Raw genomic sequence first — 72089 nt, forward strand, 5'->3', positions numbered from 1 at the left:
TCTACTCCCAACTAAATAGACACTGTACTGAATTCTAATCTGTACTAGGATAGACTGGACTGTTACTAATCGTACTGTATAACTAAACTGAACTGAGTTCACTGAGTTCTGTGGATTGATGGAATACTGCTTAATTTTATTAACTGACTGAGTACTATTGAGTCTTTCTTGAGTTCTATAACTAACTGAATTCTATTGATTGAGACATGACTGATTCCACTTTGTGACTCACCATGGCTCTAGACAAGAAGCTAAGTTGTCAGGTATTAAATACCCCCAGGACTCGGTAGCATTAACTTAAAAGATATGGCATAATCTTGAGACTGGGTAATTAACTACTTAGTCATCATTCATTCATTTGGGCATTCAAGTAAAGACTTGCATGACATGAACTTGCATACAGCTAACATGATATAATTTCACTATTCAACTCACATGGATAATTCATCAAACACTTGTGGGGCATACTATATGCACATAATACTAAAACAATATATAGACATTGTGATTCAATTCCAATTAACTAATTCTAAGAGTTTCAACATGAATTCACATGATAAAGCACACATATCAATTAACTCTACATGAATCTTGCAATAAATCATGAATACACTTTAATTCAACTCATAGAAATCATGAAATCACTCTACATGAACTTTAAAAGAGTTTCTTAGACTCCAAGGGTGGAAAGAGCCCTTGGATGAACACTTCACATACCTTAGTTGATGAATTTCTAAAATTTAATGGTGAGTTCTTGAGTTCTTAATTTGAAATTTGAACACCTAGAGTTCTTGTTCTTGAGCTATTTGTGAAAGAACAAATATACTTGCTCTCTAAAGGGTTTAATTTCATGTTTTGGGGGCTGAAGGGCTTGTGAAAAGACCTAATTAACTCTGAGGACATGGCCTTTTAATGCCAATAAACTGGGTTACTAACGTGCAGGCCGATGTTCCATATCGATTCTGCATTGGTTCACTGGAATTTGCATTCAAAATATGGAAAAAGTATCTTATTGATGCGATAGTTGATGCAACGCATCGAGATTGCATCGACCCACTATTTTGGGCACTCAAACATGATCTAAACGAGGTCTGAAAAATTTAAAACTGTTCAAAAGCACCTATTGACATTCCTGATCATGAATTAACTCAAATATCAATATTTAATAGACATAAAGGTTGTGAAATAAGATCGCCAACTTTCAAAGCTAAAATAACACTAAGTCTGAATACTTAGCTAAAATATTCTAAGTCTGGGACCCCTTGTCAAGCCTAAAGAACTGATTTAAGCTAAGAATTTTGTGGAGTCTTACAATGAATCTTTATGACTTATATACCCAAGTCATACTCAGGACAGCAACTCAAGCACCATTCATTTGACACCTTATGACTAGGGTCATATGAACCCTCAAGAAACCCTACGACTTGTAGGGAGAGTCGTAGTCAGGATAGTGAGGATAAAATTATAAAAATTTTCAAGGACCAATACTGGGGATGTCTCATTGATGTTCAATTTAAGGTTCCTAATTTTCATTATCATTATCTATTGATCATTAAATTTAGAGAGTAACACGGCACTATGGCTAAACTATTTAAATTTCTTAACTTCCTAGCTGATCACTAAGAGTTTCTTGCAACTATTGAGATTGGATGGAAGAAATATGAATAGGTATGTGAGGCCTATGGGAGAAAATAAAGGTTGTCAAACAAAATCTCAAAGATTTGAATATAAGGAAGTTGGAAGGTATTGCTGACAAAAGTACAAAGGCTAGATATAAACTTACAGAACTGTAGAAGGCTATGAGAACTGACCATCATGATGAAAATTTTGTTCAAGAAAAATTATTGAGATAGGAACTAGAAAAATATAATTGTGTTAAAGAAAGTATTCTAAAATAAAAGTCATAAAGAGTGGCTACGAGTTAATGGTTGACCTGTAGTCAATGGCGGCACTTTTTCATCTTTTAATTTAAGGGCATTCTTGACATTTCCCCTTTAATCCAAATTGAAACCCACATCTTGTAACAACTTTAGGGTGTCATTAGTAGTCAGAAAAAAACCTAAGTAACTTCTCAAAAACTCCAAAAATCTTTCTAAATTCCCTCAATCAAGTCAAGCTAGGGTTTTATCAAGTTGGTCATCTAAGGGCTCAAGGGTCTATTTCTCTTCAAATTTCTTAGTGTTTAAGGCATGTTACTCTTCCCTCATTGTTAATTTTCTAAAATCACATGTTTTAAAGTATTGTTCATGAGATATTCATGTTGGTTTTATAACAATGGTTGAGGTTTATGAATGCTTGATGTTGAACAATATTTTTCCATGGTTTACATATGATCTTGCATGCCTTAATTATGGTTTTGACCTTATGGGTGCATGGGTATGGTGAATGAAGTAGGGAATTATGATTTTTCCAACTTATGACTTTTGAAGTGTCATGAACCCAACCCCATAATGTGAAATTAGTTGTTAATTATAAGAAATATGGGAATTTGTAAAATTAAACCAAGGGGGTTATGGATTCCCCCAAGTGATGTAAATATTTGGGCATGTTATTGTTAACTTACAAGTGTAGTTGGTATGATGATACCAATAATGTATGCCTTAATGTGAAATATAGTTCAATGAATGGGAATGTATGATAAATGTTTTAATTGGGATTTAAAAGAGGATTGTGTAGCTGAGTCATGAAAGTGGAGGTCTGAGTGACCGACACTAGCAACCACGTTAGCTAGTGTGGAGGTCATTATGGCTTGAGGGTTTGAGTTCCCTATATCATATTTCATGATCGGGTGCTTAAGTCACCTTGGTATATGATTAGAGGGTTTGAGTCACCCGTGCATATATATATGATCTTTCTTTAATTTGTACAGCTATATGCACTAGGGCCCGACCAGGGGCTGAGAGTTAGGGCTTACATAGACTGTGGGTACTATTATTTGATGGTTGAACTACACAATCCATACTAAAGTTTTACAACACATGTTAATCCTTGTTCCCCATCCCAACATGTAATATATATAAATATACATTTGATTATAGGTATTAGTTTTGAATGATTTTAAACTATTGACCATGTCCTTAGGTAATTCTTATCCCTAAGTTTCATGCTAGAGCTCTAAGCGCTAACTATCTTCAAATGTTATATCCCCACACGATGCTGGAATTGGTCATACTTCTACTCCTTCTGCTCAGTGATTAGGATTCGGGATTAGCTCGTGAGTTGACATTTAAGTGGTGAGCTTTCTTTCATTAAAAGTCTATATTTTATGTTTTGGTATCTTATGTATCAGACTATTTAGATTTGTTTTTGGCTATAGACGGGGCATGTCCCAACACTTTATTGATATTCAGTTTTGGTTCTTTACTTAGAAGGATTTGTTTGAACTAGTGTAGATATTGGGCGGTGTCATCGATTGTTGACCGATCATCGATCGTTGATTATGGACTTGCTTTGAATTTTCTTTAGCTTGTTGTATGCTATCTTGTTATATGTTTGAAATTCATCCGATATTGGGGAATGTTGTATTTGGTTAGGTTAGGTGTAGGGGTTGATCTCCGGTCCATGCGAGTCTTGAGATACCCATCATGGTAAGGCCCTAGTTTAGATTATGATAAAGATGGTGTCAGAGCCTAAGTTTAGTGTCATTGGGTGTCCAACAAATCCATGTCAAGTAGAGTCTCATTTATGGATGTATAGTGCACCACACTTATAAGGGAGAGGCTATGAGGCATTTAGGAATATTTTTCTTTCTTATTATTTTATTTCAAGCTATAGAGTCTATGGTCTTGTATATACTCTAATACCTGTGTGTTCGCTTTTACGATCATGCCTCCCAAAAGATCTGATACTGGCGGCAACTCTTCTTTCTCGTATGAGGACAATATGGAAAAAGCTCATCCAACTCCAAGAGTTCAAACCTGATCGAGAGTCACTACTTCTGATTGCCTTGAGGGAGCTCCACCAGTTTCTCTTATCCCTCCTCAAGCACCTCGAACTGATGTGTCTAATGTTGAGTTTTGCCAGTTGATTTATTTGCTTACCTAATTGGTGGCCTACCAGACTGAGTATGTTACTTCTGTTACACCATCATCTGAGGCTACTGGGGTTGGCTAATTTATAAGGCTGAGTCCTCTTATTTTCACTCGTTCTAAAATTGAGAAAGATCCTTAAAACTTTATTGATGAGATAGAAAAGATCTTTTGTAATGGATTCTACTAATGTGGAGGGTGTAGAGTTTGCAGCTTATCAATTAAAAGGTGTAGTATACAAATAGTATGAGGAGTGGGACCAGTCTCTGGGTGATGATGTTGAGTTCGCTTTATGGGATGATTTTTCTAGTACTTCTCTGGACCGCTTCTTCCCTCAAGAGTTAAGAAAGGCAAAAGTGGAGAAGTTTGTAAATTTGAAGAAAGACAGGATATCAATCAAGGAATATGCCTTAAAGTTCCATCAATTATCCCGATATGCTCTTGAGTTGGTGTCTAGCATGAGGGATAGAATGAGAAAGTTTACTTCTAGGCTGTCCTATGAGTTGATATTGGAGAGCAAGGCTGCCTTATTGAATAGGGATATGGGATATCTTTAAACTTTTGGTATATATGCAACAGGTGGAAGAAGAAAAGAAAAAGCAAGTAGAGATGAGTTTAAAATAGAGTAAGAAGTTTTTTTATTCAGATCAGGGTGGAGGTTAGTAGCAAAGTGGTAGAGATGGTGGGAAGTGGTCTAAGAAAAAGTGGGGTAACTCTGGTGCCTACTCCACGGATTGTGATCCTTATCTGAATTCATTGGGTGATCGTTATTCTTAGTATGATAGTGGGTTTAGAGCACCAGGAGCCCAGTCATAGGCTAGTGAAGCTCAGTCAACTCTATCATATCCTCCTTATAGATTTTATGTTCAGGTGAACCATATTTTTTGTGAAAAAGAGAGGAACAAGTGCTTCAAATATGGCTAGATTGGTCATCTACAGAGGAATTATCCATCTAAGGTTACTTTCATGGTGAATAAGATGCTTGTTGCAGCTCATCCACTCCTGCACCATAGGGTGCTACTTCTACTTCTGGTTGTGGAACTAGTTAGAACCGTCTGTATGCTCTAGATACTAGCCAGGATTTTGAGGCATCTCTGATATTGTTACTGGTATGCTTAAACTCTTTTCTCATGATGTTTATTGTCTACTTGATATCGGTTCTACTCTCTTTTATGTGACCTTTTATGTGGCAATACATTTTGGTTTTGATCCTGAGCATCTCTTGGACCCCTTTTCGGTGTCCACTATGGTGGGTAACTCTATTATGTCTAGAAGGATTTATAGGGGTTGTATGATGTCGAATCATGACAAGGATACCTTGGTGGATCTAATAGAGTTGGACATGTTAGACTTTGATGTGATTTGGGGGATGGATTAGTTGCATTCGTGCTATGCGTCTCTTGATTGTCGGACTAGAAGGGTTAGTTTCTATTTCCCAAATTATTCAATAATTGAATGGGAAGGTAGTTCCCTAGTGCCCAAGGAAAGGTTAATTTCGTATCTTAGAGCCTAGAAATTAGTTTCTAAAGGGTTCCTCTATCACTTAGTGCATATTAAGGATTCTAGAGCCGAAGGTAATTCTTTGCAGATTGTCTCCCTATGGTTTGTGAATTTCTTAAGGTATTCCCTGATGATCTTCCTAGTGTACCTCCCAATAGGGAAATTGATTTTGGGATTGATCTTCTTCTAAACACTCATCCTATTTCTATCCCCTTATAGGATGGCTCCGACTGAGTGGAAGAAACTCAAGGAGAAATTGAAAAATATTCTTGATAAAGGATTTTATCTACCCTAGTATGTCTCTGTGGGGTTCTCCCACGCTTTTCATATGTAAAAAGGATGGTTCCCTTTGGATATGATTGATTACTGCCAATTGAATAAAGTAACCATGAAGAATAAGTATCCACTTTCGAGGATTGATGGTTGCTTTGATCATCTTCAGGGTACTAAGTTATTTTCTAAGATTGATCTTCGGTCTGGGTATAATCAATTGAGGATTAGGGAGGCAGATATCACTAGGACTGCTTTCCGAACACAATATGGTCATTTTGAGTTTTTGGTAATGTCTTTTGATTTGACCAATGCCCCGATCGTATTTATAGATCATATGAATTGGGTTTTCCATCAGTTCTTAGACTTGTTTATCATTATCTTTATTGATGATATTTTGGTGTATTCCAAAAGTAAGTCAGATCATGTCGATCACCTCCTCCTTGTGTTACAGACCCTAAAGGATCAACGTTTGTATGCCAAGTTATCTAAGTATAAGTTCTGATTTAATGTTATGACTTATTTAAGTTATGTTATTTCTAATGAAGGGAGTGGATCCACAGAAGGTTGTGGTGGTTAAGAATTGGCCTAGACCCACAACTCCATCTGATATTCAAAGCTTCTTGGGTTTATCCAGCTACTATAAATAGTTTGTGGAAAGTTTCTCTTCTATTTCATCCCTGTTGACTAAGTTGACTCAGAAGAAGGTGAAATTCTTAGTGTCTAATGCTTGTGAGGGTAGTTTTGAAAAGCTAATGGATAACCTAACTTTGGCTCCAGTCTTGACTCTACTGGAGAAAACTGATGGTTTTGTTGTCCATTGTGATGCATCCAGGGTAGGGCTGGGTTGTGTGTTGATGCAGCATGGCAAGGTAGTTGCTTATGCTTCTAGGCAATTAAAAGTTCATGAGAAGAATTATCCGACCCACGATTTGGAATTATTAGCTGTGGTGTTTTTATTAAAGATCTGGCTGCATTATTTGTATAGGGTGCATATTGATATTTATTTTTATCATAAGCGTCTGCAATACATGTTCACCTAAAATGAATTGAATCTCAGGCAAAGGAGGTGGCTTGAGTTGCCAAAAAACTATGAAATGAGTCTCCATTATCATCCAGGTAAAGCTAACGTGGTTGTTGATTCCATTAGTAAGTTGTTCATGGGAATCTTGTCTTATATGGATAAGGAGAAGAAGGATTTGGTGAAGGATATTCACCGTTTGGCCAATCTAGGAGTCTGTCTCTTGGATTCCAAGGATGGTTGTGTGATTGTGCAAGAGGTGGCAAGGTCATCTCTTTGTGCTGAAGTAAAAGAGAAGAAAGTGTTAGATCCTTTCATGATACAAATCAAGAATGATGTAAGTAGGCAAAAATTGATGGTTTTTGAGATTAGTGGTGATGATATCTTTAGGTACCAAGGTAGACTGTGTATTCCCGATGTTAATGGGTTGTGAGTAAGAATTTTGGCCAAAGCTTATGAGTCATATTATACTATTTATCCTGGTTCAACAAAAATATATCATGATCTTAAGGAGATTTATTGGTGGAATAATATGAAGTGGTTAAGTCTGGTCACTTTTTACCAGTGAGGACTAATTTTTCTTTCAAGGATTATGATAAGTTATTTATCGAGGAGATCATGAAGTTGCATGGTACTCCAGTCTCTATCTTATCTGATCATAGTAATCAGTTCTTATCTCATTTTTAGAGGTTGGTCCAACGAGGTTTGGGGAATAAGGTTACCCTTAGTACCATTTTCCACCCGCAGATGGATAGGCAAGTGGAAAGGACAATATAGGTCTTGAGAGATATGCTTTGGGATTATGTTTTTTATTTTGGTGGTGGTTGGGTTGACCACTTGCCTCTCATAGAATTTACCTACAACAATAGTTATCACTCTAGCATTGGTGTTGTTCTGTTTGAGGCCTTATATAGTAGGAGGTGTAGATCTCTAATTGGGTGGTTTGAGGCTGGTGAAAATAAGTTATTTGTTCCTGATTTGGATCACGATGCCATGGAGTAGGTATAGGTGATTTGGGATGGACTTAAGGCTGTCCAAAGTCATAAAAAGTCCTATGCGGATGTAAGGCAAAAAAGTTGGAGTTCTGTGTTGGTGAATGGGTATTTTTGAAGGTGTCGCCCATAAAAGGACTGATGCAATTTGGTAAGAAGGGAAGCTCAGTCCCCATTGTGTTGGTCTATAAGAGAATTTCAAGAGGGCTTGTAATACTGCATATGAATTGGAGTTGCCCTCTAGTTTGAGCTCAATTTATCCAGTATTTCACATTTTGATGTTGAGAAAATGCATAGGTAATCCTTTGATGATTTTTCATTTGGAGAAGGTGGGTATCTCAGATTCCTTGTTTGATAAGGAAATCACAATTGAGATTTTGGATTGGCAAGTCCGTCAGTTATGGACCAAGGATATGACATCGGTAATGGTTCTTTGGAGAAACCAAAAGGTTGAGGAAGCTACGTGGGATGCCAAGGAGGACATGAAGTCCTAGTATCCATTCTGGTTTCCCATTCTGGAAAATTATGCTTAAGGTATGTGTATTCCTTGACATCTTTGTTTTCTAACTTTGTTAAATAAAATGGTGATTTCCTTGGAATCTTTATTTTCTTTGTTAAATAGAGTAGTGTTATATGGATGTCAAATCATGCTAATAAATGTCTTGCCATAGTATTTGAGGATGATGATCCTAAGGAGAAGAGTATGTAATGCCCCAAATTTTTGGTCCTTGAAAATTTTCTGAGTTTTGAGCTTACTACCTTGACTACGACTTACCCTATGAGTCGTAGGATGTCTTGACAATTCAGGTGACTCTACTTATAAGGTGTCCAGTAAATGGTGCTTGAGTTTTTATCTTGGTTTTGACTTTAGGACACGAGTCGTAAAGACTTATAACGAGTTATTGGGATGGAATCGTAACCAAATCAGAAATTAAGTGGCTAAGTTCTGCTCTTAGTACGAGTGGATCACTATGAGCCGTAAGGAATTATTACGAGTTGTTGGGTGCAAATTGTAGGATGTCCAGTGTTTAGCCAATTAGGTTCTGTTTTGACTACAACTGGACCCTACGACTCGTAGGGTCTTATTATGAGTAGTACCAGTTGAGTCGTAGGGTCAACAGTGTGTGGGGGTCCTAGAGTCTATTTTGGTTATGAGTTGTGGTGACTAGTCGCAAAGAGTGGCTACGAGTCAATAGTTGACCCGTAGTTAATGGCGACACTTTTTCAGCTTTTAAGTTAAGGGTATTCTAGATATTTCCCCTCTGACCCAAATTGAAACCCACATCTTATTACCCCTTTAAGGTGTCATTAGACTTAGAAACAAATATAAGTAACTTCTCAAACACTCCAAAAGGCTCTCTAAATTCTTTCACGCAAGTCAAGATAGGGTTTTATCAAGTTGGTCATCTAAGGGCTCAAGGGTCGATTTCTTTCCAAATTTCTTAGTGTTTAAGGTATGTTACTCTTCCCTCATTGTTAATTTGTGAAAAGCACATATTTTTAAGTATTGTTCATGAGATATTCATGTTGGTTTTATAACAAGGATTGAGGGTTTTGAATTCTTCTTGTTGAACAATATTTTCCCATGGTTTACATATGATCTTTCATGTCGTAATTATGGTTTTAAACTTGTAGGTGCATAGGTATGGTGAATGAACTAGGGAATTGTGATTTTCCCAAACTTGTGACTTTTGAGGTGGTCATGATCCCAACCCCATAATGTGAAATTGGTTTTTAATTATGAGAAATATGGGAATTTATAAAATTAAACCAAGGGTGTAGTGAATTCCCCCAAGTAATGTAAATATTTGGGCATGTTGTTGTTACCTTGCAAGTTTAGTTGGTATGAGATACTAATAATGTATGCCTTAACGTGAAATATGATAAAATGAATAGGAATGACTGATAAATGCTTTAATTGGACTTTAAAAGAGGATTGTGTAGCTAAGTCGTGAAAGTGGAGGTCCGAGTGACCGACACTGGGAGCCACAGTAGCCGATGCAGGGGTCGTTATTGCTTGAGGGTTTGAGTCCCCTTGTGACCAGGTGCTTCAAGTCCACCTAAAACACCCAAGATTCTGGTCCATAGAAATTTCCTGGATTTTGAACTAACTGGACATCATACGACTAGAGGGTACTAGTCGTATGCTAAGGTACGGGTTAGGTGACCTAAATCGCAGGTTGCCCAGTGTTGGGTAATTGAGTTTCTGGTGTGTGTACGACTTGGTGGGTACGAGTTGTATGGTAGGTGTCAGATCATTGGGTTGGGTTTTTCCTTCACTTAATTTGAAACTTAGTAACTTAACTTAGATCTAAGTACGAGTGGCTCACCATGAGCAGTAAGGTAGGTTACTACCATTGACTCGTATGTTAGACAGTATCTTAATTCTCGTTTGATTCTATTCTGTGGTGGTATTGGTTAAGGGCACAAGTCGTATGCTTGAGTATTGGTCGACCTTGGTGGTTGTATGTTGGTCAGTGTTGGGGGTCCAAGGGATGCCTAGGGTACGATTAGTGGGTACCACTTATATGGTATGGTATGATTGAAGGGGGTTTGGCCGTACCTTCCTACGAGAAATTTATAGAGTTTAAGTTGGGGGTATTATGGACATTTCCCCTTGGGAATCCATGACATAAAATACCTTTTTGGGGCTTTATTAACCTATTTGTAATCAATCGATCACTCTAAACTCTCTCTAAGCTCTCTCAAGGCTCTTGGGTCAAGGAAGGCTATGGTTTCATCAAAAGTATCAATTTGGGGTTTGCAAGGGTGGTTTCTCTTCATCTTCTTCACTATCTAAGGCATGTTATTCCTCCCTCATTGTTAGTTCAACTAAAGGCATGATTTAATGTATGGCTTTCATGGCATAATTATGGTATGGTTTTGGATTTCGAAATATATGTTGGGGTTTTTGGTTATAATGGTTGGTTATAGTTTTCCCACATTTTTTAATTATTGGTTTTCATGTTTTAATGATGGTTTGAACATGTGGTTGCATAGTAATGGTTAATTGGTTCTTGGTTTTGGTTTTGGAAACTATATGCCCCTAATGTGTTTATTAAAATGCCTATGAGAATGCTTTTATTATATAGTTGGACTTTTAATGAAACTATTGCATAGTATAACTTGGTAATGGAACTTAAACTGGATTGGATGGCTTTAAATGGTTAAATGTTAAGGTTTTGGTGGTTAGGGTTATGATTTAATTGAAAGCCTCATGGGGTACATGGGAATTCCCCAAACAAACTTAATGTGTAATCTATGGGTACATAGGAATACGTTTTCTTTAAATGGTTGATTAAGGACATTGCTTGCAATTTATAGTCGGTATGGAGATACCACTACTTATAGCCTTGGTTAATAATAAATTGAATTGTGGTTTGGTCTTGTGTTAGTGGTTTTAATTAGGCAATAATGGTGGGGTGTAATAGCTAACTGTGAAGGTGTGAGTCCAATGGACGAACACTGAAAACTCATATTTGCCGACATCAGGATTGGTCATGATGACCATATATGATACATATGGGGTACACGGCAATCTCCTAAGTTACACTTGTATATATGTATCATGGAGAGCGAAGGGCACACGGGAATCCCTTACTCCTATGGTATCTCCAGTTCGTGCGGCTACACGCATCGGGGCCAATTCATGGAGTAACACTAGAACCATATAGTCCATGGGTGGTTCTAGGATGTTTAAGCTACACATACCCAGGTTAATAGTTTTAAGGCATGCTAAACCTAGTTCCCTTTCCCGGTATGGATTATATCTATATGTATGTATGAATATGAATGCACATTGTGGTTTACTTGATTTCAATGGTTGGCATTATTTTATACTTATCTTGAGTGCATGATAGCGCTCACCCACTAACCCATCTTTGGGCACTGTATCCCCACGTGATGCAGGAATCGGTCATTCTACTCCTCCTACTCAGTAATCGAATTCAAGATCAGCTAGTGTTGGATTGAACTTGTGAGCTTCCATATTCCGGAAGGCTCCATTTCATGTCATGGATGTCTTTACATACTTTGGTCATTTTATAGGCTATGTTTTTGGCTACGGTCAGGGGCATGTCCGATCGGATGTTGTTTCACTTTTGGTTAGAAGCTTTGTGGGACAACTATTGGTTGGTATAGGCGGTGCAGATATTGTTGTCAGTCTTTGCATTGGTATTGGTATTATGGATAATACTAGTGGACTAAATTTGATATATGATTGTTTCATTTTATTTTGAATTATATATATGATTTGGAACTCATATGGTTATGGATCGGTTTACGTTACAGTGGTTCTTTAGTAATGGATCGTTAGACTTACTTGGGTTGTTCATGGAATTGAACCTATCCTAAAGTATTGGGTTGTGCATAACGATATCTTGTTATATGTTTGAAATTTATTCGACTTAGGGTATCTGCTTGGAGGTTGGGTTGGGCATCGAGGGTGGTCCTCGGTCCTGGTTGGACTTACGATGGTTATTACGAGAAGTCCCTAATTTGGGTCGTGTCAAGTTAGTATCAGATCCCTAGGTTTATGGTCAATTAGAATTCCACAAAGTCGTATTGAGTAGAGTCTCTTTTAAGGGTGTGTACCGCACCACACTCATAAGGGAGAGACTACAAGGCACTTAGGAATTTTTCTCTTTCTTGTGTTCTAATTTCAAGCTGTAAAGTCTAAGGTCCTAAATTCTCTCCAATTCTGGTTTATTTACTTTATAGATCATGCCTCGATGATCTAATACGCACGAAAACTCATTTGTCCCAACTAGGGACGATGTTAATGGGACACGCTCTACTCATGGGGATCCATACTTGGTCTAGGGGTCTATGTGATGAATGTGGAGTTTCGTCTGTCGATTCATATGATTGCTCAGTTGGTAACTTCTCAGGTTGAGCGTGGTGCATCTAGTATTCCATCTTTTGAGGCCACAAGGGTTGGCTAGTTCATGAGGTTGATTCCTCTAACTTTCACTGGTGTTAAGGTGGAGGAGGATCCTCAGGGTTTTCTAGATAAGATAGAAAAGATTTTTAGGATTATGCATGCCACGAATATGGAAGGGGTGGAGTTTATTGCCGACTAGCTAAAGGATGTGGCGTACCAATAGTATGAGGAATGGGATGGGGCAAGAGGTGATGTAGATGAGTCATCTTTATGGGAGACTTTCTCCAATGCATTTCTGGATCGCTTCTTTCCTCAGGAGTTAAGGGAAGTGAAAGCAAAGGAATTTTTTAATTTGAAGCAAGGAAAGATGTGTCGGTCAAGGAGTATGCCTTGAAATTTCACCAGTTGTCTAGGTATGCTCCAGAGATGATGTCTAATATAAGAGGCAGGAAGAGAAATTTTTCTTCAGTACTATCTCATGAGTTGATCCTTGAAAGCAAGACTGCCTTACTTATCAAGGACATGGACATTTCTAGGTTGGTTATTCATATGCAATAGGCAGAGGAGGAAAAGAGAAAGTTGTCCAAAATAGAGGAGAGGTAGGGAAATAGTTTAGATTCTCTGAGTAGGGTGGTGGCCAATAACAAAATGATAGGGATGGTGATAAGTGGCCAAAGAAGAAGTGGGGGAGCTCTAATTCCTTCTCCACAGCTAGTGCTCCTTACCCGAAGTCGTCGGGTGACAGGCATCAATAGGCTGGCGATAATTTCAGGGCACAAGGTGCCTAATATAAGGTTAGTAGGGAACAATTGGCTTCATCGTGTCCTCTTTGTAGATTATGTGGTTGATTGCATCAAAATTTTTGTAATGAGGGGAGGGATAGGTGTTTCAAATATGGTCAGCCAGGCCATATACTTAGAAACTGTCCGGTTGGTAAGGTTACTTCGGGAGCTAACAGGATTCTGGTTGCCTCTTCATCTGCTCCTGCACCTAAGGGTTGTTGCTTCTACATCTGTTTCTGCTTCTGATACTAGCACAAACCGATATCAATTATATGCTTTTGCATCCTGACAGGAGTATGAGGCACACCTGATGTCGTGACTGGTACGTTACAACTCTTTTCTAGTGACGTGTATTGTTTACTTGATCTGTGGTCCACTCTTTCTTATGTAATAAAAATGCCATGTTAGGCGCACCTATCAAAATCGGAATAGACCAATTACCAGATCCACCTATCATCCCCGGCATAACCATAAAAAAGATCATTAAAAAAATATGAGCACGGATTCCTAAACCTAGTAAGGGAAAACGATTCTACTCCAATTGCATTCATCAGTTGGATAAGAGTGAAAATAGAAAGGAAGTCGGGAGGAAGAATGGAATATAGCATCCCATTTGTGGTTGTGTATTTTAGTTTTGGTCCCGAGGTTATTCCGGGCCCTTTTTCTGTTCTACCTGTAGACACGTGATTTTTGACCCTCCCCGAGTTTTAACATATTTTTCGATATTAAATATTTATATTTTGTCCAATATTTATTTTAGCTCATATTTCATTTTTAATATGTCTTATTTGAAAATAAATAAATAAAGTTACATTTTGGGTTTTTTTATTTTTATTTTATTGTTATGTTTATTTTTAAAATAATATGAATTTTTTTAAAAAAATATACTTCTCTTTTAATTTTAATAAATAAGTTAGTAGTTTTAGTAGTCTCTTAATTATATTATTTTAGGCTATTTATAAACTTTTATTATATTTTCTTAAATATAAAAAATTAATTAGTAAATATTCTTTTATTATTATTATTATTTTAAATTTTTTTAAAAAAGGATAATTATCCGACTATAACTACCCATACCCATCTGATATCCCATTCTCCCTCAACTACCCCCCACATTCCCTTTTTAAGGGGAAATCCTCAACTCCCCAAGGCAGAAGTTACGTACTTGAGAGAAAAAAAACGGACAGAGAGAACACAAAAAAAAATCAGGAAAAGAGTGAGAGGGAGGCAAACAGTGAAATCGCTTTGAAGTGGTGAATCGAGAGTGAAAGTTTACATTTCTGTTCGAGTTTTTTAGTGACAATGTCTGTGCTTTTCTTTAGTTAATTCGTCATACAGATTTTTATATGATTCTACATTATCTATTGTAAAAGTTTTATTATTAATCAAAGCATGAATGAAATAGCTTAAGTGATTTCATGTATCATTTAATATGCAAAATCTCTCCTATTTGTTGTTCGTTGTTTGCTTATGACTATTCTTGTATGGTCTTGTTAATATGGTAATTGTAATTGACTAAATGTGTACATATTTTTATTTGAATATATTTCGTCACTATAGATTTCCATGTTTAGTGATTTATTTAAATTGAAGAAGTTAAGTATCATACTTTAAATATTTCATTAAGTTTCAAGCTTTATGAGTTATATTGCTAAAGAATCTAATGATTAACTGCATGAAACGTATTCAAGAAAGTTTGTTGTTGTATTGTATTTTATTCTAAAAGTGTCTTATGATATGAAGAAAAATATCTTCCTTATAATGAACTAGGGAACGTAGCCGCGCTTCGCGCGTGCTTTTAAGTTTATGTGTTTGAATATTTCCTCAATTGGAATGCTATTAATATTTGACCTTTCTATAACTTGTACTTCAGCGAACGTGGTAGAAAAGTTTATCAAGACGTGTAATCAATAGTATTAATATACAATATTGAATAAATACAAGAATAATTATGGTCTCATGTAAGCTAAAAAATAACGGTACAAATATGGATATCATCATATTGATTATAGTCAATGACATTAGCAGAAAAATTTATTCATCAACACTTGTCTACTCATTACAACAAACTAAAAATGATAACAGTTTGAAACAATTTTGTGTTAGCTGGGGCAACAATAATTGCTCTATTTCTTAAATTTATTTGCACCTTCAACACTCAATTCTTCGTCATGTATGATTAGGTATCTTCTTTTTCTACTTCTAACACCATTAGTGACTTGTAGTTCTTCCTCAGTATCTTTCAAGTTATCAAGTTATCCAATGAGATATCAGCATATACCTATTTATATTGACTAAATTAATTTATCTGGATATTTATTTAACATGTTAATTTTTAAAATGAGTTGAACTTCATCATTTAAAAAGTAAATGAAATTGTTGAAATAGAAATCCAAAAACTTAAGAAGAAAAATATGTAAATAACCTGTATTTCAGTACTCCACTCAGAATCAAACAACTCCTTAATGTTCAACTGATTCAAAATCATCTTTTCCTTAATCAAAATGCTATTAACGTTAGAAATCTTTGTGACTTGTACTTTCATGGACATGGTGATAAATTACAGTATGCAAATAGTTTACTTTCAATCCAAAATCAACTGTGAAAGAAAAGAATATGTCATTGTAAAATCTCGATTAAAAGGTATACAATCAAAGGAAATTATAGTATGCAAACAGTTTACTTCCAATCTACATATAGTACTATATTTAAAGAATGAAAGGACAAAAAAATATATTAGCAATATAATTATTTATAAATTAATACACATTAAAGAATTTTGCAGTTACAAATGAGAAATATGAAAAAAAAGAATTAATGAGGGTCAACAATAAATTAGCAATGCAATAATTTAATGAGTAATAATACAATTAAAAATACTGAGAGTTATAAATGTGGAAGATGAAGGAACGATTTAATGAGGGTGAATAACACTACCATTTATGTAGACTAATAGGGTATATAATATAATGATATCCGCTTTAATTTCAGGTACTTTAGTATACTTTTACATATTATAATTGAATGTATAATACTCTTATCTGCGTTGCGGTATTACACAGGCACATCTTGTTGACAAACCAAAACACCCTCTAGCATGTTAGACAATACAATTTCTTTCCTCTTCATTAGTCCTATAAGCTACTCTCAATTATCAAAACTGGAATATAGCCACATACCATGAATATATGCACGCAGCTATACATGATATGCTCATATTTCAAATGCATCTAAAGTCACCTTTATGTCTTTTTCTCTTTTAGAGGTAACTAAATTTCTTATTAAAAGTTCTTAAGGTTTTAATCAAGTGAAGACAATTGGAGGAATTCAAGAAAAAAAATAGGTTAGAAAATATAGACAAAGAATAAATTGGGAGAAGAATTTTTTTCAGGACAGGAGCTTTGTGTCGATCTTGTGGTTGGCTACAAACCTACTTTTCCTCTGGCCAGTGTTGTGAACTTAAATTTAGTTGCATTAGCCAATCAACTCTTTGTTGTAGAATAATTTTCATCATTGGTCTTGCCTTCCGAATCTCATATCCTAAAATATTTTTTAGTCTTTCACGGAATGAAACTAATAGAATAAACTCTTACAAAATTCTCCATTTACAAAATTATACCCAGTTTGCATTTATGCTAAATAATTAACCATAGAGGGGTCTTTTGGTAGTGTGTATGATAATAGTGTTTAATAAAGTGTAATAGTAGTGTTGGGATTAAAAATATTTAATTAGTTATATTGGAATTAGTTATGTTGGGTTATTTCTTAGCTATTATTCAGTTTGGTGTATTAAGAGTAGTTTTGTCTTTAACGACGCCTAGTCATGTACTTATGGCCCTTGTATTACTAATATCATAGTTCTCTATGTATTCGTTATACATAAAGTAATATTGAATAGGATGTATAACTAATACATATAACACATAAGATGAAAATTCTACCAAACAAAGAACTAAACAATACCATGTCTTTTACATGTTTTATTTTGTCTACATCCCTACCGAACGACCCCAGAATGTCAGCAATATTCAGCTTTAAACCCTGCATTGGTGCTTCTTTTCCTCTTCTGGTCATTAGGTAAAAGTATATCAATCATAACATTTCTCCAAACAACATTTCGCAAACCTTCGTGTAGTCGATATACATAAATCCCGATTATGGCCTTTTGTCCTTCATAGTTTATGAGGCCTTATTGCAAAAGAAATACTTTGTTGATAGTTTAATTTGCTATAGCCTAAAAGCCTTAAGATTATAGTATGAAGTTCTAGAGTGACAACTTTTCTCAATAAAAGTTGTTATTAGTTGGGAGAAAAATAATAAACTAAGACATCCTTGTAATTTAAGTCAGCATATTGCAAGTTTCTGGAACAAGCTATATGTCTGAGTTATGGAGAACTTCCGACAATCTAATATGATGTGCAACTAATACAACATGATAGCTAGACTGTATTGACTCAAACTTCTATATTTATCCTAATCTATATTAACTAAAGGAGCTTTATGAGGAAAATAAAAATGTTTCCTAAATGATAGTCTATTAAAAAAGAAAGCACGCATGATGCACTGTCTTTGTTCTCACAACTGTTGTTTTCTAAGAGCATATTCTACGTCAGAAATAAAAGAGGAGAAATGGTTTTACAACCATTTCTTTTGATTTTCTAAAACAAAAAAATTTAGTTGTAAATCAAACAGGCCCAGCTTAAAGAATGGACAATTGGACATGGGTAATTTTGTAGGATAGGTTCATACCTTTTGAAGCATCTGAAAATTGTTGAACAAAACTCTTTAAATCTAGGCCATCAACTTTACCTTGGGGAGACGAACAAGGTGAAGAGAATAAATGTCATGAAGTTCAAGTAAATCGTAGAGATCATTGTGCCGGTAATAGAGATAATAGACAATGGAAACAATTTCAGGATCACAATAATACCAAGATAGGAATTCGCCTTTGTTGCCACAACAGAGTAAAGATTTGATATCTGGAGAAGTACGTTGATAAATGAGAATTAAAAGATATAAAATGCAACATGAAACAAGAATCTACAAAAGAAGATGAGAGAGCAACACATTTATTCGAACTTATAATATTAAAGAAGACATAAAGTATTGTGATGATTAGAGACAACAGACAAGTATGTCTTCAATAATCAATCTTCACATCAAGCAAATGAAAATAGTCACCTAAGGCTCAAGTTTAATGTTGTATGCAATTAGAGAATGAAGCCCCGTTAAGCCTACTGATATGACAAAAACTTGTAGTTTCATTATCTCGAGCTATTCTCTTTTTTCTTTGTGAGCTACCATTAAATCCCTGCAATGAAGAAGAGATCGGGTGAGCTCAACATGCGTCTCTTGGCACAAATATAACTTATTCCTCATAAATAGGGTAGACTATAGGAAGTGACATCAACTAAATAGAGATCAAAAGTTAAATACAAGTTCAATGGGGTGCTGGGGAAGGAGAAGAGAAATATACCTGGAGAAGATCCAATAAACTGGACTATTGATTTTTAATCTGAAGAAGTTATTTGCTGACAAAATAGAAATTCTCGTATTCTCTGTGACTCAAGGATGCATCCTCATTGATATTTTTATCAGGTACATCCATGTTGTCATTGTAGTCCTCAAAGAGTGGAATAAACCAAGAACCAAGCTGTGAATTACCATATATATGGAACTTTTTATCAGGTGGTCTATCGAATAGAGGCGACGACTTTACTTCTGAGCTTGAATTGCTACAACTAAAAGTATCTATTGAATCTTGAACTCTTAAGATTTTGACACTTCTGTTCTTCACAAGCTACCTCCAATGAAGAAGCTTGTGAAACAGTGCGCTTTGCTTTTGCATCAGGGATTTTCTAAAATCTAGCATACAGGAGCTTGTAACATTTGATTTTGTACGGAGGAACCTAATAGAACCATTTTTCTGGGAGGTGATCGAGGAAGAACTTCTGGATGCAAGTGATTTGGTTGAGCGGATTGCTTTGTTTGGCTGAGAAATCGTTTTGTGTAACTTAAAGTAACTAATTTCCACCATACCCAAAAATACCCTTAAATTCATTATTCTATTAAGTGGAAACCTTACCGTTACAGTACTGAAACTCCAAAAGAGTTGGCAACGATTTGCTTTGAGAATCTTGAAATTATGAAATAAATAAATAAGAAACTTAAACTTAAGATACAACATATTAGAGAGACAAATTTGACCATATAACTTCTAATTCTTTCACAAGTAGATACAACCTTGAACTTCCCCTCAAGAAATACATACAGAAAATTCATAAGCAATATAGAGGTTTGGGTGGCTAAAGGAAACAGTAATTTATTTTGCACCAGAAATGATGTATATATAGGTATACACATAGATATATTCTCATTCTGAACCAACATCTATTAGAAAGTTAAGAAGAGGTTGTAATCACTTGCCTTAAAACAAAGCTCACTTCATGACTCATACTACTGATCTTATGAGTTGTGTGACAAATAAATGTTGATCTAGGTGCAATAAAATGAGTCTTTCTGCAATAATGTAACACAAACCTTCATTAAACGAAGATGATCCATATATGATTAAGAAAATTTACATAATTGATCAGCAGTTGAACCACTCCATTTTCATAAATGATTAACAGATTAAGTAGAAACCAAACGAAATAGTAAAAAGTCAAATCGTACCTTGCAATCTTGCATTGAAAGAGAAGAAAGCAGAATTAATGAGAGGACCATAAACTAAATTGCCTATCAACAATTTCTTCAAGGTAGAAACTATATCCCTCTTTACTAATCATAAAAATTAACATAATTGAGCAGCAATTGAACCACTCTATTTTCATAAAGGATTAACTGATTAAGTAGAAACCATAAACTGCATTCAAGTAAAAACTAAAAGAAACCATAATTCATCTAGTTTGAACAGAGCATACCGAACAAAGTTCCACAAGGATACACCCAATACTCCATATATCACAAGTGTAGGTCCATCCAAGACCTGGAAAAAATAGATAAAGTGACGTTGATGATTCAAGGAATCAGGGAAACAAATAACCCTAGACGTTTTGACTTCTTACCTAGAATAACTTCAGGTGCACGGTAATGACGAGTTGACACAACATATGTCTGATTCAGATGGTCATATATTATGTTACCAAAATCTATTACCTTTATAGCACTTAATTTTGGGATTCTCTTATAGTATGAACCATCTTTTGGTGACCTTGAAGAAACATGTATAAGACAATTGACAAACATAAGTTTAGATAACAGTATCAAGGACAAAATACTAAGGTTACAAAAGGTTACACCTCATACATATTAAGGAACCAGAGCATACCTTGTAGTCAGGAACCTTAACATATTCAGGAAAGGTGAGAAGTATGTTCTCAGGCTTCAAGTCGGTATAGATAAGATGCAAATCATGCATAACTACAAGACAAGAAGAATCATAATCAATTGCATGACGGAACAGTTGGAAAAATAATTGGAATGTATGCTTGATGATACAAAAGTACTGATACGGGACAAATAGCCATCTTATCTTTTGATGACATCTTTGGAGGCCAACATATAGAGGCTCAAGACTTGGTCACCTCGAGAATAAAAGAACATGCATGGAGGACCCATTTTGAGCATAACTTAAAGCAATCTCGCCTGTGGAAGATTGCTTGGAGCATTTAAGATTGAGGACTCATGGTTTTGTACCATAATTAATGGCATTTTGGACATTACACATGGTGTATTTACACATCATGGCCGCACCTATCATTAAGGGAAAAGTGGTCTTTTTGTCTTCTTTTGTAATACACTATAAATAGGTCATTTTAACTCATTTCTTTGCATATTTTGAAGGATGAAGAATTGAAAGACATATTTTATCTCTTTTGAGAGTGTAACACCCTTAGTTTTAGGGCTTGGAAAAGTCATCCTTAGCATTGAGCTTGGAAAAGCCAATATTGATCTTTGCTTGGAAACGGTAGATCTTGAGGTGAGTTCATTCCCTTGGTGGTCACTGTAAGACTGTGGTTTTGATTGTTACATTCATTAGGGTTTAGTGTTGAAATACACTTGGTTCTTAATCTTGTAATAATCTTGGTCTCACTATCTATCTTTATTTTCTATACAATTTCCCTTGTGTTTGTGTTGAATCCGTGACTTGTTTCATCTTGTGTCATTGTTGTTATTTTGGTGTTAAAATATACCTTGTATTTTGTAATCCTTGTGTTGTTATTTTTGGCCGAAATTTGCTCTCAAAGGGGTCCTCGGTTTCTAGTTGATTTGTGGACTGTTTTGAGTAGTTTTTTAGCCTTCTCTTGTCTTTCTCATATCATTTGGTATCAAAGCAAGGATTGATTTTGTTCCAACAAAATCAAAATTGGGCTTGTTAGTTGAAAAATTAAAAAAAAAGTGTTGAAAAACCAAAAATCTCAAAAAAAAAAAAAAGAAATATGTCCCGCTTTTGTGTTTGAGCTGAAATTTGAGACTTAGATTTAGGAGATTTTAGTGTGTTTTGTTTGTTTCTAGTGTTAGGTTCTTGTTCCCTAACACTAAGTGAGTCTAGATCTTGGATTTGAGCTTAATCCGGGTGGTTTTGAGTTGTTCACCATTGTTGAGTTTAAGGTTGAAGAAACTTGTAAGGTGAAGCTCAAAATTGGAAGGCTTGTTGTTGATATTGTGGCTTGAAAAATGAATGGTTGTGTTATGGAGTTTAACGTGAGCAAAAGGAATCCAAAATCATTTAATTTGGAGTTCATTTGGTTTTGTTTCAATCTTTTGAGTGTTCTTGTTATTCTTCATGTTCATCATTTATTGTCAAACAAGAACATTCAATAGGTGTGGTTTGATCTTAAAGAGTGGAGAAAAGAGTGTAGTCTTTTGTTAGTCTTGAAACATATCTCAAAGAACATACAAAAAAAGATAGGGGACAATAGGACTTTCAAAAAGACTCATTACCAAAAGAGAGTAAGGGTACATACCAAGACAAACAAAAGAGAAAAGGAGACAAAGGCTTTCAAAAAGGTGTCTTGCCAAAAAGGTGTAAGGAAAGTCAAAAAATTTGATCAATCTAAATTGCAAACTGCTATGTCACTAAATTGCCACGTCATCAACGTTCCTAAAAAAAACCTTGAAGCTCAAATTTCAGATTTTAAAGTTTCTTTTCTTTGTTACGTTAGTTTCATTTCTTGATTCCAGTACTAATTAGCAACTAGTAATCACCTACTAGATTGTGAATTAGTTTTTGAATCCGTTTTTGTCGTGTCTTCATTATTTGTGTTCTTTTCTCATTTTTAATTCATCGTAACTTTTTGTTTCAAGTTCGTAAGTAGAATTTTCTATCTTGAGTCGATCAAACAAGAATCTATTCCGACTGCCAAGTAGAATTGACATCTTATTGACTACCGGAGTATAAGCAACTTTCAATATTCGCTGCTCTAATTGTGAGGATCACAAAAGTGAGTGAATATGAGTGTTGGTGAGGAGCTTTTACTACTAATCTTGTTTGTTCATTTTGTAGGTTCAAAAGGTTATAAAGGGGAATATGTCTTCGATAGCCGGGGATTACTGTGACTACAACATGGGAGACTATGATTGTAGTGAGGGGTTTTATGACTATGAAGTTGAGGGAGATTATGGAGGCTATGAAAATAGCCATGATCAAAACTTGGGAAGATTTGAAAATTATTGTTTTGGGGGATAAAATAAGGTGAATAAAGTACCTAGTGTTTATGATGACTTTGGAGATGATATAGGTCCTCGTGATGGATCTTATGATGACGTTGGGGCATATGAGGAGTCTTACAATTCTCACTTCGAACCTAGATTTGGTGTTAGGTATAACCCTTTCGTTCGTAAAGCTTATGAGAACTATGATGAGAGTACATGTGAGGAGTGCAAAGATTCATATTCTCCACCTTGTAGTACTCCTTATCAAGATCGATATAGTGTGAATGGTTATACTAGCTCTGGTGGAGGTTGTCCAATGAGAAGAAGAGAGTATGCATCTCCAAAACTGAGGGGTACTCGTGAGCTTTATAATATTGATCCAAGAAGGAGTATACACCAAACCATGAGGAGAGGTTGTGTGGAGCAAAGTGCAAGATGGTAATCCGAGTGGAAAAAGGAGAGGTTGTGTGGAGCAAAGTGACGGGATTACCACCAAACCATGCTAACATTGGTTGTCCTTCTATTTCAAAGGACATTTGTGTAGGTACCAACATGGCAAGCAAAGAAGAACACTGCCAAAAGGAAGTTGCTGCCCAAGCTTTTGGAGGACCTTCACACCATGACAAAGAAGAATCTACTCAAGGACTTTAAGGTAAAATGGCTAACTCTTACACTTTTGTACATGTGAATGATAATTGTGTGGCTAGTATCCCATTAAGTGTGAGTTGTATCTTGCCTTTATGTGAGTGTATTGCTTCTTTGCCACTTGATGATAATGTACATGTTGTGAGTATGGATACACTAGTTAATCCTATTGATGACCGAATCGACTCTTCTTGTAAGATCGATTTATGTCCACCTAGTGTTGAAACCATTATGTTGAATGAAAGTACATTATCTTCTGAAATTTGTGTTGATCAACTTATATGTGAAAATTACCCACCACTTAAGGATGTGTATGATGTAATTAATGAACCTCAAGTGTGTGATGATGTTGAAAATGTTGATAAAAGGAATAGGAGTGAACTCAAGAGCTATTCTTGGGATAATCTTGCACTTAAAATCTCTTTGAAACTTGATATTGATCTTTTAGAGAGTGATGAACGTGTTTGTTCTGAATCTGCCCATGAAATAGATCATGCTGTTTTTAGGTATAATGTCTTATTTGAAGATGATTTAAACACTCCTAATGAACCTAGTGGTGAAAATAATGGTATAGCTTGCCTTGGAAGCTATAGCCTATATGCTAACCCACTATGGTGTGACAACATTCCTCCTAAAGAGGAAAATCTCTTCTTGGAAGATGAAAGTACTCTTAAGGGTAAGAAATGTGTAGTTGCGGAAGCTAATACTTCTTCTACTTTGTGTGATTTCATTGTTGAGAGTACTCATGGTGATTATTGGGAAATTAGTAGTGAGTACACACATGAGAGCACCTTAGTAGAAGTCGATTTGAGTGATACCTTTCTCTCTTCTCTATTTGCTTTGGATGATATGTATGTTACTGTAGAGAGTATGTTATTTAGTTTGGGTATAGACCACGGGAGAGGGAAGTGTTATCGAGACCCGTGTCTATGGCCACTTTTCCCATTTGACCTCGGTGCCAAATTTAGAAATGATGATGTTGGTGCACCAAACTTGTTGCTTGGTCTACATGACAAGCAAAGTGTCACTCTTGATGTATCCTATAACCAAATCCTTTGTACATCTTTTGTTGAGTTTTTAATATTCCTTTCAAAGGATTCTTGGTTATATTGCAAATATGTGCAACCTTGGCATGTTGAGATGATTTGTTATGCTAACCCTAACCCTCATGCCATGAGGAGTTTGTATTTGTTTGTTCTCTCTTCGGTTTTGCAAGGTTTGGATTCGAGGTCAAATCCTTTTCAAGAAGGGGAGGATGATACGGAACAAATAGCCATCTTATCTTTTGATGACATCTTTGGAGGCCAACATATAGAGGCTCAAGACTTGGTCACCTCGAGAATACAAGAACATGCATGGAGGACCCGTTTTGAGCATAATTTAAAGCAATCTCGCATGTGGAAGATTGCTTGGAGCATTTAAGATTGAGGACTCACGGTTTTAGACCTTAATTAAGGGCATTTTGGACACTACACATAGTGTATTTACACAACATGGCCGCACTTATCATTAAGGGCAAAGTGGTCTTTTTGTCTTCTTTTGTAATACACTATAAATAGGTCATTTTAACTCATTTCTTTGTAGATTTTGAAGGATGAAGAATTGAAAGACATATTTTATCTCTTTTGAGAGTGTAACACCCTTAGTTGTAGGGCTTGGAAAAGCCATCCTTAGCATAGGGCTTAGAAAAGCCAATATTGATCTTTGCTTGGAAACGGTAGATCTTAAGGTGAGTTCATTCCCTTCGTAGTCACCGTAAGAGTGTGGTTTTGATTTTTACTTTCATTAGGGGTTAGTGTTGAAATACACTTGGTTCTTAATTTGTAATAATCTTGGTCTCACTATCTATCTTTATTTTCTATGCAATTTCCCTTGTGTTTGTGTTGAATCCGTGACTTGTTTCATCTTGTGTCATTGTTGTTCTTTTGGTGTTAAAATACACCTTGTATCTTGTAATCCTTGTGTTGTTATTGTTGGCCGAAAGTTTCTCTCAAAGGGGTCCTCGGGTTCTAGTTGATTTGTGGACTATTTTGAGTAGTTTTTGAGCCTTCTGTTGTCTTTCTCGTATCAAGTACGAATAAATAATGCATGCTTCGATCATGAGGTAAATCACTATGTCAACACTAAAGCCTATCTTTATGTATGTCTATATATGCATGATTAAAGAAACGAAATGTGCACAAAGCTTTTTTTTACACACATGCTACACAATCAACAGTTGTCTTCCAATCTCACAGACAGGATCAATGGGAAATGAATGGTAATTGTTTTTGAGAAGAAAATCGTATAAGGTTGGTCCAAGCTTCTCAAAGACCTATTAACACCATTTAAGTTCATCCAAAATTTTAATCCCTATAAGATTTGTTAGGTGAGAAAACTAATCAGTTCAAATCAATCATATACTTACAATACAGATATGATAACGATAGTCAAACCAGTCTGTATTTGTACGCAACTGTAAGGAACAAACCAGTTCAACCACTTGACAAATAACAAAAATCCCATGAATGAGGTACACGGGTTAGGATAACAATATATTTAACAGTCCATTACTCACTAATTGCCACCATTGTCGTATTTACCAAGCTGTTGAAGCATTTCAACCTCAATCATTGCAGCATCACGATACTTCTTCATGCCCCGAATAATTTTAATAGCCACCAGTGAATTCCAACCAAGAGAATCATAAAGATGAACATAATTTTTCACGTTCCTCAATTGAAATCCGAGAAAAAATTATCTCAATTCTTTTTACCTTTTCATCTGAATTTCTTTCCCAGTAAAATCTTCCACCATCAATTGAAATGGCTGAATTTACAACTGAAAAATGGGAAAAGTAGAGAGATGTGGGTAGGGGTTGTAATAGTAAACATAATTAATGAATTTATGTAACAGTAAATATAATTAATGAATTTATTAAGAAAATTATAAGAAAGAAATTAAAATGAGGAAAAAGCTCAAAAAAATAGGAAAAAAGATAAATCACAATCCTGGCTTTAGAGGCATGTCACGTCAGCATGCCTCTAATCCTCTTTTCTATATATATATATATATATAGATTGCATCAATGTTTTGAAGAAAGGAATTTTCTGGTGAGAAATAAGAATTGGGTTATCCAGAAAAAAAATGAAGTTAATAGAAAGAAGGGATATTTTTATCAAGGGTGGTTGCCACTCTCTATTGTGCCGATGATTTTTCCTTTTAAACATAATAAACCAACAGTCTTTTTGTTCATGAAATACACAAATTGAAACATATGCTTAGCTGTGGATGCTAGGTGTGTGTGCATGTGTTTTTTTATTTCTTTTCTTTGGAGTAGTTGTGTAAAAGAGACTGTGATGATGCTAATGTTGGGGAATAGTAATAATAACAGTTAATAATACTGAATATTATTAAGATATTATTTTAAGTGATATATTAATTATACTTGATTCGAGCTAGGCACTGTCCTAAGAAGCTATTTCTGCAGTGTGAAATGTTTCCCCAGGATTAAACAAGCACTTTCCTATTTAATTAGAGAATACAGAAATCAACAAAATTATTAATACAAATATCAACAAGTTAAACCATAATAAAAAAATTATTAAGCAAAGAAACTAAAGAGAAATTTTTTAATGTTTGTCTTAAAAGTTAAAGATTGCAGTAAGGATTGACGGACTGTTTATAGGTAAGACTTAGCTTCTCAAGTACATCTCTTGATGGCTTCCAAAGTAAGCCTTCTCAAGTATATCTTTTAATGGCTTCTAGAGTAAGCCTTCTCAATATATCTATTGATAGCTTCTAGAGTAAGCCTTCTTAAGTATATCTCTTGATCGCTTCTAGAGTAAGACTTCTCAAGTCCATCTCCTGATGGCTTCTAGAATACATTTAAAGACATGGATTTTTCAATACCCTTTAAATGTAAATTATTTTGAAATAACTAAATAATTTCCTACAATCCCCGCATTATTTCAAAATAATTTATAGAAAAGAAATTTTAACTTGTTAGATTTGGATGGACAAAACGCAGTAGATTTGGTGTCTTCTGGACTATGAACCAAACTTAGACCAATAAAATTTAACTTACAAAATTACCGGTGAAATATACTATTTCTATGAACCGAATAACTTTTGTTGTAAGCCAGAGACTTTATCAATCACATTTTGACCATAATTTTATTGTTCAATGCGGTTTCGCACCAATAGGCCATGTGCGTGCCTGGTATTTATGGGAGCTCTAGAGACTAAGGCCAAAGTCTCATAGGAACGGCCTCATTCCACTTCTTATATAGGTGCATTCATCAAGTGTACACTGCTTTAAATACTCCATCCATAAGGACTATGAATTCATTAAGAGTTAATAACTTATCTCTCCATTTTAGTAGCAGTTCAAGCACTCTCAATAAGTGCGCAAAGTCAATATCGACTTGTTATGACCCATATGAACCTACTTCATGGGATCTCTAATCACATAGGTTGGGTTACCATATCTATTGACAATCTTATTAGCCTTAACCCCATCTTTTTTTATGTTTGAAGAATTAATTTACTTCCCACAAGTTTAGTCAGTGAATCGGCCGAATTCAATTCTGACTTCACTAATCAATGGAAATTATTTCATCTCTCAGCATCTGCTTAACAACATAATGCCTCAATTTTATATGTCCACTCTTATAATTGTAAGATTTATTCTTGCAATAGCAATTGCGGCTTGATAATCACAGTGTATATATATAGGAGGCGTCAGATCATCCTTTTTTAAAGGGATATTAGACAACAGATTATCCTTTTTCAAAAGGCTATGAGGAAACATATCGTCCTTTTTAAAAGGGATATTTTCTAAGAAATTTCTTAGCCATTCAGCCTCAGTACCAGCTAATTCTAGAGCCACAAACTCTGATTTCATAGTTAATCTAGAAATGATCGTCTGCTTAGCTGATCTCCATGATATTGCACCTCCACCAAGCGTGAACACATAACCACTAGTGAATTTTGTCTCGTCTGAATCAAAGATCCAAGTTGCATCACAATACCCTTCTAAAGTTAAAGGAAATCCTCTATACGAGATACCATAATTCACGGTTCCTCTCAAATATTTCATCATCACAATAATGCATATCAATGCTCATTATTAGGATTATAAGTATATCTACTCAGTCTACACACAGCATAGGCTATATCAGGCCTGGTAAAATTCATTAAATGCATCAGACTCCTAATAATCTGTGCATACTTAGACTGAGAAATTGGGTCACCATTATTCCTTTTTAATTTAGAATTAACATCATAAGGAGTTGCTACGAGAGTTACCTCCCAACATTCAAACTTCTTAAGAAGTTTTTCAACATAATGTTCTTGTGACAACATTGTACCATCTCCACTCCCTATAACTTTAATTCCCAATATCATATTCACTTCACCCAGATCTTTCATATCAAAGTTAGTAGACAAAAATAATGTGGTACATTCCACAATATTTAAACATGTACCAAATATAAGAATTTCATCAACATATAAGCAAATTATCACATAATTATTATCTACTACTTTTGTATAAATACATTTATCCACCTCAACAAAAGAAAAACCATCTTTTATTAAGACTTGATCAAATTTCTCATGCCACTATTTAGGAGCTTGTTTAAGGCCATAAAAAGATTTAGTTAATTTACAAACTTTATTTTCTTGTCCATAAATTACACATCCTTCAGGTTGAACCATATAAATTTCTTCTTCTAAATCGCCATTTAAGAAAGCTGTTTTTACATCCATTTGATGGATAAACAACTTATGAATTGATGCTAATGCAATTAAAATTCGAATAGAAGAAATTCTTGCTACTGGTGCAAATGTATCAAAATAATCAATATTTTGCTTGTGAGAAAATCCTTTAGCTACTAACCGAGCTTTATATTTATCTATAGATCCACCCGCATTAAGTTTCTTTTGGAAAAGCCATTTACAACAAATCAATTTTGCACCAGGAGGTAAATCAGTTAAAATTCAGGTATTATTTTTCATAATTGAATCAAGCTCAATTTTTATTGCCTCTTTCCAAAATTTAGCATCAGAAGAAAATACAGCTTCAAAATGATTTGATGTTTCATTATCAACAAGAAAAGTTTGAAAATCATTTCCATAAGAAAAGTATTCTTTTCTAGGCCTTTTACTCCATCTCAGTTCCTCAATATTAAAGGTCGATTCATTTTCTCTTTCAACAGGTGCATGAGAGATTTTATCATATAGTGAAAAAATATGTCAAAGAATTCAGCATTCTTTGTCTCAATTATAGTATTAATATCAAGTACATCACTTTTCAAGACAAGAAATATGTATGCAGCACTATGTTCTGCATATCCAATAAACACGCAATCAACAGTTTTAGAACTTATTTTTCTCTTTTTAGGTTCAGGAACAAGAACTTTAGCAAGGCAACCCCACAGTTTTAAATATTTCAAATTAGGCTTATAACCTTTTCACAATTCATAAGGGGTTTTGCTAGTTATTTTATGAGAAATTCTATTTTGTAAATGACACACAAATAAAATAGCTTCACCCCACAAATTATCAGGAGCATTAGAGCTAATTAACATAGAATTCATCATTTTTTCAGTGTCCTATTTTTTCTTTCAGCTACACCATTAGACTCAGGAGAATAAGGCAGAGTTACTTCATGAATAATACCTTCTTTTCACAAAAAGCATTTAAAGATATATATTCTCCACCTCTATCAGATCTAATTCTCTTGATTTTTCTACTAAGTTGATTTTCAACTTCATATTTATACGATATAAAAGCATCAAATGCATCATCTTTATTTCTAAGCAAATACAGCTTAGTAAATCTAGAGAAATCATCAATAAAGGTCACATAATATATTTTACCACCTCTATTCAAAGTTTGTTTTAAATCAAAGATAACAATTCAGTTTCTCTATTAATTGAAAAACATACCTTTTTAGTAATTTTAGCTTCAACACAAATTTTACATTTATCAAAATTACTTGAATCCAAACCAAATATTAAATCAAGTGATTACATATTCTTTATATATTTGATATTAACATGGCCTAATCTAGCATGCCATAAAGAAATAAATTCAATCATATAAGTAGAAACTGATGCATTATTATTGATAATATTAAGTACATAAAGTCCATGGTTACAATAGCCTTTTCCCACAAATACATTATTTTTTGTCAAAATAAACTTATTAGATTCAACAAACACTTTCATTTCAGCTTTATCCAGCAAAGCCACAGAAATCAGGTTTGCTCGCATTATAGGAACATGTAGTACATCCATTAGGGATAAAGTTTTTCCTGAAGTGAGTTTTAGGAGTACTTTATTCTTGCCCAAGACTTTATCAGTTCTTGAGTCTCCAATGTAGAATACTTCATTGTCATCTTCTATTGATGTATAGGAGGCAAATGTTTCTCGATTTGTACAAATGTGTCGAGTAGTTCCAGAGTCTACCGCCCATTCTTTTATATGTACTACCATATTCACTTGAGAAATAACAGGTGTAATTATTTCATCTCCTTCAGCTAAATTAGCTTTGGAAGGATTTCTCATTTCTTTGTTATTTTTTATTCTGTGCCTACATTGAGCGGCATAATGACCTGGTTTTCCATAAGTAAAACAAGTGCCTTTTTTTTTTCTTAAAATTGGGATTATTAGGCTTGTAACCTTGAAACTTATTACCATACCTTTTGTTGTTGCTCTGTTGACCTTGTACTAAATTTGCGTTGAGCGCAGCCTGCTTATCTTTGAATGACTCCTTTCTATTGGTATTTTGAATAAGAATATGAGTTATTATTTCCTCAATAGTAAAATTTGTCTGCTTATGTTTCAAGTTATTTTTATAGTCATTCCATGATTTGGATAATTTTTCAATCAACACTCCGGCAATAAATTTTTCTGGTAAAGTGATGTCCTCATCCTTCAAATCTTCTAACAGTTTTTTATATTCATTTATTTGAATTTTTATTTCTTTCACATCACTCATTTGCCAATTGTAAAATTTTCCAACCGCAAACTTTTGTTTGGTTACATCTTCAGCTGTAAACTTCTTGATTAAAGTTTCCCAGATGACTTTTGCTTTTTTGCAACTACAATACATATCAAACAATTCATTAAAAATTATTTGTAAAATAGTATGGCGACATACCTTATTGGCGTATTACCATGACTCCAAATTTTGCCATCAACATCTGCACTAGGTTGTGTTTGTGCCAAAGCATATGCAACACCATGAACATCAAGTAGTGAAAAAATTTGTTCTTGCCACCTTTTAAAGTTTTCATTAGCGAATATTTCAATATTTGAAACATCAGGAAATAGCTTTACATATGGTAGAACAACCGGAACAGGAGCATTAGAAGTTGTTTCGGTAGCCGAAGTACCAGGAGTAGAATTACTTGGCATAGTTTCTTAAATTGTTGGGGAACAGTAATAATAACAATTAATAATATTGAATATTATTAAGATATTATTTTAAGTGATATATTAATTATACTTGAGTTGTGCTAGGTACTGTCCTAAGAAACTATTCCAGCAGTGTGAAATGTTTCCCCAGGATTAAACAAGCACTTCCCTAATTAATTAGAGGATACAGAAATCAACAAAATTATCAAGACAAATACCAGCAAGTTAAACTATAATACCTAAATTATTAAGCAGAGAAACTAAAGAGAAACTTTTTTAATGTTTTTCTTAAAAGTTAAAGAGAAATTTTTTAATGTTTTTCTTAAAAGTTAAAGATTGCAGTAAGGATTGAGGGACTATTTATAGGTAAGACTTAACTTCTCAAGTACACCTTTTGATGGCTTTGAAAGTAAGCCTTCTCAAATATATCTTTTAATGGCTTCTAGAGTAAGTCTTCTCAAGTGTATCTCTTGATAGCTTCTAGAGTAAGCCTTCTCAAGTATATCTCTTGATGGCTTCTAGAATACATTTAAAGACATGACTTTTTCAATACACTTTAAATGTAAATTATTTTGAAATAACTAAATAATTTCCTACAGCTAATGTTTTACTAAGGAATAGAAAATTAAATTTGAAATAAAATATAAATAATAAATACTTATGTTGCTATAGATTATCTAATTAAAGTAAAAAAAAAAAAAATTCAAAGTTAACATATTTTAGGTTATGAACACTAACATTCTTTAATTTATTTTTTATTATAAAAAAAATATCGTTTTCTTATGGCTAACTAAAACATAGAGGATGTGAGATAAACTGAAGAGAGTAACAATTCTTACTTATTTAGGCTCACCTTACACCTTATTTAATATCTAAAAAATAAAATAGTCATACGTAAGTTCCATGCCATTTAACTCTAAGCTTTAAAAATTATTAGTGCATTATCGATTTCGATCTCTGTGTTGTTATTTAACACTATGTAAAGATCTGTACATGATATTTAAATGTCTATTTTTGTGTCTATCATATATCAAATATTGAAATTGTAAAGAAGCATATAAAAGGTTCATTTCTATCTATTTAAACGACAGTTATTTACAGGTTTTGTTTGATATGAATTTTAATAAAAAAGTTTATTTTTCTCTTTTTTTACTTGCTTTCTTTAAAAATAATTGGTTTCGTTTTGATTTACATATATTGTTTCTCACTTAGTTGGCTCAATTTTTGAGTATTACGTTGATAAAAATAAAGTTTAATACGACGAAGTTTGAAAGCCCTGCTACTGACTTTTCGTTATAATAAAATGAATATACTATTGTAAAGGCGATCTAATCGATAGGCAAGCTTTTAAACGTTAGGCAAGTATAAAATAATTAAATATTAAGAATGCGGCGTACGCATCTTTTTGAGAAGTTAAAAATAATTTGAGGATGCAATATTGCACCTTGGCAAAGATCGCCTTAATTACTTTCCACTAGTTTAATACAAAATATATAGACAAATTTTAGATATTAAAAAAATGAGTGAATCTAGGTCCTAATATAGTTTATTAAAGTAAATAAATTTAAGTATAAGCCGATAAAAGCGACCATGCTAGAACCACGGGACTCGAGGCATGCCTCATACCTTCCCCTCAGTCAACAAAATTCCTTATTTGGTCTTCTATTTTCGTAGACCGTAATAAAGAGGCATTTCTTCTTGACTAGAGATTCAAAAAGGTGAATTGAAACACCATAACACAATTCCAAGTAACGACTATGTAATTACAATAATCCCTATTCAATAACGTCACTTTAATTGGAAAAACCCTTCGACTTTGATACCACATCGAAAAAGGGGTGTGACATCTCTGGCGACTATGTTGGGGAATAACTAGAATTTGAGCTTTGGATATTGGCTTTTACATGCTTTAATTATTTTTATATTGTGTTTGTTGGCCTAATGTGCAACTTGTCGCTCATTTATTGCTTTGATGTTGATGAAATGTATTATAAATTATCTTCTCGTGCACACCCCCACTGAGTCTCTGAAAATAGGTTAAAAGGAATGCAAAATATGCATCCTACCTTCTTTTTTAGATAGACGGAGTGTCAAGGAACCTGGTGAAATATTATTAGTCACACATGTTAGGCGGGGTTTTGGATTAACAACGAAGTCAAAGTAGAAATGCTACCGAATAAGTTCTCCCTCCCCGACTTGAGTGTCCACTCGGGTAAGCCAGTCTAGGCATCTATCCCTATCAGGCTAAACTTAGTAGAACTGAAACTCAAAATCTGGTTATCCCTATTAGGTTCTGCTTTATTTGCATCATGTGCATTTGACTTAGCGGGACTCGGTACAGGGGTAGGGTCTGTCTAGGACAAATTTCCCTCTTTATAATGATTAACATGTGCATCATATGTATTCTTTGTCATTTATTTGGAAGGTCATTTGATTGTTGACCGGCTTTAGGCAACTTGGCGAAATACAAGAGAGTGTCTTGTCCTCCAAATTTAATTATCTTTCTCTAAAATAATAATAACAACAAAATTTTTGAAAATAAAAATTTAGTTTTTTTTAGTTTTCATGAACTACGACGGTCTGATTCTCATTCTTTAGTGGGATACGAAGGAAATCCTTCCCAGAATACAGCTCTGTCTTCTAAAATATAAAATTCATTCTCTAATTTATCTAAGGATATTTTTAAAATTATGATTATTTTTCATTAGTGATATTATTTTATATTTTATTTTATGTTCTCTTTCTTCTTTTTTTTTATTCTCAAATTTAATTTTTAATACAAATCCTAATAGCCCTGAACCTTTAGGATTGTGAGCTGAATTTTTATAAAATAATAAAATATGTAAACATATAAATCGTAACAATCCTGATCCTTTAGGGGTTGTGAGATTGAATTTTGCACAACAACATGCGTAAAATAATCATTTTTCTCTCTTTCTTTCTAAGTTATTTTATGTCTTTCTCTAGCGTACTTAGTTGTATTTTCTTCCAAGCCCATGGTTGAGCTAGTAAAGAGGTCTGTCTTTGTAAAATTCTCGATAGAGTTGGTCCAAATAAGTGTCATCCCTTACAAAAAATATTTTGTTAGTTTCACGAACTACGCACGCCTGATTCTCATCTTAGTGAGATATGTAGGCAGCCCTCCATGGGTTCGATGATGTTAAAAAAAAAGGGGTTTCTTTCCTTCTAAAAAAAAAAAAATTAAAAAGTTTTGATCCTTATATAAAAAAGGAAATTAATATGTTTTCGAAAATAAAAGAAAATGTGTGTTTTTTATCATTATTAATAAATTCAAGAAATTTTTTTTCTCATTAGTCAAATATAAAAAAGTGTAATTCTTCATATCTCCAGTTTCACGAACTACGCACACATGATTCTCTCCTTGATGAGATACGTAGGCAACTTATATCGGGTTCGGTGATATTCATAAGAAAAGGTTTTGAAAATATTAAGCCTTGGTAGATTTGTTATCTCCAAAATCAAAATAATATTTAGGTGGTTGATTTGTGGCAAAATTGACATCTCACCCATACAACACTAGGTCCAAAGAACAGGCAAAATAACCCATAAAAAATGGTATAGGGTCTAAAACAAGGTGGTGTAGACTGTTAGAAATGAGGAATAAGAAGAAATGGCTAGGAAGGTGAGAAGTTTGGAGCAAAATATGAAAAACATGCAAGTAATAAGAGAGAAAAAGAGAGTTCCTTACAAGGATTTGTGCATGCTTAACAATGTTTAGTTGCCTCTAGAGTCCAAAACAACAAAGTTGGACATGTACGAGGGTCATGGTGATCCTTTGGCTCATTTGAAAAGGTTTGTAACCAATTAAGAGGAGTAGGGGAAAAGATAAACTACTGACGGGTTACTTTGGAGAGAGTTTGGCCGTGAAAAATTTAGAATGGTTAAGGCCAAAAAGGAAAAAAAAATAGATGATACAGCAATGACTTTGGAGACTCCATTAAGGCTGACATGCAAATCAGTGACTAAAATATTAAGTTTGGCAATTTGGAAGTCACTTCGCTCCCCATAAGAAAGGAGTTTTGGTAGTCTATTTTGTTTTTGTTTCTGCTACCCAAATTATTTTAGGCTTGTAGTTTGGGATCTATCTTGTCTTATTTTATTATTATTTCTGTTCAAACCCTTCTATCTTTCTTTCAACAAATGTGTGTCCCTTTTATTTTTATTTTTATTTTTTAATATATATTATTTGATTGTCTTTCTTTTCTTTAGATAGTTCTTTCTATAGTGATTCTGGTGATATGATATGCGTGTTGAATTCACAGACTGATCTTTAAATTCAATCTAATTCTGAAGTATTGAGCCAAGAAGTTAACATTTAAAAAAGAAAATCATATAAGAAAATAAGTAAAGTGTTGAGATGCTTGAAGACCGAATTAAAGCCCCACTTGAATGGATTAAGACAATCACTTTGAGAATCAAAAGCTGACTTGGTCATGAATGAGAAGGTCCATCTCAAGCGTTTTGAATGAAGATTAATCGGATGATCTATAGTTTCCACGGTCAGAAGAAGCAAAAAATAAATTATCTCCAAAGGGGTATGAGTCATCCATTGAGAGAAAAGTACAATATAAGTAGACCTGTATGGTTCACAAGCTTAAAAGAAGTGACGCACATGCATGTGCTTAGTCACGATCAACATTGAAAAATATGTGTATGATCTTCATATTTCACTCATAGATTGCATGTTATGTACTTGCATTTTTAAGGATTGATATAACGAAGGCATTTCATTTTGCTATCCAAATGTTGTGTCATCTTTTGTTACCCCATTTGAGCTTTAGTTTTATTTTCTTTCATACCCCTATTTTGGAATCAAAATAGATTTTAAAAGGTCAAACGAAAAGGAAAAGAAAAATGTCAAAAAAGAATATTGTCAGAATAGTGTCAAGAAAGGAAATAGAGTCCGAAAAAAAATCTCTTTCAAAAAAAAAGTCAAAGAAAAAAAGAGTGCCAAAGTTAGAGTTAAAAAAATCAAGAAAAAGAACGAAAGATGTTTGAACTACGTTTGACATGATTCTTGCTACGACAAGATACGTAGGCAGCTCTACTCTGGGGTTCGGTCCAACCAATTAAAAATTCAAGTTACCAAGTATGAAATAAACCTGGAGCAAAAAAATTTATTGTTTTCTGTAAGAATCGATTTCAAAAGTTGTATGTTTCACCCATTGCCATGTAAAATTTTAAGCCTCATGACACCCTTTCTTTCTAACCCTATCAAAAAAACAAGTTACAATGGAAGAAAGACTTTTAGATCAATCTTTGAGAATGTCAAGGCTAAACAAGTTATGGGTGCATGATGTTTCATATTTTGGGCGTCGTTTTCCTTCAGCAAAAAAAATTTAAAAAATAAGAGTCTTATTAGTGAAAACCCTCTTGGGCACCATAAGGCCACAGTGAGTTGTGAGATCAATAAAAATGAGAGAGTCTTATGGGTGAAAACTCTTATGGGAGCCATAAGGTGACGGTGAGTTGAGAAAGAAATAAAAATAATATAGTCTTGTTATCGGAAACCCATTGCGGTGCCACTAGCCTAAGGAAGATTGTAACTCAGAGGGAACAGGTTCAAGAATAGTTCTATTTCCAATTCAAATGAGTGGGCAAAAGTTGATAATGATTAGTATGGTGAGATCAGATTGTTTAATTCAAAATGCATGTCATAATCACTGGAATCGGCTACCACACGTAGATGTATTTTTCTTTTTATCGTCGTGCAAAGGGATGTTTATTGTCTTTTTCTTCACTTTCTGTATTTTATTTTTATTCTTATTTTCAAACAGAAAATCATTATCATTATTTTTCTCGTATTTTGTGTCAAATTCATGTCAAGATAAGTGAGAAAGAGTTTCAAAATTTGCTACCAACTTTTTCAATTGCGCAAAGCAAGACAAAGGACTGACACACAAAGTTAACATATTTCAAAATAAAGTAAGGTACTCAAGAATGCTTGTTATCTGGCAATTTTTGGACTCATAGGGATATACAAGGTGCATTAGAAGTTAAACCTAGAAGTATCATGCAAGGGAAATGCAATTTGAGTCAAATACTTTTAGTAGCTAGAATTTGGGGTCGATGGCATAAGAAGTCGATAATACTGATCAACGATTGGAAATTAACTTAAACAAGACAAGGGCAAGAACAGTCACCTCGAAATCCAAGTGCCACAAACCAATCACCATGTTTTTAAAATTATAATTTGTCTTTGTTTGAAACAAAGGTGATTGTTGATTTTAAATCAAATATTTTAAAGCTTAGATATCAAAAAGATGCAATTCTTCACTTTTACAAATACAAGAGGCAATATTCCTACACTTGTTTAGTAATCACAATCATGGTGCAAACTTATCATTCTATACCCCTAGGAACACTTCCTTGTCTGGGTATTTCAAGTTTCATTTGTTAGGTAACGCACTTCCTAACTTGAACAATTACTCCTAAAAGATGCACTTTCTAGTCGAGTCATTTCATTTAACCCCTAGGATATACACTTCCTTATCTGGGTAATTTAAGTTTAATGTATTAGGTAACGCACTTCCTAACCTAAAATTTCACTCCTAGAAGACTCACTTTCTAGTCAAGTCATTTCATTTAACCCTAAAGAGACGCACTTCCTTGTCTGGGTAATTTAAGCTTCATGTGTTAGGTGATGCACTTCCTAATTATAACCATTATTCATAGAAGACACACTTTCGAGTTGAGTCATTTCATTTAACCCCTAGAAGATGCACTTTCTTGTTTGGGTAATTTAAGTTTCATGTGTTAGGTGATGCACTTCCTAACTTGAATCTTCACTCCTAGAAGAAGAATGTTCTAGTCGAGTTCTTACATTTGACCCCTAGGAGACGCACTTCCTTGTATGGGTATTTTATATTTTATTTGTTAGGTAACACACTTCCTAACTTGAATCATTACTCCTAGAAGACGCACTTTCTATTCGAGTCATTTCATTTAACCCCTAGGAGATGCACTTTCTTGTCTGGGTAATTTAATTTTCATGTGTCAGGCGACGCACTTCCTAACTTGAATCTTCACTCCTAGAAGACGAACTTTCTAGTCGAGTTCTTACATTTGACCCATAGGAGACACACTTCCTTGTCTGGGCATTTCAGATTTTATTTGTTAGATAACGCACTTCCTAACTTGAATCATTACTCTTAGAAGACGCACTTTCTAGTCGAGTCATTTCATTTAATCCCTAGGAGACGCACTTCCTTGTCTAGGTAATTTAAGTTTCGTTTGTTAAGTGATGCAGTTCCTAACTTGAGACTTGACTCCTAGAAGACACACTTTCTAGTTAGAGTCCTCCACGTTAACCCTTAGGGGGCGCACTTCCTAGTTTTTATCATCAATTTTACTCTGAAGAGACGTATTTCTTTATCGGGGCCTTGATTCCCCCTCTTTATTGTACTTCTTAAAAGTTGTGATGTGATGACACTCACAAAATATTTTTAGTACAAACTGGGGAAAAAATTTTGTTCGTGTTTATTGGACTTTTTTTCTGCTCAGGATCCTGCTGGATAATGGGACTTGATTTTTGGCTGAGGACCTTCCTGGATAATGGGATTTTACTTTATGCTCAGGACCCTCCTGGATAATTTAAATTTTATTTTCAGCTCAGGACCTTCCTAGATAATGGGATTTTATTTTTCAGCTCAGGACCCCCTAGATAATAGGATTTTATTTTTTAGCTCAGGTCCCTCCTGAAAAATAGAAATTTTATTTTTTAGCTCAGGACCCTCCTGGATAATGGGACTTTTCTTTTCTAGTTCACCTTTTACTTTGAGTTCAAGAACATGTTTGGAAAATCAGAAATAGCAAGTCAGGAGTCCGCCTGGAGAACAGGATGAAGAAATTACAAGTTAGTAGCCTGCCTAAAGAATAGGGTGATGAAATATTAAGTCAAGATGCTTGCCTAGAGAATAAAGTGAAGATTATCAGTTGCAAGTTTAGGAGCCCGCCTGAAGAATAGGGTGAAGATTTTCAAGTTCAAGTTAGAAGGAAGTCTAAAGAATAAGTCAGTTGTTTCGTTCCTCTTCAACACCAAGATCTAACGTGGTGGAACATTTTGTATTTCAAGTTCAACTCAAAATAACGACTATTTCACTATCTTCCCTGGCAAAATACGCTTGTAAAATGCCAAATCCAAATCCGCCGTTGTTGATGTTTGTTATTGTTCCGGCGAATTCATTGCCAGAAATTAGCCAAAATGTTGGCCATCTTGAAAATTGGTGGAGACCCACTTGAAATCCGCCGGATTTTTTCCTAGAAGCATTTCCATCCGACTTTTCTTGTTGTTCAGGCGAAATCCACCGGTAAACGGCGTCACCAAGAGTTTCTTGTTTATTTCATGAATTCGTGTTTTAGCCATTTTTTTTCTTCTTTTCTTTTCTCTTTTTAGGATTCTTGTTTGATTTATCTTAGAATCTGTGATTTGGTTTCTGATAACTTAAAGAGATTAAATTTTGGGATGATATTAAATTTAGCATAATATGGGAAGATTTGTGTATTTTTATTTACTTTATTATTTCCATTATTTTTATTTATTATCATTAATAAAATTTAATAAATATTTATTAAATTAATTTATTTCTTTAAACGACTTTTACTCATGTTTACCGTTAAAGTTAGGTGACATTTTTAGTAGGCAAACCTTTAAACATTAGGCAAATATAGGATAACTGAATTTTGTCTCGATTAAGAATGCGGCGTACACATCTTTTTGAGATGTTTAAAAATAATTTGAGGATGCTACATTGTACCTCGGCAAAGATTTCTTAAGAAATTAATTTTTACTAGGTTAATATAGGATATAGAGACAAGATTTTGGTATGATAGAATGAGCGAATTTAGGCCCTAACACGTTTTTCAAAAATAGCTTAAGTCAAGATAAGTCAATAAAAGCGACCGTGCTAGAACCACGGGACTCGAGGGGTGCCTCACACCTTTTGCTCGGTCAACAGAATTCCTTATCCGGCCTTCTATTTTCGCAGATCATAATAAAGAGTCATTTCCTTTTGACTACGGATTCAAAAAGGTGACTTGAAACACCATAACTCAATTTCAAGTGGCGACTCTGAAAATAATAAAAATAATCCCTATTCAAAACTGTCACTTTAAGTAGAAAAATCCTTCGACCCTTGGGCCAAAAAGGGGTGTGACATCTCTGGCGACTCTGCTGGGGACTAACCAGAATTCGAGCTTTTGATATTGAATTTTACTTGCTTTAATTATTTTTTATTTTTGTGTTTATTGGCCTAATGTTCTACTTATCACTCATTTATTTCTTTGAAATTGTTGAACTGAATTATAAACTGTCTTCTCTCGTGCACCCCCTAAGTCTCTTAAATAGGATAGAAGAAATGTAGGGCATGCATCCTACCTTCTTTTTGAGATAGCTGAAGTATCAAGGCACCTGGTGAAGAATTATTAGTCATACATATTAGGCAGGGTTCGAATCGACAACGAAGGCGGAGTAGCACTACTACCGAATAAGTTATCCCTCCCCAACTCGAGTGTCCACTCGAGTAAGCCAGTCTAGACACCTATCCCTATTAGGCTAAACTTAGAAGAACTGAAACTCAGAATCTGATTATCCCTATTAGGTTTCCCTTTATTTACATCATGTGTATTTGACTTAGCGAGGCGGGCCGGGTCTATCTAGGACAGGTGTCCCTCTTTATAATGACCAACATGTGTATCCTATGTGCTCTTTGACATTTATTTGGAAGGTCATTTAATTGTTGACCGGCTTCAGGCGACTTAGCGAAATGTAAGAGAGTTTTGTCCTCAAAATTAACGAGTCATTTTTAAAAAAAAATAATATATATATATATATATAGTTTTTAAGATCTTCATGAACTACGAGGGTCAGATTCTCACTCTCTAGTGAGATAAGTAGAAAATCCTTCCCGGGATACGACCCTGTATTTTAAAAGTTATTCAAAGATATTTTTGAAAAAAAAATAATAAATAAATAAAAATAAAAAATGACTATTTTCATAAGTATTATTATTTTATCTTCTTTTCTTTTTATCCTCAAATTTAATTTTCATATATGTCTTAATTGCCCTGAACCTTTAAGGGCCGTGAGCTAAGTTTTGATAAATTAATAGAATATGTAAATTTATAACTGAACAGTCCTGAACCTTTAGGAGTCACGAGGCTGAGTTTTGCACAACAATGCATACAAAATAATCATTTTCTTTTCTTTTCTTTCCTTCTTTCTAAGTTATTATTTTTATTTATGTACTTAGTTGTATTTTCTCTCAAACTCATAGTCAAAATTGTATAGGGGTCTGTCATTGTAAAATTTCTGGTAGAGTTGGTCTAAATAAGTGTGACCCCTTGAATGAAATATTGGCGTTCATGTTTCTCTCACTTCTTATTTTGAATAAAATTATTTTTCCATTTGAGTTAAGTTTAATGGTTTCATTAACTCTCACGAGTCAAGTTAAAAAATTCAAAAATTAGTGAATTAAGTTCTGCCTAAGTCTAGACATTTCCTAATCTTATATTCCTATCCATAGGTAAAACATGTCTCTGCCAGTTCATGGAAACAGTCAAAAGAGAAAAAAATGGGAATATACCTTTACAGGTAGTGGACTGTACCCCTTTGCAGCGTTGGATTTGGTGGAACAAGATGGATTCATTTGATTATGCTGAGATGGATAAGTATTTGGGTTTTTCAAAAAGCATCATGACAATGAACCCTAGGAAGGAAGTGGTTGATGTATTATTGATTTTCTGGGATCCAATGAACAATGTATTTTCTTCTCGACCTTTTAGTTTACTCTAAATTTAGAGAAGATAGTGGCTTATATTTGGATTGGGGATATGCACCAGAAAAAACCTATAGCCCCAAAACTCATCTTAATAAACAGATTCTGCAAGCTCATGAATATATGAAACTCAAAAGAAGATCAATAAAAAAAGGTTGGGTCTCCTTACAGTTTTGGTATGAAAGATACAAAAGGTAAGGGGAATATGAGGAGTTCGGTAAACAACTCTATAACAAGGGAATTTTTTAGGCTTGGAAAGTTCATAGACGATCTACATTCATGGTAGCCTTTTTAGGAACTATGATCTTCCCGAGGAGAGAGAGAAAATTAATTTCGTTTAGCTAGAGTGGTACATATATTGATTAAGAAAGAGGATTACACTATAGTACCAATGATCTTGGTGGACATTTACCGTGCTCTAACTGTTTGTTAGAAAGGAAAAGGTTTTTTTAGGGATGTAATAGCTTGCTACAGATATGGATTATAGAGCATCTTTATCAACGTCCTATGGTGGTGAGATTTTTTCCTGAATGAGTCAATCACATCAAAGATAATGAAGAAACAATGGAGAAATATAAGTGTCCAGAAGGAGTTAGTGATTGGGATAAGCTTTTTTACTCACTGGCGGCAGATAAGATCAATTGGAATTTCCCTTGGTTCCCTTGGAGGAAAATCATACATAGTTCTATTATTTGGCCATTTTTGTTATTGATGGGTATTAGGGGTGTTTAACTGTATGTTCTATTGAGGGTCCTACGTCATCTAGGAAGACATCAAATAATTCCTATAACAAAAAACATTAAACAGTTTGTGTTTTAGGTAAGATCATAGATTTCTATTCTAGAGGATTGGAACAGAAGATTTGGGATGGTTATCATATCATGGGAATTGAAACAATGGTCATAGAGCATGAGAAAGAAGAATTACACCCAAGCTACCATGAATGGTTTGAAAAATAGCCACCTCCACCAGTCAGATAGAAAAGATCGATTAAGGGACCATAGATCAAGAAGCTGCAATAAGGATAGGGATCGAGAGGGCCATGTGAGAAAATCATGATGTCAACCAAGACTTGACAATAGAATTAGAACATTCTTGGGAAGCCTTGACCTAACAACAAGCAAGTAAGGAAAAAAAAATAAGGCGAGAGTTAAGCAAGCACGATTGGCGGTAAAGAGAGATTATCAATCCACTATTCAGGTGTTAAATGCTGATCTAGAATAAGTAAGGAAAGGAATAGAAGAATAACAGAGGGAATTTGCTGAAGAGAAAGCTAAGTCAGTGGATCTTGAAGTCGCACTTCGAGGGAAAATTAAGTTGGCTACAACTAGGGGGTCACATGTTGCAGAACTTGCCGAATATCACCGCCAACAGTTGCAAGAATTTGAAAAGAATATGTAAGAAGAATTTGATCGAGAGAGATCTCAGTGCATACGTGAAAGAGGGATACTACGAGAACAGCTGGAGGTTGCTTCCGCTCGGGAGTAACGTGCAAGAGATATTATTGAGTCCCATGATTGGCAGGCCCAAGGATGGGATCAGGCCTTCAATTCCCTGCTCGGGAGTAACGTGCAAGAGATATTATTGAGTCCCATGATTGGCAGGCCCAAGGATGGGATCAGGCCTTCAATTCCCTTAGAGGAAAGGTCCTCTGTGTGGCACAGGATACCGCCAGAATGGGTTTGGACTACCAACAGTTGAATTGAGAATAATTTCTGGCATAAGTACCAGTTTTCACCTAGAGTCTCACCACATCATTAGAAGACATATACTTGGGTTTAGGAGGTCATATCAAGCCAAAATCTCCTTGATTGATCATGTTGAAGTTATGAGAATCAGTTGAAGACCTTGAGACACTGGAGTTTGGTTGTATTGATGGACAGTTATTCTCTTTTATTGCATTATTTTAGTTTCAATCTTAGAACTTCTTTTCTAGATTTTATGCCTTTCAGTTAATCTTGTTTGTTTAAGTTTAGTTTTATTTATCAAATGTCAGTTGGTAGGTCTACTTTTGGGAGTTGTGTCATTTGTTCTATTAGACTTGTATTTGAAAATTACTGAATATAATGAAGTTGGCCGTTTATTTCTATATATATATATATATATATATATATATATATATATATCATATGTTTTACTTCATTTACTCTATTTATTTTCTTCTAAAAAAATCAAAAAAAAATAAAAAATCAAATCAATATCATTTTGTTAAGTTTTTTCCCGAACTACACAAAGATCTGATTCATGCCCTAGCATGCTACGTAGGCAACCCTCCAAAGGGTTCAATCAAAACTTTTTGAAAAAAAGTGCGCCTAGAAAAGTCGGGATGAAAAACCAAAGCCTTTCATGATAGGCTGGGAAATGCACATAGAGGCATAACATACAACATGTCATTTTAATGTGTTAAATATGCAACGTTCACCCATTTTCTATTTGGTACAGAAAAGATAAAGTAGTTGGTAGTTGATTTTTTTATTCCTCGTTATTCAAATAAATATAATAATAATAATAATAATAATAATAATAATAAGTGTGTTTATTTCCAGTTTTCAAGAACTACGTACACCTGATTCTCATCTTAATGAGATACATAGGTAGTCCTCCATGGATTTGGTGATCTTAAAAAAAAAGTTGTCTTTCCTTCTAAAAAAAGTTTTGATCCTTATATATATATTTAAAACACTAGTTTTTTTCAAAAATAAAAAAAATATTATTTTTTAATAAATTCAAGAAAAAAAATTATTTCTCATTGTTCAAATAAAAAAGTATGTTTCTTCATATCTCCAGTTTTCACGAACTACGCACACCTGATTCTCACATTGATGAGATGGTAGGCAACCCTTATCGGGTTCGGTGATATTCATTTGAAAAGTTTTTGAAAATATTAACCCTTGGCAGATTCATTTTCTCCGAAATCAAAATAGTATTTAGGTGGTTGGTTTATGGTTAAGCTGTCATCTCATCCATACAACACCAGGTCCCAATAAAAAAGAAAAATGACCCACAAAATATAGTATGGGGTCTGATATGAGGTGGTGTAGACTATTAGAAATAAGGAATAAGAAGAAATAGCTAGGAAGGTGAGAGTTTAGAGCAAAATATGAGTAACATGTGCAAGGATTAGAAGATAAAAAGAGTATTTCTTACAAGGGTTTGTACATGTTTTCCATTATTCACTTGCCTCTAAGGTCCAAACTATTAAAGTTGGACATGTACGAGGGACGAGGTGATTCTTTGGCTCATCTGAAAAGGCTTTATAATTAACTAATAGGAGCAGGGGAAAGAGAAACTGCTGAGGGCTTACTTTGGAGAGAGTTTGACGGTGATATATTCAGAATGATTAGGGCCAAGAAGAATAGAACAGATGATGGGACAATGGTTATAGACTCCATTTATACCGACATGCAAATTAGTAGCTAAATTGTCAAGCTCAGCAATTCAGAAGTCACTCCATTCTCCATGAGAGAAAGTTTTGATAGTTTGTTTTGTTTTCTTTCAGTTATCCGAATTATTTCAGGGTTGTAGTGCGAGATTTATTGTCTTATTTTCTTATATTTTTTGTTCAAATCCTTTTGTATTTTTTATCAACAAAATATGTGTCCCTTTTATTTTTATTTTTAGTTTTAATATATATTGTTTAATTGTCTTTCTTTTCTTCAAAGAGATCTTTAATTTTGCTCCAAACTTCTCACCTTCCAAGCCATTTCTTCTTATTCCTCATTTCTAACAGTCTACACCACCTCGTCTCAGACCCTATACCTTTTTTGTGGGTTATTTTGCCTGTTCTTTGGACCTGGTGTTGTATAGGTAAGATTCCAACTTAACCACAATCCAACCACCTTAATACTATTTTGACAGATAAAAAATTGTGTTGGGATTTCACACTTTCAAAACTTTTTTTTAAGAATATCACCAAACTCGATGAGGGTTGCCTACGTATCTCATCACAATGAGAATCAGGTGTATGTAGTTCGTAAAACTGGAGATATTAAGAAACACACCTTCTTTTTTATTATTTTTAACCACCAACTACTTTATTTTTTCTGTACCAAGTAGCAAATGGGTGAACGTTGCACATTTAACACGTTAAAATGACATGTTGTATGTTATGCCTTTATATGCATTTCCCAGCCTATCATGGAAAGCTTTAGTGTTTCATCCCAGCTTTTCTAGGCGCACTTTTTTTTGAAAAGTTTTTATCGAACCCTTTGGAGGGTTTCCTTATCATGCTAAGGCATGAATCAGATCTGAGCGTAGTTTGGGAAAAACTTAACGAAAATGATTTTTAGAAGAAAATAAATAGAGTAAATGAAGTGAACCATATGTAATATATGTAGAGAAATAAATGGCTAACTTCATTATATTCAGTAATTTTCAAATACAAATACGATAGAACAAATGACACGAATCTTAAAAGTAGACCTACTAACTGACATCTGAAAACTAAACTTAAACAAACAAGCTTAACTAAAAGACATAAAATCTAGGAAAAAAATTCAGACTGAAAATAAAATACTGTAATAAAAGAAAATAAATATCCATCCCTACAACTAAAATCCAGTGTCTCAAGGTCTTCAACTTATTTCCACAACCTCAACATGCTCGATCACGGAGATTTCAGCTTTATGTAGCCACCCAAATCCAAGTGTATGTCTTCTAACGAAGTGGTGAGACGCTGTGCGAATGCTGGTACTTGTGCCAGAAATTTTTTATGATTCAATTCTTGGTAGTCCAAACCCATTCTGGCGGTATCCTATACCACACAAAGGACCTTCCCTCGAAGGGAACTAAAGTCCTAATTCCATCCTTGGGCTTGTCGATCACGGGAATCAATTATCTCTTTTGCACGTTGCTCTCGAGCGGAAGCTGTCTCTAGCTGTTATCGAGGATTCCACTTTCACATATCCACTGATATCTCTCTTTAGAAAATTTTTCTTGCATCTTTTTTTCAAATTCTTTCAACTATTAGCGGCGATATGCGGCAAGTTCTGCAACATGTGACCTCCTAGTTGTGGCCAACTTGATTTGTCCTCAAAATGCAACCTTAATTTCTGTCGACTTACCTTTTTCCTATGCAAATTCCCTCTGTTGTTCTTCTATTCTTTCCCTATCTCATTCTAAATCAGCATTTAGCACCTGAATAGTGGACTGATAATCCCTCTCTACCTCCAATCGTGCTTACTTAACTCTCGCCTCATTCTCAATATCTTTATCTGCTTGTTGTTAAGTCAAGGCTGCCCTCGCACACTCTATTTCTGGTCTTAAATCTTGATTTACATCATGATGTTCTCGCATGGATATCTTTTTCCCTATCCTTATTACAGTCTCTTGACCTATGGGTCCCTTAACCGATCTTTCTAATCTGACTGGTGGATATGGTTATTTCTAAAACCATTCAGAGTAGCCTAAGTGTACTTATCTTTTATCATGTTCTATGACCATTGTTTCAATTCCCATGAGACGATAACCATCCCAAATCTACTATGCTAATCCCTTTGGAAGGGGAATCCTTTGTCTGACCTCAAACACAAACTCTTTCATATTTTCTGTTACAAGAATTATTTGATGTCTGCCTAGCTAATGTAGAACCCGCAATGGCACATATGGTTGAAAACCTCTAATACCCATCAATAACAAGAAAGGCCAAATAACGGAACTATATATGACCTGCCTCCAAGGGAACCAAGGGAGATTCCAAGTGATCTTATCTGGCGTCAGTGAGCGAAAGAACTTATCTCAATCACTAACTCCTTCTGGACACTTATATTTCTCCATACTTTCTTCATAATCTTTGATGTGATTGACTCGTTTAGGAACAAATCTTACCACCGTAGGATGTTGATAAAGATGCTCTACAATCCACATTCGTAGCAAGATGTTACATCCTTAAAAAAAAACCTTTTCCCTTCTGACAAACAGTTAGAGCATGATAAATGCGAGCCAAAATCATTGGTATCATAGTGTAATCCTCTCTCATAATTAATACATGTACCACTCCAGCTAAACAAATATAAATTTTTTTCTCTCTCCTCTGGAAGACCATAGTTCCTAAAAATGCTGCCATGAATGCAAATCGTCTTTGAACTTTCCAAGCCTCAAAACTTCATTTGTTACAAAGTTGCTTACTGAACTCCTCAAACCTTCTTGTCTTCTGTATCTTTCATACAAAAATTGTAAGCATACCCAACCTTTTTTTATTGATTTTTCTTTTGAGTTACGTATGTTTGGGAGCTTACAAATTTTGTTTATCGATATGGGTCTTGGAGCTATGAGTTTTTTCCGGTGCATATCTTCGAATCTAATATAAGCCGCTATCTCCTATAAAGTCGGAGTCAATTTGAAATTTGAGAAGAAAAATATATTGTTCATCGAATCCCAGAAAGTCAGTAATACATCAACCACCTCCTTGCTAAGGTTGATTGTCATGATGCTTGTCAAAAAACCCAAATAATTATATATCTTATCATGATCAAATGAATCCATCCTGTTCCATCATATCCAAAGCTACCAGGGGGTACAGTCTACAACTTGTAACAATATATTCCCATTTCTTTCCCTTTTTGACGCCTATGGATAGGGACACAAGATTAGGAAATGTCTAGACTTACACAGAACTTAATTCACTAAGTTTTGAATTTTTTAACTTGACTCGTGAGATTTAATGTAACCATTAAATTTGCTCAGATGTAAAAAAGATTTTATTCAAAATAAAAAGTGAGAGAAACATGAATGCTAACATTTCTTTTGAGGGGTAACACTTGTTTAGACCAACTCTATCAGAAATTTTGCAACGATAGACCCCTATACAAAAACTATGAGTTTGCAGGAAAATGCAACTAAGTAAATAATAACTTAGAAAAAAGGAAAGAAAAGAAAAGAAAATGATTATTTTTTATACAATGTTGTGCAAAACTCAGCCTCACGGCCCCTAAAGGCTCAGGAATGTTAAGTTATAAATTTACATGTTTTATTAATTTATCAAAACTTAGCTCAGGACTCCTAAAGTTAGGTGCATGGCTATTAAGATATTTATTAAAATTAAATTAAGGATAAAAATGAAAAAGAAAAGAAGAAATGGGATAATAAGATAAAATAATAATACTAATGAAAATAATCTTTTTTTCATCATTTTTTATCATTATTATTTTTTTGCATAAATATCCTTCAATAAATTTGTGAATAATAATTTTTAAAAACAGGATCGAATCTCGAGAAGAATTTCCTACGTATCTCATTAAAGAGTGAGTATCAGATCCTCGTAGTTCATGAAGACCTTACAAATTTTATATATATATATTTTAGTTTCTTTGAAAAATAATTTGTTAAATTTAAGGACAAAATACTCTCTTGCGTTTCACCAAGTTGCCTAAAGCTGGTCAACAATGAAATGGCCTTCCAAATAAATATCAAAGAGTATGTAGGATGCACATGTTGGTCATTATAAGGTGGGTCACCTGTCCTAGATAGACCCGACCCCTGTGCCGAGTCCCGCAAAGTCAAATGCACATGATGCAAATAAAGCAAAACCTAATAGAGGTAACCAGATTCCGAGTTTCAGTTATACTAAGTTTAGTCTAATAGGGATAAGTGTCTAGATTGGCTTATCCTAGTGGACGCTCAGGTCGGGGAGGGACAACTTGTTCAATAGCAGTGCTACTCCACCTTCGTTGTGGATCCAAACTCCGCCTAACATGTGTGACTAAGAATCCTTCACCAGGTGTCTTGACACTCTGGCTATCTTAAAAGTGACAGTTTTGAATAGGGATTATTTTTATTATTTTTAGAGTCGCCACTTGAAATTGAATTATGGTGTTCCAAGTCACCTTTTTGAATTCCTAGTCAAAAGGAAATGACTCTTTATTATGGTTCGCGAAAACAAAAGACCAAGTAAGGAATTCTGTTGACCGAGGGGAAGGTATGAGGCACCCCTCGAGTCTCGTGGTTCTAGCAGGGTCACTTTTATCGGCTTATACTTAACTTCAACTACTTTAATAAACTATGTTAGAGCCTAGATTCACTCATTTTTTGATATCTAAAATCTGTCTATATATTAAATATTAAACTAATGAAAATTAATTAAGGCGGTCTTTATCGAGGTGAAATATTGCATCCTCGAATTATTTTTAACATCTCAAAAAGATTCGTATGCCGCATTCTTAATCGAGAAAAGATTTAATTATTTTATACTTGCCTAACGTATAAAAGCTTGCTTAGCTTTCAAACTTCGTCGTATTAAACTTTATTTAGTTACCAATGTAATACTCAACAATTGAGCCAACTAAATGAGAAACAATATACGTAAATCAAAACAAAGCAAGTATTCATATCAAACAAAGCCTGTAAATAACTGTCGTTTAAATAGATAGAAATGAACCTTTTATATGCTTCTTTACAATTTCAATATTTGATATATGATAGACACAAAAATAGACATTTAAATATCATGTACAGATCTTTACATAGTGTTAAATAACAACACAGATATCGAAATCAGTAATGCACTAATAATTTTTAAAGCTTAGAGTTAAATGGCATGAAACTTACGTATGGATATTTTATTTTTTAGATATTAAATAAGGTGTAAGGCGATCCTAAATAAGTAATAATTGCTACTCTCTTCAGTTTATCTCGCATCCTCTATGTTTTAGTTAAGTCATATGAAAAAGATATTTTTTTACAATGAAAAATAAATTAAAGAATGTTATTTTTCATAACCTAAAATATATTAACTTTGAAATTCTTTTTTTTTTCTACTTTAATTAGATAATCTATAGCCACATAAGTATTTCTTATTTATGTTTTATCACAAATTTAATTTCCTATTCCTTAATAAAACATTAGCATCATTACGGTCTTTTTTACAAAACTACTCCAAAGGAAAGAAATAAAAAAAAACACATGCACACACACCCTAACATCCACAGCTAAGCATATGTTTCAATTTGTGTATTTCATGAACAAAAAGACTGTTGGTTTATTATGTTTAAAAGGAAAAATCATCGACACAACAGATGGGGGCAACCACCCGTGACAAAAATACCCCTTCTTTCTATTAACTTTCTTGAATACGTTTCATGCAGTTAATCATTAGATTCTTTAGCAATATAACTCATAACGCTTGAAACTTAATGAAAGATTTAAAATATGATACTTAACTTCTTCAACTTAAATAAATCATAAAACATGGAAATCTATAGTGACGAAATATATTCATATAAAAATATGTACATATTTAGTCAAATACAAATACCATATCAACAAAACCATACAAGAATAGTCATAAGCAAACAATGAACAACAAATAGGAAAGATTTTACATATTAAATGACACATTAAATCACTTAAGCTAGTTCATTCATGCTTTGATTAACAATAAAACTTTTACAATAGATAATGTAGAATCGGATAAAAACCTGTATGATGAATTAACTAAAGAAAAGCACAAACGTTGTCACCGAAAAACTCGAACGGGAATGTAAACTTCGATTCTTGATTCACCCACTTCGAAGAGATTTCATTGTTTGCCTTCCTCTCACTCTTTTCCTGATGTATTTTTTTGTTCTCTCTGTCCATTTTTTTCTCCAAGAACGTAACTTTGCCTTGAGGAGTTGAGGAGTGGAGGAGTATCCCTTAAAAAGGAAATGTGGAAGGTAGTTGAGGGAGAATGGGATATCAGATGGGTGAGGGTAGTTATATTAGGATAATTATCCTTCTTTTTTAAATTTAAAATAAATAATAATAATAATAATAAAAGAATATTTACTAATTAATTTTTTATATTTAAGAAAAATATAATGAAAGTTTATAAATAGCCTAAAATAATATAATTAAGAGAATACTAAAACTACTAACTATTTATTAATATTAAAAGAGAAATATATTTTGTTGAAATTTTTCATATTATTTTAAAAATAAACATAACAATAAAATAAAAATAAAATATCTCAAAATGTAACTTTATTTATTTATTTTCAAATAAAACATATTAAAAATGAAATAAGATTTAAAATAAATATTGGACAAATTATAAATATATAATGTCGAAAAATAGGCTAAAACTCAGAGAGGATCAAAAAATCACATGTCTACACACCCTGGTAGGTGACTCTATGATTCTACAAGAGTCTATAAGGGGTTTGTGGTATCGGTCGGTAGTAAGGAGACTTTGGTGGATTTTTATGAACTGGATATGGTGGATTTTGATGTTATTCTGGATAATGGATTGATTGCACTCGTGCTACACGTCCTTAGACTGTCGAACCCATAAGGTCATCTTTAAGTTCCCTGGTGAACTGATTATTGAGTGGGAGGGTGGTTCCCTAGCTCTTAAGGGGAGGTTTATATCGTATCTTAGAGTTCGGAGACTAATCTCTAAGGGGTGTCTCTATCACTTGGTCCGGATTAAAGATTATAACTCGGAAGATCCTTCTTTGCATTCTGTTCTGGTGGTGAATGAATTCCTGAGGTCTTTCCTGATGACCTTCCTAGTGTTCCACCTGATAAGGAGATTGAGTTTGGGATTGATCTAGTTTTGGACACTCCTCCAATTTCTATTCCCCCTTATAGAATGGCTTCGGTTGAGTAGAAGAAGCTTAAGGATCAACTTAAACATATTTTAGATAAGGTTTTTATCCATCCTAGCGTATCCCCGTGGGGTGCACCGATATTATTCATGCGTAAGAAGAATGGTTTCCTTCGGATGTATATTGATTACCAGTAGTAGAATAAGGTAACGGTAAAGAACAAGTATCATCTTCTAAGGATAGATGACTTGTTTGATCATTTGCAAGGTGCCAAACTCTTCTCTAAGATTGATCTTTAATCTGGGTATCATCATCTTAATATTAGGAAGGTGGATATCCTTAAGACAGCTTTTCATACCCGGTAGGGTCATTTTGAGTTTTTGGTTATGTCTTTTGGTTTGACCAATGCCCTGGCAGAATTTATGGATTTGATGAATAGAGTCTTCCGTCAGTTTCTGGATCTGTTTGTCATTATGTTTATAGATGACATCTTGGTGTATTCTAAGAGTGAGGTGGCTTATGCAAATCACCTCCGTATTATGCTGCAGACCTTGAAGAAGCAGCAGTTGTATGCCAAGTTTTCAAAATGAGAATTCTGGTTGAACGTTATCACTTTTCTGGGTTATATTATTTCTAGTAAGGGGATCATGTTGGATCCAAAAAAGTTTGTGGTGGTTAAGAAGTGGCCTAGACCCACGACTCCAACTGATATTCGAAGCTTCTTGGTTTTATTTGGGTGTTATAGTAGGTTTGTGAAAACATTTTTAACGATAGATACCCTATTGACTAAGTTGACTCAAAATAAGGTGAAGCGCTCTTAATTGGATGTGTATGAGGGTAGTTTTGAGAAGCTGAAGGATAGGCTAACTTTGGCTTTGATTTTGACTTTGCCTGAAGGCACTGAGGGGTTTGTGGTTTACTGTGATGCATCTCAGGTGGGACTTGGTTATGTTATGATACAGTATGGAAAGGCAATAGCCTATGCTTCTAGATAGTTGAAGGTGCATAAGAGAAATTATCTTACTCATGATTTAGAGCTGTTAGTTGTGGTGTTTGCATTAAAAATCTAGCGGCACTATTTGTATGGGGTGCACATGGATATCTTCTCAGATCATAAAAGTCTGTAGTATGTATTTACTTAGAAAGAGCTTAACCTGAAATAGAGAAGGTGGCTTGAGCTTCTCAAGAACTATGACATGAGTCTTCATTACCATCCAGGTAAAGCTAATCTAGTTGTTGATATTGTTAGCACGTTTTCCATAGGGTGTTTAGCTCATGTAGACAAGGAGAAGAGGGATTTGGTAAGGGATATTTGCTATTTACCTAACCTTGGGGTTCATCTCTTGGACTCTGAGGATGGTGGTGTGTTGGTGCAGGAAGTGGTGCAGTCATCTCTTAGTGAAGAGATCAAGGAGAAGCAAATGTTAGATCCTATCTTATTAAGGATCAGAGGTGATGTTGGCGGGCAAATGGTGATGGTATTTGAGATTAGTGGTGATGGTAATTTATGGTACCAAGAGAGGTTGTGTGTTCCTGACGTCGATGGTTTGCGAGAAAAGATATTGGTTGAGTCATATGAGTCGCGGTATATTGTTTATCCCGGTTGGATAAAAATATATCATAACCTTAAGGAGATATATTAGTTTAATGGTATGAAGAGGTATGTGGCTGATTTTGTGGCCAAGTACATGGTGTGGCAACAGGTAAGAGTTGAGCACATGAGGCTCAGAGGGTTGTATCAAGAGCTTAAGTTGCCTGAATGGAAATGCGAAGTGATCAACATGGATTTCTTTATCTATCTTTCTCTCTCTTGAAATCAATTTGATTTGGTTGGGTCATCTTGGATAGGATGACAAATTCCGCTCACTTTTTGCCAGTGAGGACTATATTTTCGGCTGAGAATTATGCGAGGTTGTATCTTCATAAGATTGTGAAGCTGCATGAGGTACCTATTTTTATCATCTATGATCGTGGTATGGTGTTTTTATCTCATTTGTGGTAGTCATTTCAGAAAGGGTTGGAAACTAAGGTTAGTTTGAGTACTGGTTTTCACCCATAGATAGATGGGCAAGCAGAGAGGACTATTCAGACGTTGTAGGATATGATTCGCATATGTGTGATTGACTATGGTGGCAATTGGGTTGAGCATCTACCTCTTATAGAGTTTGCTTACAATAATAACTTTAATTCTAGTATTAGTATGGCCCCTTTTGAAGCGTTGTATGGTAGGTGGTGTAGATCTACTATTGGGTGATTTGAGCTTGGTGAGGTGGATATATTTGGTCCAGAATTGGTTTACTGGGCAATGGAAAAGATGAAAGTGATTTGAGAATGACTTAAAGATGCCCAAAGTTGCCAAAAGTCATATGCAGATGTAAAGCGAAGTGACTTAGAATTTGATGTTTGTGAAGAAGGGGAAGTTTGGTCCCCAGTATGTTGGTCCTTATATAATTTTGAGAAGGGTTGGTAATATTTCATATGAATTGGAGTTGCCTTCTAGTTTGAGCTCTATTCATCCAGTGTTCCACATCTCTATGTTGAGGAAATGTGAAGGTGGTCCTTCATCAGTTGTTTTTTTGGAAGGATTAGGTATCTTGAATTCCTTATCTTATGAGGAGGTCTCGGTTGATATCTTAGATTAGCAGGTTCATCGGTTGCAGACCAAAGATGTGGCCTCGATAAAGTTTCTATGGAGGAACTACAAGGTGGAAGAGGCTACTTGGGAAGCGGAAGAGGACATAAAGTCCAAGTGTCCTCATTTGTTTTCCAATTCATATATTCGTGCTTAAGGTATGTATTCTTCATAACATCCTTATTTTTTGGTTTTGATTAAAGAAAAGATTGATTCCTTGCATCTTTGTTTTCTATCTTAGTTAAAGGTCGAAATTGAGGTGTTGGGGTGTAAATTGTTCCTATACTACCTTGTCCATCATTTGGGACGAATGATCCTAGTGGGGGAGAATTAAAACACCCAAGGTTCTGGTCCTTAGAAATTTCCTATGTTTTGTACTCACTAGACATCATACGACTAGAGAGTACTAGTCGTATGCTAGGGTACGGGTCAGGTGACCCAAATCGTAGGTTGTCCAGTGTTGGGTGGTTGAGTTTCTGGTGTGTGAACAACTTGGTGGTATGAGTCGTATGGTAGGTGATGGGTCATTGGGTTGCCTTTTTCCTTCACTTAATTTGAAACTTGGTAACTTAACTTGGATTTGAGTACGAGTGGCTCACTATGAGTCGTAAGGTAGGTTATGAGTCGTACCATTGACTCGTATATTGGACAGTGTCCAAATTCCCCTTTGATTCTATTCTATGGTGGATATGGATTAAGGGTACATGTCATATGCTTGAATATGGGTGGACCTTAGTGATCGTATGTTGGCGATTTTTGGGGGTCCAAGGGATGCCTATGGTATGAGTGGTAGGTACCACTTGTATGGTAAGGTACGATTGGAGAGGGGTTGGTCGTACCTTCCTGCAGGAAATTTATATAGTTTAAGTTGGGGATATTCTGGACATTTCTCCTTATAAATCCCTAGGACCCCATGACAAAAAACACCTTTTGTGGTTTCGTTAACCTATTTGCAATCGATCAAACACTCTAAACTCTCTCCAATCTCTCTCAAGTCTCTTGGGTCAAAGAAGGATAGGATTTCATCTAAAGGATTAATTTTGGGTTTGCAAGGGTGTTTTCTCTTCATCTTCTTCACTATCTAAGGCTTGTTATACTCCCTCATTGTTAGTTCGACTAAAGTCATGATTTAATGTATGGTTTTCATGGCATAATTATGGTATGGTTTTGGGTTTTGAAATCTATGTTAAGGTTTTAGGTTATAATGGTTGGTTATGATTTTCTTATGTCTCTTACTTATGGTTTTCATGTTTTAATGATGGTTTGAACATATGGTTGCATGAGAATGGTTAATTGGTACTTAGTTTTGGTTTTGGAAACTATATGCCCCCAATGTGTTTGTTAAAATGCCTATGAGAATGCTTTTAATACATAGTTGGACTTTTAATGAAACTATTGCATGGTATAACTTGGTAATGGAACTTAAACTGGATTGGATGGTTTTAAATGGTTAAATGGTAAGGTTTGGGTGGTCAGGGTTATGGTTTAATTGAAACCCTTGTAGGGTACATGGGAATCCCCCAAGCAAACTTAATGATGTAATCTATGTGTACATGGGAATCCCTTTTCCTTAAAAGGTTGTCTAAGAACATTGCTTGCAAACTATACTCGGTATAACAATACCACTACTTATAGCCTTGATTAATAATAGTTGGAATGGTGGTTTGGTTGTGTGTTAATGGTTTGAATTGGGTAATAATGGCGGAGGTGTTGTAACGCCCCGAATCTGGTACCTGAAATGCCACACGGTGCTCATGACCCCGAAGGACCATAAGCTAACCCATGACTGATATATGTACTTGTACACCGCATAATATACTGTACAAATGCAGAAATAAAGAATGAAAGGCCATAAGGTTTAAAGATCTGATCAAACATAACATTTGGAGATATGGTATATCAATACCAAAACAACTGAAATAACTGTCTGAACATACTAGTCTGAAAGCCTCTAAACTGTCTGTATAAGGAGTTTATGGGACATGTCCCCAACAAATTCCAACTACTGAAATAAATAAATTAATGAAATAATAAAATAATGGTCATATCCTAGAAGGATGAGGACTCATTACTAACTCTGACTGCTGAGACTCGGATGCTACTGATGCTCTGGAGCTCGTGCTTCTGAACCTATGGTATAAAAAACCATAGCACAAATGCATCAATATGATTAAATGTACTGGTATGCAAGTGAGGTAGGCTGAATGCAAGGGGTTTATATGCATAAACAATACTAACTGACTAAATAACCTGAACGTGAGAATACATATATGGCTACATAAACTGTAACTGAGATCATGGCATCACTGAATCTGAATACTGATAACATAAGTGCTGATAACTGATACTGAGCAGTTGTATCTGACAGTCTGGGTTCTGATAGAACTAGTTGAGTCCCGTACTAGTCTGAGTTGACTATATCTGACAGTCCTGAATTCTATAGAACTATTTGAGTTCTATTACTGAGGCTGAGACTAAAACTGTAATTGTGGGAAGTAGTCATCTAACCGACATGCCCCAAATAAAGCATTATAGTTGAGTTGGGGTCCAATCTGTAATCCCAATTAGAAGGGTGTCAATACCGCGCCACTAGTAAGGAAAAGTTGTGAGTGATCCCTATCTAACAGGTACTCTAAAGAGAATGGTGGGACCCTCATCTAACAGGTTAATCTACCTCATCAACCCTCATCTAACAAGTTAGATGTCTCAACCTACGCTGGCTACGTAGTTCTAGAGCGCAAGGATTGCTTCTAAGAATCACTCCCTCTACTCGCAGGTGAGATCCTATCCTTGGGCTCACTCAGTGCTGAATCCTACTCCCATCTGATTGAATACTAAATTAATTATACTGAACTTACTGGACTAAATTTATTGAGTTATGTTAACTGATGAAATATTATAAAGATCTGATAACTGACTGAGATTACTGAGATTACTGAGTTTTTTCCTGAGTCATGATACTGACTGGATTCTACTAAACATGGCTAGACTGAGAGTATCTTGAAAACATGACACTGGCTCTAGGCACACAGCTAAATTGACGGGTACAAGTACCCCCAGGACTCGATAGCATAAAATTGACATGACATGACACTTCTTGAAACATGACCATAGTCAACAATCCATAATACGATCATTGGGGAATTTCATGGGTTACTTGATTATCATGGTTTGGTACATGAATAAGAAAGCATATAAACATGTCATAATTTCATAGGCTAATCTCACGAACAATCCATCAAATAATTTCAATGCACAAAAATAACATGGAAGTCATTTTAAACATAAGGGTAAAGCATGGGTTCATCAATTTGGTCATAATTGAGTCCTAAAGCATGATTCTTGTTCTTTGGGCATTTTATCGAACACATTACATGCAAAACCTTAGGCTTAGTCATATACAGTAGTTCATACATCATGGTTACTTTAATCAACTCAATTTATAAGTTTTCAACCCATATACTAGCATAAATTCATGAAAAGTACATGAAGACTCCAACTTGGGATTCATACAACCATATCAACATAATTAAAATCAACTCACCACATGGAAATCACAATTCATGAGTTTAAAAAAATGGGATTCTTGAGCTTCATGGGTGAAAAAACCCATGAATCAACACTTGACATATCTGGGTGGATGATTTCTTAAAGATTGGTGGAGAAAAACTTGAATTCTTGACTTGGGATTAAACACCTAGGGTTTCTTGTTCTTGGAGATTGATCTTTGAGAGGAACCCTAATTTGATGTTGTGAATGAATAATGAAGTTATGATCTATGGTCTGGTATAATTAGGAGTTAAAACGGGTGGGAAAAGACCTAAATACCCTTTTTAAAATGACTTGAAATTGATGAACGGGATCTGCGATAGCTCGTGCGACGGTCCATCGTTCTGACCATTACACGTGGACCAGAATAGGGACTCACTGTCTTAGAAGCGACGGCTTGGGCAACAGTCCATCATAAGTTCGATGGTTCGACAACCTGTCCATCATACCTTAGCCAAAATATTGTCTTACTGCCTTAGCTACGACGGTTTACACAACAGTCCGTCGCTAGATTGACGGTCTGTCAACCTGTCCTTCGTACCTAGGCGATTCTGACAGCTCTCAGTAAAACGTCCATAACTTTTTACTTCGATACCGGATTTGGACGAAATTGGTATCGTTGGAAATCTAATTCAATTTATCACATGATAAAAGTCAAAATTAGGGAAATTCTATCTAATTTCAATATTAATCATTTAGGAAGTCATCACTAACTCTCCTGGAGACTAGATTTGACTTACAAAAGTTTGGGGTATTACAGGTGTGATAGCTAATCGTAAAGATGTGAGTCCAATGGATAGACGCTGGAAACTCATATTTTTATACATCAAGATTGGTCATGATGATCATATATAATACTTATGGGGTACATAGAAATCCCATAAGTTACACTTGTATATATGTATCATGGAGAGCGAAGGGTACACGAGAATTTCCTGCTCCTATGGTATCTCTGGTTTATGCGGCAACACTCATTAGTGCCTGTTCAGGGGGTAACACTGGACCCATATAGCCCGTGGGTGGTTCTAGGACTATTAAGCAATACATAATTAGGTTAATGGTTTTAAAGGCATGCTAAACCTGATTCCCTTTCCCGGCATAGATTATATCTATATGCATGTATGAATGTGAATGCATATGGTGGTTTACTTGATTTCAAAGATTGGCATTATTTTATCCTTATCCTGAGTTCATGCCAGCGTTCACCTGTTAACCTATCTTCAGGAGTTGTATCTCTATGCGATGCAGGAACTGGTCATTCTACTCCTCCTGCTCAGTGATTGGATTCGGGATCATCTGGTGTTGGATTAAAGAGGTGCTCTTCCATATTTTGGAAGGCTCCATTTAATGTCATGGATGTCTTTACACTTTGGTTATTTTACAGACTATGGTTTTGGCTATGGTTGGGTCATGTCCCGACCAGATATTGTTTACTTTTGGTTAGAGGCTTTATGGGAGTACTATGGGTTATTATGGATGGTGTCGGTATTAGTGTTAGCCTTGGCATTAATATTGGTATTATGGCTAATATTGGTGGACTAAATTTGATTAATGATTGTTCTATTTTATTTTGAATTATATATATGATTTGGAACTCATATGGTTATGGATCAATTTATGTTACAGTGGTTGGTTCGTAATAGATGGTTACACTTGCTTGGATTGTTCATGAATATGAACCTATCCCAAAGTCTTGGTTTAGGCATAATACTATTTTTTTATATGTTTGAAATTCATCCGACTCGGGGTATTTGTATGGAGGTTGGGTTGGTCATCGAGGCTGGTCTCCGATCCTGGTTGAACTTGGAATGCCCATTATGACAAGGCCTCAATTTGGGTCGTTTCACCATATTATTGATATTATTATGATTGGAGGGTTCGTATCCCTCATATCATATTTCATGATTGGGTGCTTAAGTCACCTTGGTATATGATTGGAGGATTTGAGTCCCCTGTGCATATATATATATATATATATATATGATCTTTCTCCAGTTTGTGTGGTTATAAGTACTGGGGCCCGGCCAGAGGGTGAGAGCTGGGGCCCATACAGCCTGTGGGTACTATTATATAACGGTTTAGCTATACAATCAAAGCTAAAGTTTTAAAGCGCATATTAAGCCTTGTTCTCTATCCCGTCATGTAATATATATGTATATGCATTTGATAATGTGCATTAGTTTTGAATGATTTTGAACTATTGACCATGTTCTTATGTTATCCTTATCCCTGAGTTTTATGCTAGAGCTCTAATCGCTAACCGTATTCAGATTGTATCCCTATGCGATGCAGGAATTGGTCATACTTTTACTTCTTCTGCTCAGTGATTAGGATTCAGGATCTGCTCGTGAGTTGACATTGAAGTGGTGATCTTTCATACATCGAAAGTCTGCATTTCATGTTTTGGTCTCTTATGTCTCAAACTAATTAGATTTATTTTTTTCTATAGTCGAGGGCATGTCTCGACACTTCATTAATATTCAATTTTTATTCATTATTTAGAAGGCTTTGTCTGGACTACTGTGGATATTGGGCGGTGTTGGTCGATTGTTGTTCGGTCATCAGTCATCGATTATGAACTTGCTTTGAATTTCCTTAAGCTTGTTGCATGCTATCTTGTTATATGTTAGAAATTTATCTGATATTGGGGAATGTTGTGTTTGGTTAGGTTAGGTGCAGGGGCTGATCACCAATCAACGTAGGACTTGAGATACCCGTCACGGCCAGGCCTTGGTTCGGGTCGTGACTGTTTTGCAGAAAGTTTGACTACTTTTAGAGTCGCCACTTAATTTTGAAAAGTAATTAAGAAACCTTTATAAGATACTTCAAATGATCCAAAACAGAAAAATCATTTAAAATTTGAAGATTCTGAGTAAGTGGTTACTATTAACATTTTAGGAAGGTTTTAGGCACCTAAAACATCCGCTAACTTGCGGTTATCCGGACTGTTTGAAAACATCTTTTGACTAGCTTCAAAAAGATTGATTTGTTGAAAAGTGATTGATTTTAGGAAATGATTTGTGTAAAATATATTTGGACGACTTAGTAGGGATTTTAACTAAGTCTAAGAAAATAAATAGCAAATAAGCATAGAAAGGGGGTAGGGGGAATTATGAGATTTAGGCTTTTAGGCCCAAATCAATAAATCTGTCCTAATCTAATTTGGGCTTTCGGCCCATCATCACCTGTCCTAATCTAAATATTGGGCTTTTGGCGCACAACCTATCCTCAGCTATTTTTTGGACCTTTGAGGCCCAAAATCCGCCTCACCTATATTAAAATACAATTTTGTCTTCGAGGCCCAAATAAATGACTAAATGAATAAATAAAAAGAAGACAATAATAGAAATCGAGACTTTTCAAGTCTCTTAGTGACCTCATTAATGGGTTTTGACCTATTTTCCTTCCTCGTCTATCTTCTAGCATCCGTATGCCATGTAGTGGACCTTGGATTTAAAATTTGGACTTGACTCGAAGGGGTGAGTCTCATTGACCCATTACAAGATGCAAGAGGAGAGGAGTCCATTTGAACTCGAGATATTTTTTGCATGCAAAGAAAAGATAAAAAAAATTAATATACGTTCAAGGCATAATAGTTACATGTTTCAAAGCAAAACAAAATATCAAGAATCAATTTTTGAATTACAATGGTATGTACACTTGCACATGTATAACAAGAGTGAGAGTCAATAGATAAAATGCAAAGCAAAGACATCCACTTGCATGCTTCATGATATATGTTCATATTAAGAATGAATAAAGGTAAAGGGAAGAATGTCATATTCAATGAATTAATGCGAGAAACAAACAACGTAAGCTTGCGAAAGTAAAGGGATGAGGCAACAAGAAAAATACCCATGACTGCTAAAATTGAACAAACATAGAAACTAATTCATATAAAGGCTAACTTTTCAAGAAAGTGAATCTTTAAATTTCAATTACGGAGAAATTAACGAAGATTCATACATCAAAGTCATGGCTAACTTTAGGAAAAACATGTAATGTCCTATGATTTATCGTTCTAAGACATCGTTGATTCTCTTTGACATTTTGACTCAAAGAGAGACATGAATCAAGTCTTGACACACACAAAGAACACGTATAAAAATCCAAAGGGAGTAAGAAAATATGAATAAAAGTTTAGCATCTCTAAAAGTGTAATATCGTCCAACAATCATCCTATGCATGAGTCAAAAATATCCAAATAATTCTATTTAGCCACAAAAGTCCGAACTTTCTCATCATTTTTCCAAGAGAACATGCGAACAAAAGTGGAACAAACATCTTGGATGGAAAATAAAGCTAGCACTTCATCTCTTATATGAGGATTTTGAAATCCATTAAAATAATTAGCAAGCAAATGACAAATTCTTGACTTAACTAATTACTATTTTTATTACGAAACAAACAATAATAACTATTTTTCCAACATAAAAGAAACAACTTTACATGTTAAAACAAACATATCCGGCAACAATGACTCTAAACAAGGCATGAGTTCGTCTTTTGAGCAAAGATCAAAACTTTATACATAACAATCAAAGAATAAAGTAAAAAGCAAAACAATCAATATTAACTATTCTTTTCAACATAAAGGAAATAACTTTACATGCTAAAAACAAACATATCTACCAACAATAAGTTTAAACAAGACATCGGTATGTTTTTCAAGCAAAGATCTAAACTTTACCCAAAATAATCAAAGAATAAGGTCAAAAGGTAAAAAAAAATCAATATTAACTATTCTTTTCAACATAAAGAAAATAAATTTACATGCTAAAAACAAACATATCCACCAACAATGAGTTTAAATAAGACATGAATACATTTTTTAAGCAAAGATTGAAACTTTATCAAACATTGAAACTTTATCTATAATAATTAAAAAATAAAGTTAAAAAAAAGCACGTACAACTATTGCTAGATCATTTTTATATCATGAACATGCAAATAATTAAAAAATCAATACCACAACATCCTATGACCTTCAAGGCCATTTACAGCAAATAATCCCAACAAACAAAATTATAACTACGAACTACGAAGAAGAAAAAAATGAAGAAGAAAACGATAATAAAACTAAAAAAAGGTGTGTTTACCTTTTCGGGGGCAGCAAAACGAGACTACGAGTTTTGTCGGAATCAGCCACCATCTGAAAACGTTGCCGGCAACTCAAAAATTTTGATTAGCCGACCAACTCTATGAAACAAAATTTTTACTAAATAAAAATAATTATTTTTATCAAAAGGATTTTTTTTACCTTTCTAGCCTCTTTTTTTTTTTTAATTTTCAACCTTCTTTTTCTACCAAAGTAGTGGTAGTATTTATTTTTTCCTCCCTTCCAGCAATATGGGAGAAAAGTATTTATAGAAAAAGATGAGGATATATTTTTTGTCATCCACCAATGTGGAAAAAAGTCAATTAGGGATATTTTTAAAATTTTAAAATTGAAGATAAGGTGAGGTGGAAAATAATGTGGAGAGAAGTTGTCCAATGTAGTATAATTTTTGAATTTTAAAATTGAGAAAGGACAAAGTTGGGGGAAAATAGTACAATGTAGTACAATTTCAAATTATTTTTTATGGGAATTGGGTAGAAGTTATGAGAGTTCTTTTGGGAATTTTAGGGTTATTTAAAATTTAACCCCAATTGAGATTTAACATTTAGCCAAATTTATTTAATTTTGACCAAATTAAAAATCAATTGGCGGATTGCATTACAATTATGGCCACTTTGATTTCAATTATGGCCAAATCTAATACACTGGCTAAATTAAATTGAAATTTGATACGAATTAATACTTCTTTTAATCTCGAGCTTCTTGATTTAATAAAATCAAATACATATTTATTCAAATAAATTATTTTGACAATAAATTATATTAAAATCAAAATTTTAATCATTATATTTATTTTTAAAATAATCCTTAATTAAAATCCAATATTTCATAGAATAAATATTTAAGTAATTAAATTATATAACCTCGTATAAATGAACATGATAATATATAATCGCTACTTAAAATAACAAAATTACGTACAAAAAATGTTTTGAAAAAAAATTATTTGGATGAAATAAATATTTCAATTTTATGAAAAATCAAAGAAACTCAGGATTAAATTTAGTCATGGAGGGCAAAAATTAGGCGTCAACAGTGACAAGCACAGAGCACGATCTCAGCTTCCCGAAACCTAAGGTGTTGAATAATGATAGGGGCATCAAATTGATACTCGACCCTAAATCATTCAATGCGTGGACCAACTCACTATTACCAATTTGAATAGGGAGAGTGAACCTTCCAGGGTCCTTAAGCTTTTTGGACATCTTCTGCATCACCACAGAGTTACACTCCTCAGTGAGTGCTACTGTCTTAATATTCTGCAGCTTAATTTTATTAGTTACCACGTCCTTCAAGTACTTAGCGTACTTGGTTATTCCCTATAAAATATCTAAAAGAGGAAGGTTAATGTAAAGATCTCTAAACGTGTCAAAAAACTTCTTAAAGCATGCTTCCTCCTTTGCTTTTCTTAGACTCTATGGAAATGGTGGTGGTGGTCTCTCCTTCTCAGCAACTTTTGTTTTTGGGTACTCAGACTTCTTCAAATAATCAATAACTTTTTTTGTAATTGGTTGAGGAATCAACTCTGTATCTACCTCTATTTGTCTTTGGAGGTCTGCCACTCAACTCTTTACCACCCCTCAAAGTGATTGTCATCACTGGTATATGAGGTTCATTGTCACTTGGCAAACCACCTTGAGGCCTGGTATTTTGTGCCTGGTGCATTTTCCCTAACTAATACTCCAACTTTTTCTGAAGAACTTGTTGCTTTTTGAGTTCACATCCATCTATTCTTATGTAGCTATGATCTTCTTTAATATTTCCTTTATGTTACTAGTCTGTGAGATTTTGTTGTTGCTGATATTACTGATTATTGTTCCACAAATAATTTGGTGCCTTGGTTTACCACTTTGGGTTGTAGGCATTATCATAATTTGGCTTTTGAGCATTGCCCACAAAATTTACTGACTCGGGATTTGCACCATATATATCTACAAACTGGCCACTATTGCCACAAACCTCACACCATGTCGGAGTTTGTTGCACTGTATTCACCTAAGCTTAAGACTGTTGCACACCCAACTTGCTAAATATTTGGTTCTGCAGAGCTGATAGTTGGGCAACTAAGGCTGTAATACTATCAAATTCAATCATGCCTGCAGCCTTTTTCATTAATCCTCTTGAGGCATCACCATGCCAATTCGAATTTCCTTATGTAATTCGATTTAACAAGGTGTATAGCTCATCATATGTATTTTCCAATGCTTGACGACCTGCAGCTGAATCTAGAAAAATTTTCATTTTATGGTCAAGTGCCTTAACAAATGTGTGAGCTAATACCTCATTGAACTGATGATGATGTGGAAAATCCCAAAAAAAAACATTGAACCTCTCCCAAGCATGATACGGTTTTTTATCTGGACTCTGTTTGAAGCTCGCAATCTTACTGTAAAGTCTCGCAGTATTGTTAGATAGAAAGAAGTGGATGAGGAATTTCTGAGCTAAGTCATCCCAAGTTGTGATTAAACTTATTGGCTCAACGTTCAACCACTTCTTTACTTCCCTCAACAGTGAAAAGAGGAAAAGTGTCAGCCTCACATAGTCAGTTGACACATACGGAGGGATGGATATGTCACTGTTGTCCAATAAGTTTTGAAAGTGCACTTATGGATCTTTATGTGAATGCCCGGTAAACTGACCACTACTAATTAGAAGCTGCACCATGTTCTATTTTAGCTCGAATTTATCTCCAGAAGCTGATTTTTAAATAGGGGAGATCAAATTTATCGCAAGTAGGATTGCCACTTCGCAAACTATCCTGAGGTCTCGTGGTTCTTTATCAATAGAAGCAGAAATATGTCGCTACTTGTTGATTTGTGGGATGCCATAGAGAAGGACTATTTCTCTCCTCCATTGGTGTAAGCATTGTTCGGGCTCAGGTTCAAGTTCAACCAACTCCCTATTCCTTTTCATCTTACTATTTTGTTAACCTATGCCTGCAAATTCAAAAATAATATCAAGTGAAAATAACCAAAAAAATTAAAAAAAAAAACTAAAACTAAAGCAGTTGCCAAAATACAAGTCCCCGGCAACGGAGCCAAAAACTTGTTGTGCTCAAGTGCATACGTAAGTGTACATGGTCTAACTAAGCAATATAGTGTCCTTTTATAAGCCAAGTATTGATCCCTCAGAGACTTGTGTTGACAAGTGTTCAAATCTAGTTCACTATTACGATCAATTCAGTGCAAATATAGCCACAAGAGTTTGAAAGTTATAAGTAACCGTAAACTAAACAATGTGGTAAATTAAAGGTCTTGGAAAATTAATGGGAAGAAACCCAAGGTTAAGGCTCTTGGAACAATCATACTATGCTATTGCACTTCATTGATTAGGTTACTTATCTTGGTTATTGATTCACGGGGTTGATAAATGATTATGGTCTTCCGAGCCAGTAGTCACCTATCTAACTTAGACCAACAACTACATCATTAAGCGGAGATGTGAGAACTAAGTTAAATGCATTCATATTTTATTTCATAAGTGAACCAAATAGATCTCTTAGGTATATTTCTATCCTAAATTCAAATTATAACTTCGTTCTATATAAGATTACAATCCTATTCTATTTATCCCCACGTACTATCCTCTTGTTCTTCCTTTCGAGCTTACAAGAAGACTATGGATGTATTATAAGGGTCTATAATCCTTAAAATAGTGATAAAAAGGATAAATAAACAACCAAATATGATAAATAATCAAAACCAAGTCAATTCATAACAAGAGTAATCATGTTCTTGGCCTTAACCCCGAAAAAAGGTGTTTAGCAGCTCATGAACATAACTGTAATCGCAATGATAGCGTACATTTAAAAATCCATAAACAAACCAAAGTAATGAAATATAAAATCCAACTAGACTCCCTCAAATTTTAAAGGTCATCCAAGGTGTGTAGCATAATATTTAAAGGTCCTATTTATAGTAGGACAAAGCTGCTGATTTGAACTAGGGTCCGTGCCGCGAACCCTATCGTGGAGCCTAATGTCCGTGGAGTACCCTCGTTGTTGAAAAACACTGTAATTGGTCCCTTAGGAATCCTCCAAGTCTGTTTCATGGACCCTAACGCGGTGGCTAAGGTCCGTGGCACGCTAATGTCTCCAAAACGTCAGTTTTATGTCAAAATTTGTCCCATGCATTTGTCCATCCATTCCAAGCCTTGTGGTATTGTTACCACATGACTTAAAGCTTTTTTATCATCTATATATCACCATAATAAACTTACCAAGTATCCTATAGCATCACACACCACGAACTAGAGCTCAAAACAATGCAAAATCCAAGATGATGAACTAGAAACTTAAGCTAAGAATACTAGTTATCCTTTTGATCTTTAACTTAATTTTTACTCTTAGATTGTTTTAATTGAAATTTAAACACTATAAACAAGTTATTTCACACATAATTACACATTCATATCATTAGTAACTCATTACGCATACTAGAATTCGTCGAGATCAACTAGAACAACACATAGTTCAAGCTAGTAACACTAGTTTTCTCGACTAAAATCTAAGTGACCAATTTTAATCCAAAATTGTTTGAAGCACACCTTATAAATTTTAATCAAGTATTTTAACACTTATATTCTCAATTATATCATTATTAACATATTAAGCACACAAAAAGTCCTCAAAACAAGACTAAATAAGCTCGGATAACAACACTGAGGGGCATAAATTCACCTCAAATCACATTAATATCACCTTGATTCCCAAAGTCAAGAATCCCTCCAGAGTAACTGAGTTTCTTCCTATTGCTTATTTTACCATACTATATAAAATTACATTTTCCTAATAGGCTCTACTAGGCCCTTCCCTGCTAAGAAGGGGTTACTACAGGGTGATCCATTATCACCTTACCTATTTGTTATGGTCAAAAACTATTTTACAAGGATACTAAAGATACTGGCAAGATACCTTATTTAAATTCTGTCTACATTGGAGAAGCTTAGTATTATTCAACTAAGCTTTGCAGATGACCTTCTAATTTTTAGTAGGGAGATCTTTACTCTGTTGAATTGTTGGCCAAGTGTTCCAATGAATTTTCTGTAGTTTTTGGACTACAGTCCAATCTGAATAAAAGTGTCATTTATTTTAGTAGGGTGGCTCACAGAGATTAAGAGATGATCCTACACAGACTTGGCTTCTGAAAATAAGAGTTACCCTTCAAATATTTAGGTGTACCACTAAGTTCTAATAAACTCACTATCAGCCACTGTCAACCCCTACTTGAAAGAGACTTGGGTAAAATATCTTAATGAACCTCTAAATTTTTGTTATACTCTATTAGAATTCAATTAATCAAGTCTGTCCTGTTTGCCATCCAAAATTATTGGCCCTAAATATTTCTCTTGCATAAGAAAGTGATAAAGTATATAAAGTTTGCTTGTAGGACAATAAGTACTAACATTTCAAAAAAAACACTAGTATCTTGGACAAAAATGTGCTATCCAACAGTTGATGAGGTTTTGAATCTTTTGAATTTACACAGGTGGAATAAGATTGCATTATGTAAATTGTTATGATACTTGAGCACCGAAAAGGACAAACTTTAGATTATCTAGATTCATATTTATTATATAAAGTAGGGACTATTTGGTATACTAAGTGTAATCAAGTCCCTTAATGTAAGACCCCACAAAATTCTCTCATAGTCTGAGCCTTAGAGCGTGTTCAGTGAAGTGTAAATTCGGCCCTAAAAGCTTGAGAAGTGTCTTTCCAAGTGAGAAATATTTTGAACCATGTAGAATTTCTCTAATATCAACTCTTTTTTCATGTAGATCATTGAATAAGCTTTCCACAGATACCAATTTCTTCAAAATCCGACATCGGACGAGGAAGTTATGGCCGTTTTACTGAAAGCAGTCGGAACCGCCCAGGTACGACGGCCAGGTTGACGGACCGTCGATCTTGTGATGGTCCGTCGGCCAGACCATTGAAACCAAGGCAGTGACTCCCTTTCTTGGCCTAAGTGTGACAGCCAAGACGATGGACCGTCAAGGCTGTGACGGACCGTCGCTGGGACCGTTGCCGCTGAGGCAGTGTGACCTCATCCTGGCCAACGTGCGACGGATAATCTGATAGACCGTCAAGGCTATGACGGACCATCGCTGAGACAGTAGCATTAAGGCAGTGTATTATTTTGCTAACCGATGTGCAACGGATGATCCGACGGACCGTCAGACTAAGCAACAGACCGTTGCTTCGATTGTTGCAGCTCCCGTTCAGCATTTTTAACTCTATTTTAAAAGGGCTTTTTGGTATTTTTCTCACTCTTTTCAGCCCCTATTTATATCCGATCAAGGCTCACAATTTTATTCTTCATCTTTAACATCAAAAACTAGGGTTTCTATAAAATCAAAATCCTTTTTTCTTCTTCAAGAAAAATCAAGAGAAATCAAAAAATTAAGAATCTCTCCAAGAGCCTTCAAGAAAGAGTTTCCTAAGGTATGTAGATGTTGATTCTTGTGTCCCTTTCATCTAAGAAGCTCAAGAATCCTTTTCTAAATTTCAAAGATCTTATGTTTATGTGTTATCATGATTCATGTGAGTTGAAATTGATGTCCACGCTATTATTGAGTTTTGATTCATGTTTTTTTACAAGTTTTTCAAGCTTTGACCCTAGTATGTGATATTCATGTGATGTTCATGATAAATCCTCTTCAAGTTGCTTGCTAAGTGATGTGTTCATGTCAATTAAGTGTAGAAATTGTTGAATAGGCAAAGAATGCTCCCCATATGTTTGAAATACTTATGTGAAGTAATTAGAGCCATTATAGCATCTTGACTAAAAATCCCCAATTATGTGCACACCCATACATACTAAGTTTTTGTTGAAAAGCCTTAGTAAGTAAATTGTGGCTTGATATCATGAAATTCCCCAATTATATGCTCTTTATACATGCTAAGTATTTGATGCAAGACCTTGTTAAATAGAGTATGAGCCAATAGCATGTCTCCCTATATTATCACATGTTTATAATTCCTAAGTGTTTGAGGAAATGCTTTAATGATTGTGATGGTGAATGAATGTCCATGGTCATGAATGGCTATATTTAACTTTTATGTTATTGAGTCCTGGGGGTATTTATACCCGACAATTTAGCTGCTATCTAGAGCCCGTGTTAATTTTCACGATAATCTCAGTCAAGCCACGATTCTTAGAACTCAGTGAGAACCTAAGAAATCCAAGAAATCTCAATAATCTTAGTATCTCTGTGTCGCTAGTATTCTAGCCTCAGTTCAGTACTCAAATTAGATCTAGTAGTAATCAGGTGTTCAGTTCAGTCCTCA

At 34.6% G+C, this 72089-nt stretch overlaps 1 protein-coding gene and 1 pseudogene across 1 annotated transcript; both read right to left on the minus strand.

Moving 5' to 3' along the window:
- Positions 1–20374: 20374 nt before the first annotated feature.
- LOC107874124 lies at positions 20375–31330 on the minus strand (annotated as a pseudogene).
- LOC124885240 lies at positions 31044–32339 on the minus strand. Its single transcript, XM_047414940.1, has 2 exons — positions 31926–32339; positions 31044–31539 (listed from the first exon to the last, which is right to left on the minus strand). Exons 1-2 carry the CDS (start codon positions 32180–32182, stop codon positions 31356–31358), a joined length of 441 nt encoding a protein of 146 aa, XP_047270896.1. The 5' UTR covers positions 32183–32339; the 3' UTR covers positions 31044–31355.
- Positions 32340–72089: the final 39750 nt, after the last annotated feature.

The sequence above is a fragment of the Capsicum annuum genome, chromosome 6 (genome assembly GCF_002878395.1).
Source record: "Capsicum annuum cultivar UCD-10X-F1 chromosome 6, UCD10Xv1.1, whole genome shotgun sequence".
Classification (NCBI taxonomy): domain Eukaryota; kingdom Viridiplantae; phylum Streptophyta; class Magnoliopsida; order Solanales; family Solanaceae; genus Capsicum; species Capsicum annuum.

Excerpts from the sequence above, each read along its gene's own strand:
- LOC124885240 (XM_047414940.1), bottom strand. The coding sequence starts at position 32,182 with ATGCCAAGTAATTCTACTCCTGGTACTTCGGCTACCGAAACAACTTCT. Across the intron at positions 31,540-31,925 it reads CATGGTAATACGCCAATAAG|AAAGGAGTCATTCAAAGATA; the intron begins GTATGTCGCCAT and ends AAATACCAATAG.